This window comes from Schistocerca serialis, chromosome 2 (genome assembly GCF_023864345.2).
Source record: "Schistocerca serialis cubense isolate TAMUIC-IGC-003099 chromosome 2, iqSchSeri2.2, whole genome shotgun sequence".
Classification (NCBI taxonomy): Eukaryota; Metazoa; Arthropoda; class Insecta; order Orthoptera; family Acrididae; genus Schistocerca; species Schistocerca serialis.
Window position 1 is genome coordinate 509978530 of NC_064639.1, and position 72089 is coordinate 510050618.

The following is a 72089-nucleotide window of genomic DNA, read 5'->3' on the forward strand; positions in this document are numbered from 1 at the left end:
TGTGTTTTCTACCGACGTTCATTTATCGTTTGTGGAGTTTTCGGTAACTACTGGAATCTCCCCTTGATTTGTGCATACCATGGCTACAACTGTGAGGAAGAATACGCTGGTTTTAGCGTGCGCCAAGGAAACACGACGTGTTCAGCCGACTGCTCTGGAAATTCATGATTGCCTTTATCAGGTACTTGGCATTAATTCTGATATGGTGCATACCACTCAGCTAGATACTGAAAACTACTGTGTTTTCGTAAAATTTTTTAGCCCCGTTTCGGTAGATAAGATTATTGGAAAATTCGGGTATCATGTAGAATTTTTGCATAGAGACGGCACTACAAGTAAAGTAGCTATCAGGAGAGCTGATGCTCTTTATAGATTTGTGCGGGTGTTAAATTTACCTATCGAGATAGATAATGAGAAAATCAAGGTTGCCCTGTCTCAATATGGTGAGCTTAAGGATATAGTTAACGAACGGTGGTCGAAGCAATTTAAAAATGGCCTTCGTTAGGTAGAGATGGAAGTAAAGTCGAATATCCCATCTCATATAACTGTTGACAGGCATAAAGCCCACGTGATTTATACTGGTCAAACCCCTACGTGCCATATATGCAATGAATCGGGTCATTTAAGGCAGGACTGTCCTCGTCTTGTTTTTGTACTAAAAACGAATTTAGTCCAACGCCGCAAGATGACCTTGAGCGAAGTTTTGGCAACTGATAATACAGCCAAACAGGGTGAGGGTTCGGATCCTGTACCTAGTTCTGGAAATATTGCTGTTGATGGTAGTGATTTTCCACCCCTGGTAACACGCTTGAATTGTGATTCTTCTGCCCGAGAGTTGGAAGTACTAAACAAGAAACGACCACTTGAACATACAGATGATCATTCCGATGATGAAACCTCCCGACAATCTCCTGCTGTACGTAAACAGAAAGCTAGCGATGAAACCCTGCCGGTGCGCCAAGACGAAATGCAAGTGGATTTAATCACAGTTTCTGATACATCTCGCTCATTGCAAGAAAGTGAAACGGCCGCTGCCGACAGCGAGAAAGTAGAAGTCCCCGAGGCAGTGACAACTTGCCCAGCTGTAAACAGCGATAATCAGCTGTTTACAGACGGGAAGTTCGCGGGAGCGGTAAAACAACAACACCGCGACACCGCAACAGCACAACAACCGGCACCAGAGTGTAAACAAGAGGAAGTGTTTACTCATGAACCGGAAAATAAGCAAACACCGTCGCAAGCATCACAACAAACGAAGGTAGCATGTAAACAGCAGGCGGTGTTTACAAACCAGATCTCTCGCGACACTGTTGCTGAAGCGGCCACGCCGAGTGTTGCCACAACAAAATCAGGTCAGGGCTCTCAGGGCGTCCACCGCCGTCTGCTAAAACCACAACCGAATCTGACTGTTTCTCGCATCCACGCCAAACAAAAAGCCGAAAAGTCAGATGTAAAATCGCAGAAAAATATACGATATGACATTGTCCGAGAAGGCGCTCCAGATGAGCCTCCTGATACACTCAATGTCGAACAGCCCCTCAGTACTAAGGTACGGGATGACAATGGAAGACAAGCTAACGTTTAGCAACCGTGTTACGAGGAATAATGCGGAATTCTGAACGACTGTAGTTCTAAAACGGATTTCAGCATACCAAAAGTGCAACAGTTTTTGACCAAGGTTGTAGGTGGCCAATAGCCAGTTACAGATGCAAGCATACTCTATCACGACGATAAATATAAATAAAATTCGAACCTCATTAAAGCTAGCTGCTCTCAAGGAATTTTTGTATGACTCTGGAACCGATATAGCGTTGCTACAGGAGGTTGTAACGACGTCTCTTGCCATACCAGGATACACCGCCATTGTTAACGTTTCTTGTGAAACACATACAGGAACAGAGTTTCTGCTCAGGGAAGGAATTCCCGTGTCTCAAGTAGAGCGTTTGGAATCTGGAAGGGCCATTAGTATAAACGTTTTAGGTACCACATTGATTAACTTATATGCGCCCTCAGGAAATAGTAATAGACAGGACAGGGCAGCATTTTATAAAGAGGAAATTATATATTTATTACGTCGAAACCCAAACAGTTTTATAATGGGCGGTGATTTTAACTGTGTGTTAAATCGTAAAGATCAACAACCACATTTTAACGGTTCGTTGGAACTTAAACGCCTAGTAACCGACTTAAAACTTAAGGACGCATGGGAACTAAAATATCCAACGAATGTTGAATATACGTATATAACACAGACTTCGCGCAGTAGAATAGACAGAATTTATGTTTCCCAAGACTTGGAAAGATGTCAACTTAATTCAGAAATCGTACCTGTATATTTTAGTGACCACTGCAGTATGAAGGCGTGCATTAATTTAGCTCCACAGCCGATTCAGATTTTTAGGAACCAGTGGCATCTAAATGTCTCTCTCTTAAAAGAGCAAGATTTGGCAGACGCAGTATCAGAAGCGTGGACCTTATGTCTGCGATCGATCGACAGGCACCCCACAGTATTAGATTGGTGGATTAAGGTTGCAAAACCGAGACTGAGAAACGTGTGTATCAGATACAGCAGAGAAAGAGCGTGGGAGTTAAAAAACAGTATGGAATTTTATTACAGGTTGTTGCGGGACCTCTATGAACAGGCAAACGTGTCAACCATTAGATTACACGACATCAAACACACCAAAGCGAAATTACTCGCCTTTAAAATACAACAGATGGAAGGCTTAAAACTGAAGTCCAAGGCGAAGTCGGTGGTAGAGGATGAAACAACATCCTTATATCATCTGCTTCGGCATGCAAAGAATAGGCGACGAACTGTCATTAGTGAAATTAAAACATCCAATGGGACAACACTAACGTCTCAGAAGGAGATTCTCAATGCAGTATACCAATACTACCATGCATTATATTCTTCCAGCCCACCTCACGAGGGGTCTCTGCGAGAGGTTCTCAGTGTTTTATACCCACAATTGACGAGTTCTGAAAACGACGAAATCCTTTCTGAAGTCAGTAACGAAGAGGTTCGTGAAATAATAACCAAGTCCCCGTTAAATAAATCTGCTGGACCCGACGGACTGCCTGTAGAATTTTACTTAAAATTCTGGTTTTTAATTGGTGACACTTTTACATGCATTGTCAATGAGATTTTTAACGAGCAGACAGTATCTGAAGATTTTAAAGATAGCAAAATTGTACTTATACCGAAAAACAAAGGGACGAAAAGTTTAAACAATTACCGCCCTATTTCACTTTTAAACTCTGACTACAAAATAGTATGCCGGATTTTAAAAAAGAGACTTTCCCCTCTGACCGACAAATTAATTAGTCAACATCAGTCATGTGCAGCAAATAGAAGTATTTTCAATACAATTTCTGAATATAGAGACATCATCGCCTTAGCATCAGTTTCCAATATCAAATGTGCTCTACTCTTTATAGATTTTAATAAGACTTTCGACTCGGTGAATCACCGTTTCCTGTTTGAGGTACTGACAAAAATGGGATTCGTCCACAAAACTGTTAATGTTATAAAAAACATTGCTACTGGTCTGCACGCTAAATTAGCCGTCAACTGTCAGCTGTGGCGGCAAATTCAAATAAACTGCGGCATCCCACAGGGAAGTCTTTTATCTATGTTTTTGTTTGTTGTGTCGTTAGAGCCGTTTTTACGGAGTGTTCATGAAAGGTTAAAGGGCATAACTATAACTGGCAGGAAAACTGTAGTGAGAGCCTATGCTGACGATGTTGGTGTCGTCATAAGAGGGTAAGATGATGTAATTCGACTAGGGGCCATTCTTCAAAACTACTGCCGCGCATCGGGTGCGACAAAGAACGAAACTAAAAGTACAATCTTGGGAATGCGGGGTCTTGAAAGGATACACATCGATTGGGCGAAGTCAGTTACCACCCATAAAACCCTGGGTACAATCCTGACGGCATGTCCCATGAGGATGACAACCCTCAACTGGAAAGAGGTTTCAACAAGGATTCAAGGGGGACTCATTGAGAACTCACAACGACTTATGAACCAGGTTCAGGGGGTCAAGTTCATTAACTTATGCATACTCTCAAAGGCATTCTATATGGCACAAGTTTTTCCCTTGCCGAAGTTGATAGCTCAGAAAATAATGTCGAGAGTTGCAAATTTTTTATGGAAGGGGGAAATCTACAGGGTTAACCTAAAAACTGCGACCTTACATCCTAGAAATGGAGGCCTCGGACTGGTGGACATACGAAATAAAGCTTCTGCGCTTTTAATAAAACGGTCTTTAAACATATTTCACGCCAACCCAGGCAGTATTACTACACAATTGTTTCAATGTGTCCAACCAGAAAGTCTTCAGCCACCGGCAGACGTACAAAAGATTAACCCCCGACTGCGATACGTTAGGATCTTGTACACAGAATTGAGCTATGTTAACGAGAAAATCAGAACTTCACTGAACACTACAGCCCGAGATATCATGAGAGAAAGACAACAATACGAAGGCCAAAATAAAATTGCCACGAAATATATGAATTACAACTGGGATGCAATTTGGGAGAATATTAGTTTTAACGGGCTCAATTCACATGTGGTAACGGCATGGTACAAAGCCGTCAATGATATTGTCAGCACCAACGAACGGCTTTATAAAATTGGAAAAGCTGAAACCCCCTTATGTCAGACATGTAAATTGGTTGACACCGTGATTCATAGATTCACGTGTGGTGGAAATTTCAACAATTGGATTTGGCTCGGGAAAAGTCTTGCAGTACTGCAACGAACGTCACCCAATTCTATTACTCCTATGATGCTTTTCAGACCTGAAATTAAGTATTACCCCAAAACCAAAAATAATGCATTACACAGGTTAATGGGACAGTTTGTCCATTACATTATCAATAAAATAGGTGGTGACGATGAAACGGAATTCAAGCTTTTTATGAAAATGGAGTACAGTAAAGTTAAGCACTATGCAGACCACAGGAAAATGTATGGAAACATGTTGATCATTTTATTCGAAAGAATAGGTGTTGGTTAAAAAGCACAGTCTAACACTAAAGTTGCTATTTTAGGGGTACTGAAGGAATGAAGTATGAGATCTACGTTCAAGATGAAGGAAATGCCTCTTCTTTTATCCATTTCTGTTATGTCGGTCCCCCCAAGATGTGTCACAAAAATGCTCGATGTATATTGCAGTAAAATAACATGTTTCCTACTCGAACGACTGTTGAATGATAACTCGAATGACAGCCATCCAATGAGATCTCCACCCAGATGTCGTACAACCAGTGCTCAGCACCATAATAAAAAGAGCAGGCAAAGACCACACACGACTACAACCGCTTTTCTATAACATGTAAAATGTACTGAAGGAGCCATTCGGTGGGAGTAATGGCGGGGGCATCGTGGCCAGGCCTCAAGTTCTTTGACCCCTGCCCTCTTTGTCCCCGTCATGCGCCTACTGATATGCTTCCGAAAAGAAAAAAAAAGTGGTTAAGGCGAAAAAAAAGTGGTTAAGGAAGATAAAAAAAAGTGGTTATGGCGTTGGACTGCTAATCCAATGTGCTCTGCACGCGTGGGTTCGAATCCCATCCTGGTCGAAGAATTTTACATAAAGCACCCATTTCGGATCACGCCTTCTACATGCGAAACGCCACTCAGTAGTAGCAATGGAACGTGTAGGTGGCAGATAACATCTGTAAGAAATACGAAACTAAACCGCCTACCAATTGGAAGGACACAACATTCGATAGCGTACGTCTTTCGAATCAAACATCATCTCAAGGTCTATAAACGAATCGAAGTTTGGCACCATGGTGGTGTTTGGGAACGGTGCGTTCTCATTCATATTTAAGTGCTTACTTCTCGCAGTCAAATGGTTCAAATGGCTCTGAGCACTATGGGACTCAACTGCTGAGGTCATTAGTCCCCTAGAACTTAGAACTAGTTAAACCTAACTAACCTAAGGACATCACAAACATCCATGCCCGAGGCAGGATTCGAACCTGCGACCGCAGCGGTCTTGCGGTTCCAGACTGCAGCGCCTTTAACCGCACGGCCACTTCGGCCGGCTTCTCGCAGTCATTTTCACGTATCCAGCCTATAGTACCCCCAACTGTAGCTGTTTTCCGTCCGGCCGCCGTATACGGAAGCCATCTGATAGGGCCTGGCTCCATCGCCAACAGCTGGAGCCTCTGGTCTCACAATTTAGCTACGAAGAACGTGGTTTGTTCTTCGAAAGAAACTTGAAAGCAACATCAGCGATGAGGTTATCGAAGATGACAAATAAATATTGCGAATCGAGATAATCGCGTCGTTCAGTAGTTGTTATACTGAATGCACAGGACATTTCTCATTTGCATTAGACAACGCTACACGACGATTCGGTGCTTATTTCTGCAGTAAGTAAGTGGGCCGACTACTTTCCTCCAATCGGATACCGACGTGGACGGATGCCATCATTAAATGATTCACGAGTGGGAGCTTGGTCAGCTGCAATGCAGCAGGGCGTTACAGCGTTTACACCAGCCACAGTACGATGCGATTTCGAATCGACAAACGACTTCTATCCGTAAGGACTAGCGAGGGACGCAGTTTCCGGTGCATCAGACGAGGTGGCCGAGTGGTTAAGGCGTTGGACTGCTAATCCAATGTGCTCTGCACGCGTGGGTTCGAATCCCATCCTCGTCGAAGAATTTTACGTAAAGCACCCATTTCGGATCACGCCTTTTACATGCGAAGCATTCGAGTCGCAGCCACGGTGCGGGACGGACGTGTTGCGGCAGCGCTGGCGCTATGGTGTAAACAACGGCTGTGTCGCTGGTACAAGGTCTGTTTGGTATCGCTTCTTTCGTTCTTGCGACTTGTGTAGAATTTATTTGAAGACAGTATGAATACGGTTAATGTTTTGAGGAAAAATACGATCAAATTTGCATTTGACAGAAACTTTGTCAGACCGAAAGCGTTTGAGATTAAGCAGTGGTTTATGGAAAAAGTTCAGATTTCTGTTGATGATGTTGTTGGCGTTCATTTATCCTTTGTTTCAAATGCTGCCTTTGTTAAATTGCAAAGTCCTGACTTATGTTCTTCTATAGTAGATAAATGTGGTGGTGTCATCAAGTTTAATCATTCCTATGGGTCTGTCAGTGATTTTATCGTTTCTCATGCTGGACTCGGCATCCGAACTATTAGAGTTTTTGAGTTGCCCTTCGAGATTCCGGTCGAAGAGATAAATAAAGTTCTTAGGCCATATGGTAGGATTATTTCGAACATTGCAGAGAAATGGTCAGAGTCCTATATGTTTCCAGTCTTGAATGGCGTTCGTCAAATTAAGATTGAGCTTCAGAGGCATATACCTTCATATATAACTGTGTGTGGCTATCGAGTGTCGTTATGTATGACGGACAACCCCGAACTTGCGCTCTATGTAATTCGACTGAGCACATTAGGAATAAGTGCACTAAGCGGCGTGTTCCACAGCTCCCGGCTGCGGACACTGCAGTTTCAGGCCCGGCGGTTAGTGTCAAGTTAACCTACGCGGCCGCTGCATACACTCGCGACCCCGCAGTACCGGCCCCCGCAGGGCATGGGGAAGCTCCCTCTGCACACGCGGTACCCGAGAATGACTTAGTACCGAGTCTCGGTGAAGCTGTTCGGGAAACAGACGAGCGGCAATCACTTGATGAAACACGTGAGATCTCCATTACGACTGAACGTCTGTCAGGTGTGCAGCAGGAGGTACTGCACACCGCAGGAATTGACTTTGCACGGCATTCTTCGACTTTCCAACACGGGGGTCCGACGGCTTCAGATCAGTCAGAAAAGGATACTGCAGGTCCACCAGTCCTACATACGGAAGTAACTGACGGGCCAACGGGGGAAACGTCGAATGGAGGAGACGTGGGAACAGCAAATGCGAACGGCCACCACTGTGTGCAGGAATCAGATACTGGCGAACCACCTAAAGTTAGCAATGAGCTGGTGACTGCACCCACCATAGGGCCTACAAACGACACTGACAACAGAAATTTAGATGAACAGAAGGGACAGAAGTCGTCAGAGGATTCCCCCACAACCTCAGCGGGAAAATCTCCAGACTCGTCTCCTGTGCGCTCCCCAAGGAGAAAAAGAAACTCCAAGAAGCGGAGATTGGCTCATGAAGCTGCCGAGAGTTTGGCTCCTGCTTTACGAGACAAGCTCCGGTCCATACAGGGGAAAGACAAGGTGTTGGAAGGTTCTCCTGCGGCAAGTGCCAACGAGGGCCCTGCAGAACACGGCAGCCTTATGCAGTCTGAAAACGGACGCCAACCATCCTCAAATGAGATCAACACTACAACTGCAGATGTCGTAGACGCACCCGCGCTCGATCGAAGTACTTTAGGGACCAGGCTGGACTGGGCAGAAGAAGGAGAAAAATGTACTGATGAAGATATGGAAAAAAATTCCCTAAAAGACGAAGACAACTTTTATTAACAGAGTGGGCTTACCGAATGTAATGTGCCTTTAGCACTAGGGATACGGACAGGGCGGGAGTATTTATTCATCCTTAGTACAACTTCAGCTCGAATAAATCATATATCAGGATGCAACAAACGTATCACGTGACTACATTAAACATCAATAAAATACAGAATGAACTTAAAGTGGCTGCTCTTAGAGACTTTTTATATCAGTCCGACACTGATATTGCATTCTTACAAGAAGTTCAAGTTTTGGATCTGTATGTAGCTGGGTATAAACAAGTTTTAAATGTAGCTCCTGAGTGTCATTGTGGGACAGCGATCCTTGTCAGGGAAGAGATTGAACTGAAAGATGTATGTTTGTTAGATTCAGGGAGGGGCATTAGATGTACAATTTTTAATACAACTTTTATCAATATCTATGCTCCATCGGGAAATAATGCTAGATCTGAGAGGGCTAGGTTTTTTAAAAGTGACATTTTAACTTTACTTAAAGACAACCCAAGGGAGGTTCTCATCGGCGGCGATTGGAACTGCGTTTTAAAGGAAAAGGACCAACGTCCTAATTTTAATAAATCCGGCGAACTTGATTGTCTAGTCCACCACATGAAATGGAAAGACGCGTGGGAAATAAAATATCCCACTGCGGTCCGCTTTACCTATGTCAGTAGTCGGTCGCAAAGCCGAATTGATAGGATCTATGTTTCCTCGAACTTAGAAGAGAAAGTCGCTGCAATTGAAGTCGTACCCACTACTTTCTCCGACCACCTAGGCGTACGATGCAGTGTGAAATTAATGGAACAGAAGGCGTACTGGGGTAGGCCTCTGTGGTAATTAAACATCACCATGTTGGTAGAGAACTCTCTCGCGGATCTCATAGCGGTGACTTGGCAGGCCTGTCTGAGGCAGCGTTATAAATATAGAACTAATATAGAGTGGTGGACCTCTGTTGCCAAGAAAAAATTACGAGCTACTCTGATAGAGTACAGTAAAGATCGAGCGAGATGGGTCCGAAATACAATTGAATTCCACTATGCTTGCTTACTCGACCTCTACGAGCAGCCGATGACTCAAGACATTTTCCTACAAATTAACAGAACCAAAGCAAAGCTCCTAGCTCTCAGGAGGTCACAGTTAGAGGGTTTAAAAATCAAATCACACACACCGACTGTTGTCGAAGAGGAAACTGCCTCAATATATCATCTAATCCACCATGAACAACAAAGGAGAAGGAATTTTATTGAGTACCTCCGAGCTGAGGACACGAGCGTCCTGACAGATCACAAAGACATTATGAATGAGGTTTTTCGATTTTATGATACCCTTTATGGTGAACGGCCGATTGACGAACCGGTAGTGAGAGACTTCTTACCCACATCTAGCATTGCGAACACATTAACGGAAGAGGATAACCTCGTTTTTAGAACAGCAATAACCGAAGACGACGTTTTCGACTTACTGAAGTCGTCACCTTCTAAGAAATCACCTGGCCCTGACGGATTGCCTTTAGAGTTTTATAGAACTTACTGGCATGTAATTGGTAACACTTTCACTGCAATTGTAAATGAAGTCTTGCATGGAGAGGCCGTCCCGCCGGAATTTAAAAAGTGTATCACTGTGCTTCTTCCGAAAGGTAGGGCCACAGAAATCAAGGAATCGGTAAAATGAGACCTATAACCTTACTGAATTCTGATTACAAAATAATAGCGCGGGTTTTCAAAGAGAGATTACGACCGGTCTTCGACAAGGCTAAGGGTGTTATCAGACCTGTCTTCCTGGACACAGCATTTTCAAGACTGTCAGTGAATATAGGGACATAGTCGCCATCTTTTCCAACACAACTGAACCAGGCGGTCTTGCTTTTATAGACTTCGCCAAGGCGTTTGATAGGGTCAACCACAGATACCTTTTTCAAACCTTGAAGTGTATGGGATTAACTGCTCCGAATGTGAAAATTTTAGCTAACATTTTAACAGGTATCAACACCAAGATCTGCCTGAATGGACACTATACTAAGGATATTTTGATCAGAAACGGAGTCCCACAAGGGAGTCCATTATCCATGATGCTGTATATTGTTGCACTGGAACCTCTTTTGAAACGTTTAACTGCTGCTTTAGATGGCATCGCCGTATCAGGTACGAAGAAAGTTACCAATGCTTACGCGACGACGTTGGTGTGTTAATAAGAAGCAATAAAGACATACTGCGTTTAACAGAAAATTTGCGGCTTCACTGCAACGCAACGGGTGCAGTAGTAAATGAGGCGAAGAGAGCGTTTTTACCTCTTAACGGTCTCACGGAAGCTCCGATTGCTTGGGCGAAATGTGTCGACCGTCATACAGCCCTGGGTGTCACCTTTTACAGTTGTCCCCTTCGAACGATTTCTTCCAACTGGAAAAAAATGTTGGACAGGATTCGAGGTGCTCTCCTGTTACATCATATGAGAGAGCTCAATATAAAGCAAAAAACTAAACTTGTAAATCTTTGCGTTCTCTCTAAGGCCATTTATGTGGGGCAAATTTTACCCATCCCTAAAGGAATAGCAAAAGCTATTATGTCGACAGTCTGTCGCTACATTTGGCAAGGAGAAATTTTTAGAGTCGCTGCTGCAATGATTACCTTAAAACCGGACGAAGGAGGACTTGATCTAACGGATATATAGGCGAAAACTACTGCCTTGTTTATAAAGCGATCCCTGCACCTCATTGAGGACCACCCGACCGGCGTAACATCACAATTGTTCAAATTTTTTAGACCTGCCAGTCTGAAGCCACCTATCAATATCAGCACGATCGATTATAAATTGAAACTTATTAGATTTTACTATTTGGAGATCAGCTACATGGAATCTGTTTTACACGACATACATAAGCGGAACTGCCGCTACATGGTCGATCGTTTAAGATCAAAATCTACCCACCATAAGCAGGAGACAAAGTTTCCACATCGCAACTGGAAACACATTTGGAGCAATCTCCATAATAAATTCCTTCCTACAGACGTCCAAGTGGCATGGTATCGGGTAGTAAATGATATCGTTAGTACCAATGAGAAATTATATTCCATCGGACTTTGTGAAACAAATAAATATCTACAATTTTCTGAACTTGACACCTTATCCCATCGGTTCCTTTGTAAAGGATATAGAGACATATGGAACGACCTTCGGAAGCAGATTTGTTTCATTAAGCGGACTGATGGTCGAGAAATTACATTGGATGCTATATTTTTCCCGGATGAGATTCTCTTTCCTCCACAAAAAAACAATGTCGTATTATGGCTCCTGGGAAATTTTATCTACTACGTTGTAAATAAACAAGGACATGACAATATTCTGGAATATACGGAATTTCTACGGGGACAATATTACAGACAGTGTCGTACCAAGGATCACAAAAAGAGGGCCCCGAGGGCCACGAGGCCGCTACGGTATCCGAGAAGGCCTCAACAGAATCCTAAAAAAGCTTCACTTCCAAGTGTCCCATCAGGCGGAAGCATGCTCGCCCCTACTGGATTTGAAACTCGCCGATCTTTAAGCATTTACATATATATACTATTTACTTTTCTTTCTTTTTCTTTAGGAGGCATTTCTTCAGTTACAAAAGGGACCACGCATGCGGTGGCCCAGGTATTAAGGAAAATGTACAAGAAGACTTGTACGTCCAATCCAACAATTTCATTTTACCATGTTTGCAGGAAAACACATTTTGGTTTACTAAATTTCATAAAGTAAAGAAAGACTAAAGCGAAGAAGCTAGCAGAAAAAAAAAGTGGTAGAGCACTGGTCTCGTAAACCAGGGGTCGTGAGTTCGAACCTCACAGAAGGCATTCATTTTTTAAACCTTCCTGCAAGGAGCGGAGCTATCTCGAGCAGCATCTAACACATGGCCAAAAAAAAAAATAAATAAAAAATAAAAAAAAGTGGTTAAGACGTTGGACTGCTAATCCAATGTGCTCTGCACGCGTGGGTTCGACTCCTATCCTCGTCGAAGAATTTTACGTAAAACACCCATTTCGGATCACGCCTTCTACATGCGAAACGCCACTCAGTAGTAGCAATGGAACGTGCAGATAACATCTGTGAGAAATACGAAACTAAACCGCCTACCAATTGGAAGGACACAACATTTAGTTGCGCTTGAGACGCGCTAGTGTGAGGAGGTAACGTCCGCTCCGCCAAGCTAGCGATTGTTTACAAGTGGTGTTTGTGTCCGTCGCGTATCGTATTAGTGTTCTGTGCCTGCGTGTTGTCGTGTCTTTCGTGTAAACGTTCGATGCTGTTAGCCCGTTAAGGGTTAATTAGCGATATGTCTCGTCAGTGTCCCAGGAAGAATACCCTGAAATTTGAATTTGATAAGTCAACCCGTGCTCTGCAACCAAGCTCACTAGAGATCCACGAGTGGATTGTCTACGTCTTCGGGATAACTACAGAACAGGTCCACACTGCCTATTACGATTTGGAACAATACTGTTTCTTCGTCAAGCTGCACAATCCTGTTATTATGGAGCGACTGCTGCTGAAATTCGGGGGACGCATTGAATTTAGCCATCGGAACGGAACTGTGAGTATCGTTACGCTTTCAAATACTGATATAGAGTTGAAAAATGTCCGTGTTTTAAATCTCCCACCTGAAGTTGAAAATTGCTACCTGAAGGAGGTTTTGTCGAAGTACGGTGACGTTAGGTCTGTTAGAAATGAAATGTGGTCCAGGGAACATAAGCTGCAGTGTTATAGCGGGGTGCGATCCGTTGAAATGGAAGTAAAGGTTAATATCCCGTCGCACATAATGGTGAGTGGATACAAGGGGCTAGTTACCTATACCGGACAATTTCCCACGTGCCATATTTGTGACGAGAGTGTTCACCTGAGGCAGGATTGTCCCGTCGCTTGTTTGTTTTAACAAACAATTTGCAACAGCGACAGCGGCTTACATTTAGTGATGTCCTGATGCGAAGTAATGTAGAACAGCCCGTTGTCTCTCTGAATTCCGATACCGTGCAAGATCCCACTTTAGTGAATGACAGTGCAATGATAATGCCTATTGTAGAGGAGCAATCTGCCCCTGCTGCTAGTGACCGTAGTGCCTCCGGCAATAAGCGCCCTCGGGACTCAGCCGATATTTCTTCAGATGAGGATGGTTCCAGTCACACCCACTCTGTGCAAAAGCAAAAAGCCAGTAATGTACCAGCACTAGAATCAGCCATTGCAATGGAGGCGGAATCATCAGGCCACTCTAATGCCAATGTTCCATTATCAGCTAATGATGCAGTCGCTGAAATGGAACCGGTCGAGGGAGCCATGCAGGCATCAATTCCAGAGGGACGCGAAAATACGAATCAGGAATGTGCTCAACATACTGAAGGCACTTCCTCGCCTACGGTAGAACAAGGCGCTAAGGTGCAACTTGTTGATCAAGTCGGTAGTAGTGATCACGTTCACGACTTAAATGACCCCCACAGTGCTGCCCAAAAACAAGAGGGACCTGCACAAGGGACAGGCATTCCAAATACAGCCGGAACCGCGCAAGAGACACAGCGGCGCCGCCTGAAGCCGCAGCCAAACGTCAACGTCGGCAGGGCGCAGGCGAATCGCAACGGGAGCACACAACGGCAAAAATCACCTGACAGTAAAGGAGTTGGAAATCCTGAAGTGTCAGTCAGTGTAGATCAAGACACCCGCAAAGATAGACATACAGCCTCCGCAGCTTCACAAACAGTAGTGAAATAGCAGCGGATTTCCGACTGGATCTTCTTCCTCTAAAATACATTGTACACATTGGGCGAAGTGTAAATCTCGGATTTTGTACTCACTCTACTTTGACGCCCATACATGACCATTAACCTTCTCGGATGAGTCAAGCTTATAAAATATTAACTATTAACGTTAACAGGATAACGTCAGATTTGAAAAAAGTTGTGTTAAAACAATTTATCTATGAAACAAAGGCGGATTTTGCTTTGTTGCAAGAAGTGTTATTCACTGATTTCACCGTGCCCGGTTTTCAAATATTTTATAATGTCCTACTGGACGCAAATACAGGAACCGCAATTTTAACTCGTGAAGGTATACCGGTAATGTTGTTGGATAAACTAGTTACAGGAAGAGGCCTAAGTTGTCAAATATTTGATGTCACTGTTGTAAATGTTTATGCACCGTCCGGTACCACCAACAGAGCTGCAAGAGCTCAATTCTTCATGGAAGACATAATCTACTTGCTGAGGAAAAATCCTGCGTCTGTAATAATTGGTGGCGACTTCAATTGTGTAGTTAATAGGAAAGATCAGGTACCGCATTTTAACTACTCCAAGGAGCTGCATGACTTAATCAAAAACATGAAGTACAAAGATGCATGGGAAGTCAAATTCCCTACGCTAGTCAAATTCACGCATTTCACTTCGACATCATGCAGTCGGATAGATTGGCAGTATGTGTCGAAGAATCTAAGTCATAACGTGTTGGACGTGGAAGTAATCCCGACATACTGCTCGGATCACTGTGGGTTTTCTGTGACTATCAATTTAGCAAAGCAACCTACAAAATTTTACCGCAATCAGTGGATGCTTAACATTGCCCATCTCAATGATGACGAACTAGAAGAGTGGGTCAAAGCCACATGGACGGCATGTTTGAAATCAGTGCATACATACGGATCTAAAATCGAATGGTGGGTCAAGTTTGCCAAACCTAAACTTAGGCAAACCTTAAAATCATACAGTTTTCAAAAAACTAGAGATGGCAAAAAGACAATCGAATTTTACTATACGGTATTGCGAGAACTACATGACAAACGAAACGTAGTTACTACTCTACAGCAAATTCGAAAAATAAAAGCGAAGCTTCTAAGTATCACACGACAGCAGTTAGAGGGATTAAAGCTTAAATCAAAGGCAAAGTCTGTACTACAAGAAGAAACTACTTCAATGTTTCACCTGATCAGACACCAACTTAATAGGCGACGCAGTTTTATTGAAGACCTCAAACTCGAAGACGGGACTGTAATTACAGACCAAAATGACATAGTGCGCGCAATCCAAAAACATTTCGCTCACCTCTACACTAAAGACCAGACTGACGAGACTGCAAGTACTGAAATGTTGCACTTATTAACGGAAAGGATCACTAATGAAGAAAACAACTGTCTGATTGCTGCATTTGCAGAGGACGAAATATGTAATCTCGTCAAGACGTCACCTACCAACAAATCGGCGGGTCCAGATGGATTACCAAAAGAATTTTATCAAAAGTTTTGGCATATAATTGGTTCAACATTCACGGATGTAATAAACGAAACCTTACATGGAGGAGACTTACCAACTGAACTTAAGGAAGGAAGACTGGTCTTGATTCCGAAAAGTACAGGACGAAAGAAAATCGATAATTTTCGCCCATTAATGTTGATGAACTATGATTACAAGACCATTGCCCGAGCACTTAAGGAGAGACTCACACCACTTCTCAGAACAGTAATAAAAGGCCATCAAGCCTGCTTCCCGGGCCGGACAATCATGTCAGCCATCTCCGAATACAGAGACCTTGTTTCTATCGTAGCAGTCACCGACATCAGGTGTGCGCTATACTTCATCGATTTCTGCAAGGCATTTGACCATGTCAGCCACCGGTACGTGGATCTCATATTTAAACACCTGGCTTTTGACGATCGAGCAGTTAGTGTAATCCATCAGATGATGACCGTCATAACTGCAAAGGCTTACGTAAACGGGCAGCCGACGAAAACTATTCATATACAGAGGGGCGTTCCACAAGGGAGCCCATTATCAATGCTTTTGTATGTTCTTGCACTTGAGCCTTTGCTACGGCAACTCAGAGACAAATTAATTGGCGTCACAATATCCGGGGTCCCGCTTACAGCAAAAGCATATGCCGATGACGTGGGCGTCGTCCTTCGACACGGAGGTGAAATTACAATTCTGGAAGAGACGACACGTCAATATAGTCGCGCCTCTGGTGCAAAGGTGAACATACGTAAGAGTAAAATCTTAAACCTAAGAGGATTTGACAGGGTACGCAGCCAATGGGCTACACTAGTTGATTCCCACAAAACACGAGGTATTACTATAAACAATTGTCCTATGAAGATGGCTGCAGTAAACTGGCGGGACACGGCGAACAAAATACAGGGTGCGTTCAACGAACTTTGTTGGCGATCCGCGAATTTATTGCAGAAAGTTCAATTAATTAACACCTACATTTTTCTAAAGCCTGTTTTGTAGCACAAATATTCCCAGCACCGAAATTACAGGTGAAAAAGGTAATGCGACTTGCCCATAGTTACTTGTGGAAAGGCAACATTTTTAAAGTTAGACTCGACAGTGTGACCAAAGCAAGACTGATGGGGCTAACTAATTTGATCAAAAAAGCATCTGCACTTTACGTCAAAAGAACCCTGTTTATGATTAATAAGGACAGAAATAACATTACCTCCAGACTCTTCACAATTGTCCAGCCAGGTTCCCTGCAACCCCCGGCGAATGTGGGCCGACTAAACAACAAACTCACGCATGTCAAGGAATTTTATATTGAGGTCAGCTACTTAGAGGCAGGCACGGTGTACAAGTCACATATAACTACAAGAGAGATTCTAAATACATGGCACAAATCTGATACAGAAAATACCATAGAAATCAAATATCCGAACGTCATATGGCGTACTGCATGGAAAAATATTAGCCTCAAATTCCATTCAACAGACGTGGCTTCCACTTGGTACAAGGTCGTCAGCGACACTGTGCCAACCAATGAAAAACTTTATCGAATAGGACTCAGTGATACACATCACTGCACTAAGTGTGGATTAGTGGACACACTTCAACACAGATTCACGTGCAGTGGACTAGTACACAATTGGACATGGATCAGAAGAAAGATGGCACTCCTCACCAGAAGTGATGGCCGCAATTATACGCCACAAATGCTGTTACAGCCTGAAGATATATTTTTCCCAGAACGGAAAAATAACACTGTCATGTGGCTCATGGGCCACTACACACATTACGTAATTGGTAGAAATAGATCTGACAATTCAATTGATTTCATGGTCTACATGGAATCAGCTTACTGGGAATCCAAAAAATTCAGTAACCATAAAAACCTCTACGGCAACATGTTGAATATAGTCTTCGAGAAAACAGGCATAGGATAACAACGAACCACAACACGATAGAACCTATAAGGACGTAAATGGCCAACAGTGACTCAGTAAACTATTATTGATCATTGAGAAGTGACTACGGCCACTACAGGGTATTATATACGAAAATAACAAAACCAACAGAAAACAATAAAGAAAAAGGTACCGTCTGACAAAAACAAACAAAAAAAAGAGTGATTAAAAAAGAAAAAAATTGGTAAAAACAAAGTGTTTAAGGCGTAAGTAAAAAAAAGAGTGGTTAAGGCGTCTAAAAAAAAAAATGGATAAGGCATCGGTCTCCTAAACAGGGGATTGTGGGTTCGAGTCCCAAAAAAAAAAAAAAAAAAAAAAAAGGGTGGCCGAGTGGTTAAGGCGTTGGACTGCTAATCCAATGTGCTATGTGCTCTGCACGCGTGGGTTCGAATCCCATCCGCGTCGAAGAATTTTACCTTAAGCACCCATTTCGGATCACGCCTTGGACATCCGAAACGCCACTCAGTAGTAGCAATGGAACGTGTAGGTGGCAGATAGCATCTGTAAGAAATACGAAACTGAACCGCCTACCAATTGGAAGGACACAACATTCGATAGCGTACGTCTTTCGAATCAAACATCATCTCAAGATCTATAAACGAATCGAAGTTTGGCACCATGGTGGTGTTTGGGAACGGTGCGTTCTCATTCATATTTAAGAGCTTACTTCTTGCAGTCATTTTAACGTATAGAGCCTATAATACCCCCAACTGTAGCAGCGAACACCAGCCGCAGTACAATGCGTTTTCGAATCGACAAACGACCTCTTTCCGTAAGGACTAGCGAGGGACGCAGTTTACGATGTGTCGGACGAGGTGGCCGAGTGGTTAAGGCGTTGGACTGCTAATCCAATGTGCTCTGTACGCGTGGGTTCGAATCCCATCCTCGTCCAAGAATTTTACTTTAAGCACCCATTTCGGATCACGCCTTGTACATGCGAAACTCCACTCAGTAGTAGCAATGGAACGTGTAGGTGGCAGATAGCATCTGTAAGAAATACGAAACTAAACCGCCTACCAATTGGAAGGACACAACATTCGATAGCGTACGTCTTTCGAATCAAACATCATCTCAAGATCTATAAACGAATCGAAGTTTGGCACCATGGTGGTGTTTGGGTACGGTGCGTTCTCATTCATATTTAAGTGCTTACTTCTTGCAGTCATTTTAACGTATCGAGCCTATAATACCCACAACTGTAGCACAACTGTCGCCTTTCGACCGTTTGCTTTCCGTTTGGCCGCCATACACGGAAGCGATCTGATAGGGCCGGGCTCCATCGCCAACAGCAGGAGCCTCTGGTCTCACAATTCAGCTACGAAGAACGTGGTTTGCTCTTCGAAAGAAACTTGAAAGCAACATCAGCGATGAGGTCATCGAAGGTGACAAATAAATGTAGCGAATCCAGATAATCGCGTCGTTCCAGTAGTCGTTATACTTAATGCACAGGACATTTCTCATTTGCATTAGACAACGCTACATGACGATTCGGTGCTTATTTCTGTAGTAAGTAAGTGTGCCCACTACTTTCCTCCGATCGGATACCGACGTGGACGGATGCCATCATTAAATGATTCACGAGTGGGAGCTTGGTCAGCTGCACTGCAGCAGGGCGTTACAGCGTGAACACCAGCCACAGTACGATGCGTTTTCGAATCGACAAACGACTTCTTTCCGTAAGGACTAGCGAGGGACGCAGTTTACGATGTGTCGGACGAGGTGGCCGAGTGGATGCCGAGCGGGATTAGCCTAGCGGTCTAAGGCGCTGAGGTCATGGACTGTGCGGCTGGTCCCGGCGGGGGTTCGAGTCCTCCCTCGGGCATGGGTGTGTGTGTTTGTCCTTAGGACAGTCGCGCTTGAGACACGGAGCTATACGGACGTGCTGAGAGCGCTGTTAACCGGAGAGTTTGCGAGTTGTGATACTGTGTTGTGTTTACTTTCTGTTATAAGTGCAGTGAAATTTTCCGTTAATATTTTTGGAGTTTCTAACCGTTTTCGTTGTTATTATTAGCGGCCTCGACCGCTTGTTAATTTCTGATATGGCCAGGTTATTTCCCAGGAAAAGTACCCTCCGCTTTGAATTTGAAAAGTCAACCCGTCACGTACATCCGACGTCACTGGAAATTCATGACTGGATAGTGGACGTTATTGGTATCAATTCTGATCAGGTGCACACTGCATATTACGACATGGAGCAATATTGTTTTTTTGTCAAATTGCTGAGCCCTGTGTTGCTGGATAAGATACTCATGAAGCATGGTGGGCGAGTTGAATTCCAGCATCGGGATACCTCTGTAAGTACCGTCACGGTTACTAATGCCGACGTAGAATATAAAAATGTACGTATTTTTAATCTGCCCCCGGAAGTTGAAAATTGTTATTTAAAAGATGTGTTGAGCAAGTATGGGGATGTCAAACAGATTCGAAATGAACGCTGGTCTAGCCAACATCGCTTGCAGTGTTTCAGTGGTGTTCGGTCAGTAGATATGCATGTGAAAGTCAATATTCCTTCCCATATTATGGTTTGCGATTACAGGGTTCAAGTTACGTACTCGGGTCAAACTTTGACGTGTCACATCTGCAATCAGAGTGGCCACATGCGTCAAGATTGTCCTAAACGGGTTTTCGTCTTAAAAAATTCCTTACAGCAACGGAAACGGCTAACGCTCGCGGAGATTATTACCGATAAACAAGCGGCAGAAAGTGCTACAGCCGGGGGTGTAGCTGCGTTGCATGAACCGGAAGTCGTGCGCATTGAGGAATTTCCAACCTTGCCTCGGACAAGTACGGACGAACCGACACTTGCGACCGGAGACACTGCTACCAACAAACGGCGTAGGACTTGTGGCAGTAGTAGTCCTGAGGACGAAGCCCACAGTATACCAGAATCAAAGAGACAGGACTCGCAGGAACGTAGATCTGATACTAAGTTCTTAAAAGGTTCCGTTCTAGTAGACGATATTTCCTCTGGCATGTCACATAGTGACATTTCAGCTGCTGTCGTGGCGTCGCAGGGGACGGATGGTCGGCCCTCCAAACACCCACAGCAACAGGTTCCGGTGGACCGACCGACACGTGAACAGCAGGTCGCTGCAGGGGTTCACCACGGCGTAGACAGTCGTGATAGTAAACAGACCACGCCTCTAGCTGAGGATGCCGAACAGCCAACGGCGGCGGCTCGCAACACGGCAACACAACAGGAATGTTGTCATAACACGGAACGCGAACTTAAACAGCGGTCGGTGACGGAAAATGTCAACACACCACTTCATGTGGAGTTTGATAACAAACGTGTTGACAGCGAAAGTACTTCCGCAGCTGGGTTGCCGCCGGAGGACACGGCGCGAGTGACTCCGGCCGTAGTGTCGGGACCGTCGTCGGCCGTTGACATTCCCCACGACCCGCCCACGCCGCCGTCTGCCGAGATGGCTCATAGTGGGCGCCGCAGGAATAGGATCCAACCAAATGTGAACGTTGTCCGAAAGAAAACTAAGAATAAAGATGCCGGGGGCAACCACAACGAGCATGACTTGGCTTTACAACCGGATAAACAAATGGAATGGCATGACGATCCGACCGTTGGCGATGATTAATTCCTCCCCCTTCCTGCATAGGTCTCAGTATGTCACAGGCATATAAAGTAACAACGTTAAATATTAACAAGATCCGATCTGACGTCAAGGTGCGTGCTCTACAACAATATCTTTACGAGTCGGATACAGACATCGCCCTTTTACAAGAGGTGGCCTTGCAGCAAATAAACCTTACCGGTTTTGTTGCAATAATCAATTCTTCCCCAGAAACGAACGTGGGGACTGCCGTCTTAATTAGGGAAGGTATTCCGTTTGCCCACATTGAAAGATTAGACTCCGGTCGAGGACTGAGTGTCACTATTTTTGGCGTTACTGTTATTAATTTGTACGTGCCTTCCGGGAGTACTCGTAGAGCTGACAGAGCACGCTTTTATAAGGAAGATATCATTTATTTACTGCGGAACAATCCTCCGCAGCTGATCATTGGGGGTGATTTTAATTGTGTATTGTCCAGAAAAGATCAGACACCGAATTTTAATTATTCACCTGATTTAAACCGTCTTGTTTCTGATCTTAAACTCAAGGACACCTGGGAAGCTCGGTACCCAACTTTAGTGAGGTACACACACACATCGTTGGAAATTCCTGTAGCAGGATCGACAGGATTTACGTGTCTGAAAACTTAGCAACTAACTTATTAAATGTAGAAACTATTCCTACCAGCTTCTCAGACCACAGTGGCGTGGTTGCGTGTATCAACTTACAACAACAACCCACGCGCTGGTTTAAAAATCAGTGGCATCTTAATCTTTCATTATTAACCGACTCAGACCTGGAGGAGGCCGTCAGGCGTGCTTGGGAGCAGTGCCTCCGCACTCTTCCTGCCTTCCCTAGCATTATAGCATGGTGGACCTATAAAGCGAAGCCCAAACTGCGCAGGGTTCTTATGTCCTTTGGTATTGAACGGGCTGCTGGAATTCGCAGGACAATGGAATTTTATTACTCCGTATTAAGAGATTTGTATGACAGAGCGGATGCCACGGCTACTAGAATAGGGGAAATTCAGAGAATCAAAGCTAAATTAATCAGTCTGAAACGGGAGCAGTTAGAAGGACTTAAGGTTCGATCCAAAGTAAAATCAGTACGCGCAGACGAAACGGTGGCCTTGTATCACCTTGTCAAGCACGCGAAGAATAGAAGGAGGGCTTTCATTGATGAACTTAAACTCGAAGATGGCACGACGGTCACAAATCAACACGATATCGTCAGAGAACTTTACAGCTACTTTGCCAGGACTTATACTTCAAACGCTCCCCATGCAGACAGCGCTTCTCAACTCCTTGAAGTTCTTCCTTCGAGGATAACTGCAGATGAAAGTGAAAGTCTTTCTTCGGTTTTCAGTCACGAAGACGTTTTCGACATCATCTGCAGTTCCCCTACTAACAAGTCCCCTGGGCCTGACGGTCTTCCCATTGAATTTTGTAAAAAGTACTGGCACATACTCGGAGCGAAGATCACAGACATGGTGAACGAGGTCTTGCAGGGGCAGTCTGTTCCCGGAGAGTTTAAAGAATGTAAAATTATTCTCCTCCCTAAGACCAGAGGTGGAAAATCTGTAACAAATCTTCGGCCGATATCACTACTGAATTCCGATTACAAGATTGTAGCTCGTGCAGTTAAGATGAGGCTTCTGCCGCTCACTTCCAACATGCTTTGCAAACAGCAAACATGTGCTTTTCGGCGGACTATACTGCAAACGGTCGCCTTTTATAGGGATATTATTGCGCTCGCTGACGCCAGCAACGTAAAATGTGGTCTGCTCTTTCTCGATTTTTTTAAGGCATTTGATCTTGTCAATCACACGTACCTACTAGAGACACTGCGGCGTTTGGGCTTCTTACCGTCCGCGATCGCAATAATACAAAATGTGGCCATCGGAATCACTGCAACAATTTCAGTAAATTCGCAACTCACGAAACGGCTCCTAATCGACAGAGGTGTCCCTCAGAGCAGCCCCTTGTCGATGTTGCTGTTCGTCATTTCGCTCGAGCCGCTCCTCACGCACCTGCAGGCGAAGCTTAGTGGTTTCACGATCTCAGGAGTGAAGTCCGTAACAGGAGCCTATGCGGATGATGTTGGGATTGTTATCAGAGCTGAGTCTGACGTCACTGCGCTTGAAGCTGTCCTCAAGACCTACTGTCAGGCGTCTGGAGCACACATCAATGAACAGAAAAGCAAGTTTTTAAATCTGCGAGGCCTCGACCGTCTTCAAATTTCATGTGCCACACACGTCAGTGAACTGAAAGCTCTAGGGATAGTGTTGAAGGCGTCAATATTAAACATGACGGCGGCGAACTGGAGGGATGTGGCTCACAAAATCAACGGTGCAGTAATTGATAACTACCACAGAAGTCTGAACCAATTTGACAGAATTACGTTGATTAATACGTGTGTTTTATGTAAGGCCTTCTACACGGCGCAAGTTCTTCCTATTCCTGCAGGAGTGGCTCAAAATATCATGTCAAAGGTTACGAATTTTCTATGGAAAGGCGAGATCTTTCGTGTATCTGCACGAACAGCAGCGCTACACCCAACGCATGGAGGGATGGGATTGGTTGACATACGGCGCAAAGCACTGGCTCCGTACGTGTCACGCACGGCGGCAATCATACAGGATGAACCTCATGGTCTTACGGCACAGTTATTTCATGCTGTCCGGCCACACAGTCTTGAATCTCCGCTGAATGTTCAACCTATTTGTTACCGGCTTAAACATATCAGAGAGTATTATCTCGAGTATAGCTACCTTAGTCACCAGTTACGGCAAACTCAGTCTTTAACGGCAAAAGCAATTTTGGCGGAAAGGAGGGAACACGAAAGCCAGAATCCGATTGTTAACAAATATAGTGGAGTCCAATGGGATGCAGTATGGCGAAACGTTGGTTCCACTGTTTTGAGCTCGGATGCTCGCACTGCGTGGTACAAAGCAGTCAATAATATCATAAGTACCAATGAGCGACTACACCGGATAGGGCTGAGTGCTACCGACCTCTGTCTTCACTGCAACCTCACAGATACCGTGCTGCACAGATGCACCTGTGGGGAACGTCTCCACAACTGGAACTGGATTCAGCAACAAGTCGCCCTTATTACTCGCGATGTTCCCGCCAATGTCCAGGCAATGATCATCTATCGGCCTGATTTTAAGTTTTACCCACAGACGAAAAATAATACTGTGGTTTGGTTACTGGGTAATTATTCTAGTTATATCTTTAACAAACTTGGGGATGATGATCCTGTCGCATTCAAAATGCATATGACAATCGCATTTCACAAAACACATCAATACAAGAATCATGGCAAGAACTTTGGAAATATGCTTAAAATTGTATTAAAAAAAATGGGAATAGGGTAGTGAACCGGGAGTGTGGGGGTGGGTTGGGACGCGGAGCACCTGTAGTGCTGCGAAGAGGCCCCATTGCTTCTGCCTCGTGTCCTGACTTCAGCCACTGCGCCTCGGTACCTCCCTCCAACAGTGCACATCCATCACCAGAATACCCTTGGATCCGAGATGAGAAAACTTTTTTTTTTTCTTTTTTTTTCCTTCTTGAAAAATGCTCATGGGTGTCCCTAAAGGAGGGGATTTCTTTTAAAACAAAAATAACAACAGAAGCAACTAAAATAATTAAAAGAATAAAAAATAAATAAAAAAATTTGAAACACTTTACAAGAAACAAAAAAGTGGCGCAATTGGTTACCAAAAAAAAAATAAAAAAATAGAAAAACATGAAAAAAAGTGGTTAAGGCGTTAAAAAAAAGTGGCGCAATTGGCTAGCGCACGGTACTTATAAGGCAGTAGCTGTGAGCAATGCCGGGGTTGTGAGTTCGAGCCTCACCTGGGGCATACTTTTATTTCGTAGCAGCTGACTATGGAAGCATCGGGACGCTAAAAAGAAAAAAAAAGTGGTTAAGGCGTAGGACTGATAATCCAATGTGCTCTGCACGCGTGGGTTCGAATCCCATCCTCGTCGAAGAATTTTACCTTAAGCACCCATTTCGGATCACGCCTTGTACATGCGAAACGCCACTCAGTAGTAGCAATGGAACGTGTAGGTGGCAGATAGCATCTCTAAGAAATACGAAAGTAAACCGCCTACCAATTGGAAGGACACAACATTCGATAGCGTACGTCTTTCGAATCAAACATCATCTCAAGATCTATAAACGAATCGAAGTTTGGCACCATGGTGGTGTTTGGGAACGGTGCGTTCTCATTCATATTTAAGTGCTTACTTCTTGCAGTCATTTTAACGTATCGAGCCTATAATACCCCAAACTGTAGAGTTTGCTTTCCGTCCGCCCGCCATACACGGAAGCGATCTGATAGGGCCTGGCTCCATCGCCAATAGCAGGAGCCTCTGGTCTCACAATTCAGCTACGAAGAACGTGGTTTGCTCTTCGAAAGAAACTTTAAAGCAACATCAGCGATGAGGTCATCGAAGGTGACAAATAAATGTTGCCAATCGAGATAATCGCTTCATTGCAGTAGTTGTTATACTGAATGCACAGGACATTTCTCATTTGCATTTGACAACGCTACACGACGATTCGGTGCTGATTTCTACAAAGTAAGTGAGCCGACTACTTTCCTCCGATCGGATACCGACGTGGACGGATGCCATCATTAAATGTTTCACGAGTGGGAGCTTGGTCAGCTGCACTGTAGCAGGGCGTTACAGCGTTTACACCAGCCACAGTACGATGCGATTTCGAATCGACAAACGACCTCTATCCGTAAGGACTAGCGAGGGAAGCAGTTTCCGATGCATCAGACGAGGTGGACGAGTACTTAAGGCGTTGGACTGCTAATCCAATGTGCTCTGCACGCGTGGGTTCGAATCCCATCCTCGTCGAAGAACTTTACGTAAAGCACCCATTTCGAATCACGCCTTCCACATGCGAAACGCCACTCAGTAGTAGCAATGGAATGTGTAGGTGGCAGATAACATCTGTAAGAAATACGAAACTAAACCGCCTACCAATTGGAAGGACACAACATTCGACAGCGTACGTCTTTCGAATCAAACATCATCACAAGATCTATAAACGAATCGAAGTTTGGCACCATGGTGGTGTATGGGAAGGGTATTGGATGATGTGTTGAATGACATACTGTGACTATACTCTGAGATCAGTGTCATGTATTGTGTGTGTGCTTAAGAAGTCTACGTTTCTCAGTTTTCCAATTAATTTTTCTTTCTTTCTCCACAATTTTCAGCAGATCATGTTCCCTCATTTTGAAAACCCATCCAACGTTACAGCATAAGTGCATTTGGATGGAGAAATTTACTTTTCTCACCACGTTTGGTATCGATTCCATTACGTGCGAAGGAGCATTTCATTTGATTTTCGCAATGAAGCTCGCCGAAGAAGGCGCATGAAGGAGAGCGAATGGAAGGGCTAGCAGGGGAGATGGAAGGCCCTAAAAAAAAAAAAAATAAAATGTTAATTAAATGTGCTCAGCACGCGTGGGTTCGAATCCCATCCTTGTCGAAGAATTTTATGTAAAGCACCTATTTCGGATCACGCCTTCTACATGTGAAACGCCACTCAGTAGTAGCAATGGAACGTGTAGGTGGCAGATAACATCTGTAAGAAATACGAAACTAAACCGCCTACCAATTGGAAGGACACAACATTCGATAGCGTACGTCTTTCGAATCAAACATCATCTCAAGGTCTATAAACGAATCGAAGTTTTGGCACCACGGTGGTGTTTGGGAACGGTGCGTTCTCATTCATATTTAAGTGCTTACTTCTTGCAGTCATTTTAACGTATCGAGCCTATAATACCCCCAACTGTGATAAATGTAGCGAATCCAGATAATCGCGTCGTTCCAGTAGTCGTTATACTTAATGCACAAGACATTTCTCATTTGCATTAGACAACGCTACATGACGATTCGGTGCTTATTTCTGCAGTAAGTAAGTGGGCCCACTACTTTCCTCCGATCGGATACTGACGTGGACGGTTGCCACCATTAAATGATTCACGAGTGGGAGCTTGGTCAGCTGCACTGCAGCAGGGCGTTACAGCGTGAACACCAGCCACAGTACGATGCGTTTTCGAATCTACAAACGACTTCTTTCCGTAAGGACTAGCGAGGGACGTAGTTTACGGTGCGTCGGACGAGGTGGCCGAGTGGTTAAGGCGTTGGACTGCTAATCGAATGTGCTCTGCACGCGTGGGTTCGAATACCATCCTCGTCGAAGAATTTTACCTTAAGCACCCATTTCGGATCACGCCTTGTACATGCGAAAAGCCACTCAGTAGTAGCAATGGAACGTGTAGGTGGCAGATAGCATCTGTAAGAAATACGAAACTAAACCGCCTACCAATTGGAAGGACACAACATTCGATAGCGTACGTCTGTCGAATCTAACATCATCTCAAGATCTATAAACGAATCGAAGTTTGGCAGCATGGTGGTGTTTGGGAACGGTGCGTTCTCATTCATATTTAAGTGCTTACTTCTTGCAGTCATTTTAACGTATCGAGCCTATAATACCCCAAATTGTAGAGTTTGCTTTCCGTCCGGCCGCCATACACGGAAGCGATCTGATAGGGCCTGGCTCCATCGCCAACAGCAGGAGCCTCTGGTCTCACAATTCAGCTACGAAGAACGTGGTTTGTTCTTCGAAAGAAACTTGAAAGCAACATCAGCGATGAGGTCAACGAAGGTGACAAATAAATGTTGCGAATCGAGATAATCGCGTCGTTCAGTAGTTGTTATACTGAATGCACAGGACATTTCTCATTTGCATTAGACAACGCTACATGACGATTCGGTGCTTATTTCTGCAGTAAGTAAGTGGGCCGACTACGTTCTCCGATCGGATACAGACGTGGACGGATGCCATCATTAAATGATTCACGAGTGGGAGCTTGGTCAGCTGCACTGCAGCAGGGCGTTACAGCGTTAACACCAGCCACAGTACGATGCGATTTCGAATCGACAAACGACTTCTTTCCGTAAGGACTAGCAAGGGACGCAGTTTCCGATGCATCAGACGAGATGGCCGAGTGGTTAAGGCCTTGGACTGCTAATCGAATGTGCTCTGCACGCGTGGGTTCGAATCCCATCGTCGTCGAAGAATTTTACCTTAAGCACCCATTTCGGATCACGCCTTCTACATGCGAAACGCCACTCAGTAGTAGCAATGGAACGTGTAGGCGGCAGATAACATCTGTAAGAAATACGAAACTAAACCGCCTACCAATTGGAAGGACACAACATTCGATAGCGTACGTCTTCCGAATCAAACATCATCTCAAGATCTATAAACGAATCGAAGTTTGGCACCATGGTGGTGTTTGGGAACGGTGCGTTCTCATTCATATTTAAATGCTTACTTCTCGCAGTCCTTTTAACGTATCGAGCCTATAATACCCCCAACTGTCGCCTTTCGACAGTTTGCTTTCCGTCCGGCCGCCGTTTACGGAAGCGATCTGATAGGGCCTGGCTCCATCGCCAACAGTAGTTGCCTCTGGTCTCACAATTCGGCTACGAAGAACTTGGTTTGATCTTCGAAAGGAACTTGAAAGCAACATGAGCGATGAGGTCAACGAAGGTGACAAATAAATGTTGCGAATCGAGATAAACGCGTGGTACAGTAGTTGTTATACTGAATGCACAGGACATTTCTCATTTGCATTAGACAACGCTACACGACGATTTGGTGCTTATTTCTGCAGTAAGTAAGTGGGCCGACTACTTTCCTCCGATCGGATACCGACGTGGACGGATGCCATCATTAAATGATTCACGAGTGGGAGCTTGGTCAGCTGCACTGCAACAGGGCGTTACAGCGTTTACACTAGCCACAGTACGATGCGATTTCGAATCGACAAACGACTTCTTTCCGTAAGGACTAGCGAGGGACGCAGTTTCCGATGCATCAGACGAGGTGGCCGAGTGGTTCATTCTGGCTCTAGCTGCCGGCGCGTACGGACGTGCTGCCGTTTGCTGCGTGTAGTCAGTGCTTCGCCAGTGTTTACATTTGCGTTTCGGTGGCCTTGTTTTCTGTGATTTTTCTTCGTGTGTAACTTGTGTTTCTTCTGCCTACTGTGTTCTGTTGTGTGTTTTCTACCGACGTTCATTTATCGTTTGTGGAGTTTTCGGTAACTACTGGAATCTCCCCTTGATTTCTGCATACAATGGCTACAACTGTCAGGAAGAATACGCTGGTTTTAGCGTGCGCTAAGGAAACACGACGTGTTCAGCCGACTGCTCTGGAAATTCATGATTGCCTTTATCAGGTACTTGGCATTAATTCTGATATGGTGCATACCACTCAGCTAAATACTGACAACTACTGTGTTTTCGTAAAATTTTTTAGCCCCGTTTCGGTAGATAAGATTATTGGAAAATTCGGGTATCATGTAGAATTTTTGCATACAGACGGCACTACAAGTAAAGTAGCTATAAGGAGAGCTGATGCTCTTTATAGATTTGTGCGGGTGTTAAATTTACCTATCGAGATAGATAATGAGAAAATCAAGGTTGCCCTGTCTCAATATGGTGAGCTTAAGGATATAGTTAACGAACGGTGGTCGAAGCAATTTAAAATTCAGAGCTTCAATGGCATTCGTTCGGTAGAGATGGAAGTAAAGTCGAATATCCCATCTCATATAACTGTTGACAGGCATAAAGGCCACGTGATTTATACTGGTTAAACCCCTACATGCCATATATGCAATGAATCGGGTCATTTAAGGCAGGACTGTCCTCGTCGTGTTTTTGTACTAAAAACGAATTTAGTCCAACGCCGCAAGATGACCTTGAGCGAAGTTTTGGCAACTGATAATACAGCCAAACAGGGTGAGGGTTCGGATCCTGTACCTAGTTCTGGAAATATTGCTGTTGATGGTAGTGATTTTCCACCCCTGGTAACACGCTTGAATTGTGATTCTTCTGCCCGAGAGTTGGAAGTACTAAACAAGAAACGACCACTTGAACATACAGATGATCATTCCGATGATGAAACCTCCCGACAGTCTCCTGCTGTACGTAAACAGAAAGCTAGCGATGAAACCCTGCCGGTGCGCCAAGACGAAATGCAAGTGGATTTAATCACAGTTTCTGATACATCTCGCTCATTGCCAGAAAATGAAACGGCCGCTGCCGACAGCGAGAAAGTAGAAGTCCCCGAGGCAGTGACAACTTGCCCAGCTGTAAACAGCGATAATCAGCTGTTTACAGACGGGAAGTTCGCGGAAGCGGTAGAACAACAACACCGCGACACCGCAACAGCACAACAACCGGCACCAGAGTGTAAACAAGAGGAAGTGTTTACTCATGAACCGGAAAATAAGCAAACACCGTCGCAAGCATCACAACAAACGAAGGTAGCATGTAAACAGCAGGCGGTGTTTACAAACCAGATCTCTCGCGACACTGTTGCTGAAGCGGCCACGCCGAGTGTTGCCACAACAAAATCAGGTCAGGGCTCTCAGGGCGTCCACCGCCGTCTGCTAAAACCACAACCGAATCTGACTGTTTCTCGCATCCACGCCAAACAAAAAGCCGAAAAGTCAGATGTAAAATCGCAGAAAAATATACGATATGACATTGTCCGAGAAGGCGCTCCAGATGAGCCTCCTGATACACTCAATGTCGAACAGCCCCTCAGTACTAAGGTACGGGATGACAATGGAAGACAAGCTAACGTTTAGCAACCGTGTTACGAGGAATAATGCGGAATTCTGAACGACTGTAGTTCTAAAACGGATTTCAGCATACCAAAAGTGCAACAGTTTTTGACCAAGGTTGTAGGTGGCCAATAGCCAGTTACAGATGCAAGCATACTCTATCACGACGATAAATATAAATAAAATTCGAACCTCATTAAAGCTAGCTGCTCTCAAGGAATTTTTGTATGACTCTGGAACCGATATAGCGTTGCTACAGGAGGTTGTAACGACGTCTCTTGCCATACCAGGATACACCGCCATTGTTAACGTTTCTTGTGAAACACATACAGGAACAGAGTTTCTGCTCAGGGAAGGAATTCCCGTGTCTCAAGTAGAGCGTTTGGAATCTGGAAGGGCCATTAGTATAAACGTTTTAGGTACCACATTGATTAACTTATATGCGCCCTCAGGAAATAGTAATAGACAGGACAGGGCAGCATTTTATAAAGAGGAAATTATATATTTATTACGTCGAAACCCAAACAGTTTTATAATGGGCGGTGATTTTAACTGTGTGTTAAATCGTAAAGATCAACAACCACATTTTAACGGTTCGTTGGAACTTAAACGCCTAGTAACCGACTTAAAACTTAAGGACGCATGGGAACTAAAATATCCAACGAATGTTGAATATACGTATATAACACAGACTTCGCGCAGTAGAATAGACAGAATTTATGTTTCCCAAGACTTGGAAAGATGTCAACTTAATTCAGAAATCGTACCTGTATATTTTAGTGACCACTGCAGTATGAAGGCGTGCATTAATTTAGCTCCACAGCCGATTCAGATTTTTAGGAACCAGTGGCATCTAAATGTCTCTCTCTTAAAAGAGCAAGATTTGGCAGACGCAGTATCAGAAGCGTGGACCTTATGTCTGCGATCGATCGACAGGCACCCCACAGTATTAGATTGGTGGATTAAGGTTGCAAAACCGAGACTGAGAAACGTGTGTATCAGATACAGCAGAGAAAGAGCGTGGGAGTTAAAAAACAGTATGGAATTTTATTACAGGTTGTTGCGGGACCTCTATGAACAGGCAAACGTGTCAACCATTAGATTACACGACATCAAACACACCAAAGCGAAATTACTCGCCTTTAAAATACAACAGATGGAAGGCTTAAAACTGAAGTCCAAGGCGAAGTCGGTGGTAGAGGATGAAACAACATCCTTATATCAACCGCTTCGGCATGCAAAGAATGGGCGACGAACTGTCATTAGTGAAATTAAAACATCCAATGGGACAACACTAACGTCTCAGAAGGAGATTCTCAATGCAGTATACCAATACTACCATGCATTATATTCTTCCAGCCCACCTCACGAGGGGTCTCTGCGAGAGGTTCTCAGTGTTTTATACCCACAATTGACGAGTTCTGAAAACGACGAAATCCTTTCTGAAGTCAGTAACGAAGAGGTTCGTGAAATAATAACCAAGTCCCCGTTAAATAAATCTGCTGGACCCGACGGACTGCCTGTAGAATTTTACTTAAAATTCTGGTTTTTAATTGGTGACACTTTTACATGCATTGTCAATGAGATTTTTAACGAGCAGACAGTATCTGAAGATTTTAAAGATAGCAAAATTGTACTTATACCGAAAAACAAAGGGACGAAAAGTTTAAACAATTACCGCCCTATTTCACTTTTAAACTCTGACTACAAAATAGTATGCCGGATTTTAAAAAAGAGACTTTCCCCTCTGACCGACAAATTAATTAGTCAACATCAGTCATGTGCAGCAAATAGAAGTATTTTTAATACAATTTCTGAATATAGAGACATCATCGCCTTAGCATCAGTTTCCAATATCAAATGTGCTCTACTCTTTATAGATTTTAATAAGACTTTCGACTCGGTGAATCACCGTTTCCTGTTTGAGGTACTGACAAAAATGGGATTCGTCCACAAAACTGTTAATGTTATAAAAAACATTGCTACTGGTCTGCACGCTAAATTAGCCGTCAACTGTCAGCTGTGGCGGCAAATTCAAATAAACCGCGGCATCCCACAGGGAAGTCTTTTATCTATGTTTTTGTTTGTTGTGTCGTTAGAGCCGTTTTTACGGAGTGTTCATGAAAGGTTAAAGGGCATAACTATAACTGGCAGGAAAACTGTAGTGAGAGCCTATGCTGACGATGTTGGTGTCGTCATAAGAGGGTAAGATGATGTAATTCGACTAGGGGCCATTCTTCAAAACTACTGCCGCGCATCGGGTGCGACAAAGAACGAAACTAAAAGTACAATCTTGGGCATGCGGGGTCTTGAACGGATACACATCGATTGGGCGAAGTCAGTTACCACCCATAAAACCCTGGGTACAATCCTGACGGCATGTCCCATGAGGATGACAACCCTCAACTGGAAAGAGGTTTCAACAAAGATTCAAGGGGGACTCATTGAGAACTCACAACGACTTATGAACCAGGTTCAGAGGGTCAAGTTCATTAACTTATGCATACTCTCAAAGGCATTCTATATGGCACAAGTTTTTCCCTTGCCGAAGTTGATAGCTCAGAAAATAATGTCGAGAGTTGCAAATTTTTTATGGAAGGGGGAAATCTACAGGGTTAACCTAAAAACTGCGACCTTACATCCTAGAAATGGAGGCCTCGGACTGGTGGACATACGAAATAAAGCTTCTGCGCTTTTAATAAAACGGTCTTTAAACATATTTCACGCCAACCCAAGCAGTATTACTACACAATTGTTTCAATGTGTCCAACCAGAAAGTCTTCAGCCACCGACAGACGTACAAAAGATTAACCCCCGACTGCGATACGTTAGGATCTTGTACACAGAATTGAGCTATGTTAACGAGAAACTCAGAACTTCACTGAACACTACAGCCCGAGATATCATGAGAGAAAGACAACAATACGAAGGCCAAAATAAAATTGCCACGAAATATATGAATTACAACTGGGATGCAATTTGGGAGAATATTAGTTTTAACGGGCTCAATTCACATGTGGTAACGGCATGGTACAAAGCCGTCAATGATATTGTCAGCACCAACGAACGGCTTTATAAAATTGGAAAAGCTGAAACCCCCTTATGTCAGACATGTAAATTGGTTGACACCGTGATTCATAGATTCACGTGTAGTGGAAATTTCAACAATTGGATTTGGCTCAGGAAAAGTCTTGCACTACTGCAACGAACGTCACCCAATTCTATTACTCCTATGATGCTTTTCAGACCTGAAATTAAGTATTACCCCAAAACCAAAAATAATGCAATACACCGGTTAATGGGACAGTTTGTCCATTACATTATCAATAAAATAGGTGGTGACGATGAAACGGAATTCAAGCTTTTTATGAAAATGGAGTACAGTAAAGTTAAGCACTATGCAGACCACAGGAAAATGTATGGAAACATGTTGATCATTTTATTCGAAAGAATAGGTGTTGGTTAAAAAGCACAGTCTAACACTAAAGTTGCTATTTTAGGGGTACTGAAGGAATGAAGTATGAGATCTACGTTCAAGATGAAGGAAATGCCTCTTCTTTTATCCATTTCTGTTATGTCGGTCCCCCCAAGATGTGTCACAAAAATGCTCGATGTATATTGCAGTAAAATAACATGTTTCCTACTCGAACGACTGTTGAATGATAACTCGAATGACAGCCATCCAATGAGATCTCCACCCAGATGTCGTACAACCAGTGCTCAGCACCATAATAAAAAGAGCAGGCAAAGACCACACACGACTACAACCGCTTTTCTATAACATGTAAAATGTACTGAAGGAGCCATTCGGTGGGAGTAATGGCGGGGGCATCGTGGCCAGGCCTCAAGTTCTTTGACCCCTGCCCTCTTTGTCCCCGTCATGCGCCTACTGATATGCTTCCGAAAAGAAAAAAAAAAAGTGGTTAAGGCGAAAAAAAAGTGGTTAAGGAAGATAAAAAAAGGGTTAAGGCGTTGGACTGCTAATCCAATGTGCTCTGCACGCGTGGGTTCTAATCCCATCCTCGTCGAAGAATTTTACATAAAGCACCCATTTCGGATCACGCCTTCTACATGCGAAACGCCACTCAGTAGTAGCAATGGAACGTGTAGGTGGCAGATAACATCTGTAAGAAATACGAAACTAAACCGCCTACCAATTGGAAGGACACAACATTCGATAGCGTACGTCTTTCGAATCAAACATCATCTCAAGGTCTATAAACGAATCGAAGGTTGGCACCATGGTGGTGTTTGGGAACGGTGCGTTCTCATTCATATTTAAGTGCTTACTTCTCGCAGTCATTTTAACGTATCCAGCCTATAAAACCCCCAACTGTCACAATTCGGCTACGAAGAACGTGGTTTGTTCTTCGAAAGAAACTTGTAAGCAACATTAGCGATGAGGTTATCGAAGATGACAAATAAATATTGCGAATCGAGATAATCGCGTCGTTCAGTAGTTGTTATACTGAATGCACAGAACATTTCTCATTTGCATTAGACAACGCTACACGACGATTCGGTGCTTATTTCTGCAGTAAGTAAGTGGGCCGACTACCCTCCTCCGATCGGATACCGACGTGGACGGATGCCATCATTAAATGATTCACGAGTGGGAGCTTGGTCAGCTGCACTGCAGCAGGGCGTTACAGCGTTTACACCAGCCACAGTACGATGCGATTTCGAATCGACAAACGACTTCTATCCGTAAGGACTAGCGAGGGACGCAGTTTCCGGTGCATCAGACGAGGTGGCCGAGTGGTTAAGGCGTTGGACTGCTAATCCAATGTGCTCTGCACGCGTGGGTTCGAATCCCATCCTCGTCGAAGAATTTTACGTAAAGCACCCATTTCGGATCACGCCTTTTACATGCGAAGCATTCGAGTCGCAGCCACGGTGCGGGACGGACGTGTTGCGGCAGCGCTGGCGCTATGGTGTAAACAACGGCTGTGTCGCTGGTACAAGGTCTGTTTGGTATCGCTTCTTTCGTTCTTGCGACTTGTGTAGAATTTATTTGAAGACAGTATGAATACGGTTAATGTTTTGAGGAAAAATACGATCAAATTTGCATTTGACAGAAACTTTGTCAGACCGAAAGCGTTTGAGATTAAGCAGTGGTTTATGGAAAAAGTTCAGATTTCTGTTGATGATGTTGTTGGCGTTCATTTATCCTTTGTTTCAAATGCTGCCTTTGTTAAATTGCAAAGTCCTGACTTATGTTCTTCTATAGTAGATAAATGTGGTGGTGTCATCAAGTTTAATCATTCCGATGGGTCTGTCAGTGATTTTATCGTTTCTCATGCTGGACTCGGCATCCGAACTATTAGAGTTTTTGAGTTGCCCTTCGAGATTCCGGTCGAAGAGATAAATAAAGTTCTTAGGCCATATGGTAGGATTATTTCGAACATTGCAGAGAAATGGTCAGAGTCCTATATGTTTCCAGTCTTGAATGGCGTTCGTCAAATTAAGATTGAGCTTCAGAGGCATATACCTTCATATATAACTGTGTGTGGCTATCGAGTGTCGTTATGTATGACGGACAACCCCGAACTTGCGCTCTATGTAATTCGACTGAGCACATTAGGAATAAGTGCACTAAGCGGCGTGTTCCACAGCTCCCGGCTGCGGACACTGCAGTTTCAGGCCCGGCGGTTAGTGTCAAGTTAACCTACGCGGCCGCTGCATACACTCGCGACCCCGCAGTACCGGCCCCCGCAGGGCATGGGGAAGCTCCCTCTGCACACGCGGTACCCGAGAATGACTTAGTACCGAGTCTCGGTGAAGCTGTTCGGGAAACAGACGAGCGGCAATCACTTGATGAAACACGTGAGATCTCCATTACGACTGAACGTCTGTCAGGTGTGCAGCAGGAGGTACTGCACACCGCAGGAATTGACTTTGCACGGCATTCTTCGACTTTCCAACACGGGGGTCCGACGGCTTCAGATCAGTCAGAAAAGGATACTGCAGGTCCACCAGTCCTACATACGGAAGTAACTGACGGGCCAACGGGGGAAACGTCGAATGGAGGAGACGTGGGAACAGCAAATGCGAACGGCCACCACTGTGTGCAGGAATCAGATACTGGCGAACCACCTAAAGTTAGCAATGAGCTGGTGACTGCACCCACCATAGGGCCTACAAACGACACTGACAACAGAAATTTAGATGAACAGAAGGGACAGAAGTCGTCAGAGGATTCCCCCACAACCTCAGCGGGAAAATCTCCAGACTCGTCTCCTGTGCGCTCCCCAAGGAGAAAAAGAAACTCCAAGAAGCGGAGATTGGCTCATGAAGCTGCCGAGAGTTTGGCTCCTGCTTTACGAGACAAGCTCCGGTCCATACAGGGGAAAGACAAGGTGTTGGAAGGTTCTCCTGCGGCAAGTGCCAACGAGGGCCCTGCAGAACACGGCAGCCTTATGCAGTCTGAAAACGGACGCCAACCATCCTCAAATGAGATCAACACTACAACTGCAGATGTCGTAGACGCACCCGCGCTCGATCGAAGTACTTTAGGGACCAGGCTGGACTGGGCAGAAGAAGGAGAAAAATGTACTGATGAAGATATGGAAAAAAATTCCCTAAAAGACGAAGACAACTTTTATTAACAGAGTGGGCTTACCGAATGTAATGTGCCTTTAGCACTAGGGATACGGACAGGGCGGGAGTATTTATTCATCCTTAGTACAACTTCAGCTCGAATAAATCATATATCAGGATGCAACAAACGTATCACGTGACTACATTAAACATCAATAAAATACAGAATGAACTTAAAGTGGCTGCTCTTAGAGACTTTTTATATCAGTCCGACACTGATATTGCATTCTTACAAGAAGTTCAAGTTTTGGATCTGTATGTAGCTGGGTATAAACAAGTTTTAAATGTAGCTCCTGAGTGTCATTGTGGGACAGCGATCCTTGTCAGGGAAGAGATTGAACTGAAAGATGTATGTTTGTTAGATTCAGGGAGGGGCATTAGATGTACAATTTTTAATACAACTTTTATCAATATCTATGCTCCATCGGGAAATAATGCTAGATCTGAGAGGGCTAGGTTTTTTAAAAGTGACATTTTAACTTTACTTAAAGACAACCCAAGGGAGGTTCTCATCGGCGGCGATTGGAACTGCGTTTTAAAGGAAAAGGACCAACGTCCTAATTTTAATAAATCCGGCGAACTTGATTGTCTAGTCCACCACATGAAATGGAAAGACGCGTGGGAAATAAAATATTCCACTGCGGTCCGCTTTACCTATGTCAGTAGTCGGTCGCAAAGCCGAATTGATAGGATCTATGTTTCCTCGAACTTAGAAGAGAAAGTCGCTGCAATTGAAGTCGTACCCATTACTTTCTCCGACCACCTAGGCGTACGATGCAGTGTGAAATTAATGAAACAGAAGGCGTACTGGGGTAGGCCTCTGTGGTAATTAAACATCACCATGTTGGTAGAGAACTCTCTCGCGGATCTCATAGCGGTGACTTGGCAGGCCTGTCTGAGGCAGCGTTATAAATATAGAACTAATATAGAGTGGTGGACCTCTGTTGCCAAGAAAAAATTACGAGCTACTCTGATAGAGTACAGTAAAGATCGAGCGAGATGGGTCCGAAATACAATTGAATTCCACTATGCTTGCTTACTCGACCTCTATGAGCAGCCGATGACTCAAGACATTTTCCTACAAATTAACAGAACCAAAGCAAAGCTCCTAGCTCTCAGGAGGTCACAGTTAGAGGGTTTAAAAATCAAATCACACACACCGACTGTTGTCGAAGAGGAAACTGCCTCAATATATCATCTAATCCACCATGAACAACAAAGGAGAAGGAATTTTATTGAGTACCTCCGAGCTGAGGACACGAGCGTCCTGACAGATCACAAAGACATTATGAATGAGGTTTTTCGATTTTATGATACCCTTTATGGTGAACGGCCGATTGACGAACCGGTAGTGAGAGACTTCTTACCCACATCTAGCATTGCGAACACATTAACGGAAGAGGATAACCTCGTTTTTAGAACAGCAATAACCGAAGACGACGTTTTCGACTTACTGAAGTCGTCACCTTCTAAGAAATCACCTGGCCCTGACGGATTGCCTTTAGAGTTTTATAGAACTTACTGGCATGTAATTGGTAACACTTTCACTGCAATTGTAAATGAAGTCTTGCATGGAGAGGCCGTCCCGCCGGAATTTAAAAAGTGTATCACTGTGCTTCTTCCGAAAGGTAGGACCACAGAAATCAAGGAATCGGTAAAATGAGACCTATAACCTTACTGAATTCTGATTACAAAATAATAGCGCGGGTTTTCAAAGAGAGATTACGACCGGTCTTCGACAAGGCTAAGGGTGTTATCAGACCTGTCTTCCTGGACACAGCATTTTCAAGACTGTCAGTGAATATAGGGACATAGTCGCCATCTTTTCCAACACAACTGAACCAGGCGGTCTTGCTTTTATAGACTTCGCCAAGGCGTTTGATAGGGTCAACCACAGATACCTTTTTCAAACCTTGAAGTGTATGGGATTAACTGCTCCGAATGTGAAAATTTTAGCTAACATTTTAACAGGTATCAACACCAAGATCTGCCTGAATGGACACTATACTAAGGATATTTTGATCAGAAACGGAGTCCCACAAGGGAGTCCATTATCCATGATGCTGTATATTGTTGCACTGGAACCTCTTTTGAAACGTTTAACTGCTGCTTTAGATGGCATCGCCGTATCAGGTACGAAGAAAGTTACCAATGCTTACGCTGACGACGTTGGTGTGTTAATAAGAAGCAATAAAGACATACTGCGTTTAACAGAAAATTTGCGGCTTCACTGCAACGCAACGGGTGCAGTAGTAAATGAGGCGAAGAGAGCGTTTTTACCTCTTAACGGTCTCACGGAAGCTCCGATTGCTTGGGCGAAATGTGTCGACCGTCATACAGCCCTGGGTGTCACCTTTTACAGTTGTCCCCTTCGAACGATTTCTTCCAACTGGAAAAAAATGTTGGACAGGATTCGAGGTGCTCTCCTGTTACATCATATGAGAGAGCTCAATATAAAGCAAAAAACTAAACTTGTAAATCTTTGCGTTCTCTCTAAGGCCATTTATGTGGGGCAAATTTTACCCATCCCTAAAGGAATAGCAAAAGCTATTATGTCGACAGTCTGTCGCTACATTTGGCAAGGAGAAATTTTTAGAGTCGCTGCTGCAATGATTACCTTAAAACCGGACGAAGGAGGACTTGATCTAACGGATATATAGGCGAAAACTACTGCCTTGTTTATAAAGCGGTCCCTGCACCTCATTGAGGACCACCCGACCGGCGTAACATCACAATTGTTCAAATTTTTTAGACCTGCCAGTCTGAAGCCACCTATCAATATCAGCACGATCGATTATAAATTGAAACTTATTAGATTTTACTATTTGGAGATCAGCTACATGGAATCTGTTTTACACGACATACATAAGCGGAACTGCCGCTACATGGTCGATCGTTTAAGATCAAAATCTACCCACCATAAGCAGGAGACAAAGTTTCCACATCGCAACTGGAAACACATTTGGAGCAATCTCCATAATAAATTCCTTCCTACAGACGTCCAAGTGGCATGGTATCGGGTAGTAAATGATATCGTTAGTACCAATGAGAAATTATATTCCATCGGACTTTGTGAAACAAATAAATGTCTACAATGTTCTGAACTTGACACCTTATTCCATCGGTTCCTTTGTAAAGGATATAGAGACATATGGAACGACCTTCGGAAGCAGATTTGTTTCATTAAGCGGACTGATGGTCGAGAAATTACATTGGATGCTATATTTTTCCCGGATGAGATTCTCTTTCCTCCACAAAAAAACAATGTCGTATTATGGCTCCTGGGAAATTTTATCTACTACGTTGTAAATAAACAAGGACATGACAATATTCTGGAATATACGGAATTTCTACGGGGACAATATTACAGACAGTGTCGTACCAAGGATCACAAAAAGAATTTCGGCAATATGTTGAACATTCTCTTCGAGAGACATGGAGTGGGCTAACTGAATACAGTTCAGCGCCACACTTGGAAGAGTGCTGAAGTAGGGGATAGCTGTTGAGGGCGAAGTACGGTGGGGACTTCGAGGGCCCCGAGGCCGCTACGGTAGCCGAGAAGGCCTCAACAGAACCCTAAAAAAGCTTCACTTCCAAGTGTCCCATCAGGCGGAAGCATGCTCGCCCCTACTGGATTTGAAACTCGCCGATCTTTAAGCATTTACATATATATACTATTTACTTTTCTTTCTTTTTCTTTAGGAGGCATTTCTTCAGTTACAAAAGGGACCACGCATGCGGTGGCCCAGGTATTAAGGAAAATGTACAAGAAGACTTGTACGTCCAATCCAACAATTTCATTTTACCATGTTTGCAGGAAAACACATTTTGGTTTACTAAATTTCATAAAGTAAAGCGAAGAAGCTAGCAGAAAAAAAAGTGGTAGAGCACTGGTCTCGTAAACCAGGGGTCGTGAGTTCGAACCTCACAGAAGGCATTCATTTTATAAACCTTCCTGCAAGGAGCGGAGCTATCTCGAGCAGCATCTAACACATGGCCAAAAAAAATAAAAAAATAAAAATAAAAAAAAAGTGGTTAAGGCGTTGGACTGCTAATCCAATGTGCTCTGCACGCGTGGGTTCGAATCCCATCCTCGTCGAAGAATTTTACGTAAAACACCCATTTCGGATCACGCCTTCTACATGCGAAACGCCACTCAGTAGTAGCAATGGAACGTGTAGGTGGCAGATTTCATCTGTGAGAAATACGAAACTAAACCGCCTACCAATTGGAAGGACACAACATTTAGTTGCGCTTGAGACGCGCTAGAGTGAGGAGGTAACGTCCGCTCCGCCAAGCTAGCGATTGTTTACAAGTGGTGTTTGTGTCCGTCGCGTATCGTATTAGTGTTCTGTGCCTGCGTGTTGTCGTGTCTTTCGTGTCAACTTCCGATGCTGTTAGCCCGTTAAGGGTTAATTAGCGATATGTCTCGTCAGTGTCCCAGGAAGAATACCCTGAAATTTGAATTTGATAAGTCAACCCGTGCTCTGCAACCAAGCTCACTAGAGATCCACGAGTGGATTGTCTACGTCTTCGGGATAACTACATAACAGGTCCACACTGCCTATTACGATTTGGAACAATACTGTTTCTTCGTCAAGCTGCACAATCCTGTTATTATGGAGCGACTGCTGCTGAAATTCGGGGGACTCATTGAATTTAGCCATCGGAACGGAACTGTGAGTATCGTTACGCTTTCAAATGCTGATATAGAGTTGAAAAATGTCCTTGTTTTCAATCTCCCACCTGAAGTTGAAAATTGCTACCTGAAGGAGGTTTTGTCGAAGTACGGTGACGTCAGGTCTGTTAGAAATGAAATGTGGTCCAGGGAACATAAGCTGCAGTGTTATAGCGGGGTGCGATCCGTTGAAATGGAAGTAAAGGTTAATATCCCGTCGCACATAATGGTGAGTGGATACAAGGGGCTAGTTACCTATACCGGACAATTTCCCACGTTCCATATTTGTGACGAGAGTGTTCACCTGAGGCAGGATTGTCCCGTCGCATGTTTGTTTTAACAAACAATTTGCAACAGCGACAGCGGCTTACATTTAGTGATGTCCTGATGCGAAGTAATGTAGAACAGCCCGTTGTCTCTCTGAATTCCGATACCGTGCAAGATCCCACTTTAGTGAATGACAGTGCAATGATAATGCCTATTGTAGAGGAGCAATCTGCCCCTGCTGCTAGTGACCGTAGTGCCTCCGGCAATAAGCGCCCTCGGGACTCAGCCGATATTTCTTCAGATGAGGATGGTTCCGGTCACACCCACTCTGTGCAAAAGCAAAAAGCCAGTAATGAACCAGCACTAGAATCAGCCATTGCAATGGAGGCGGAATCATCAGGCCACCCTAACGCCAATGTTCCATTATCAGCTAATGATGCAGTCGCTGAAATGGAACCGGTCGAGGGAGCCATGCAGGCATCAATTCCAGAGGGACCCGAAAATACGAATCAGGAATGTGCTCAACATACTGAAGGCACTTCCTCGCCTACGGTAGAACAAGGCGCTAAGGTGCAACTTGTTGATCAAGTCGGTAGTAGTGATCACGTTCACGACTTAAATGACCCCCACAGTGCTGCCCAAAAACAAGAGGGACCTGCACAAGGGACAGGCATTCCAAATACAGCCGGAACCGCGCAAGAGACACAGCGGCGCCGCCTGAAGCCGCAGCCAAACGTCAACGTCGGCAGGGCGCAGGCGAATCGCAACGGGAGCACACAACGGCAAAAATCACCTGACAGTAAAGGAGTTGGAAATCCTGAAGTGTCAGTCAGTGTAGATCAAGACACTCGCAAAGATAGACATACAGCCTCCGCAGCTTCACAAACAGTAGTGAAATAGCAGCGGATTTCCGACTGGATCTTCTTCCTCTAAAATACATTGTACACATTGGGCGAAGTGTAAATCTCGGATTTTGTACTCACTCTACTTTGACGCCCATACATGACCATTAACCTTCTCGGATGAGTCAAGCTTATAAAATATTAACTATTAACGTTAACAGGATAACGTCAGATTTGAAAAAAGTTGTGTTAAAACAATTTATCTATGAAACAAAGGCGGATTTTGCTTTGTTGCAAGAAGTGTTATTCACTGATTTCACCGTGCCCGGTTTTCAAATATTTTATAATGTCCTACTGGACGCAAATACAGGAACCGCAATTTTAACTCGTGAAGGTATACCGGTAATGTTGTTGGATAAACTAGTTACAGGAAGAGGCCTAAGTTGTCAAATATTTGATGTCACTGTTGTAAATGTTTATGCACCGTCCGGTACCACCAACAGAGCTGCAAGAGCTCAATTCTTCATGGAAGACATAATCTACTTGCTGAGGAAAAATCCTGCGTCTGTAATAATTGGTGGCGACTTCAATTGTGTAGTTAATAGGAAAGATCAGGTACCGCATTTTAACTACTCCAAGGAGCTGCATGACTTAATCAAAAACATGAAGTACAAAGATGCATGGGAAGTCAAATTCCCTACGCTAGTCAAATTCACGCATTTCACTTCGACATCATGCAGTCGGATAGATTGGCAGTATGTGTCGAAGAATCTAAGTCATAACGTGTTGGACGTGGAAGTAATCCCGACATACTGCTCGGATCACTGTGGGTTTTCTGTGACTATCAATTTAGCAAAGCAACCTACAAAATTTTACCGCAATCAGTGGATGCTTAACATTGCCCATCTCAATGATGACGAACTAGAAGAGTGGGTCAAAGCCACATGGACGGCATGTTTGAAATCAGTGCATACATACGGATCTAAAATCGAATGGTGGGTCAAGTTTGCCAAACCTAAACTTAGGCAAACCTTAAAATCATACAGTTTTCAAAAAACTAGAGATGGCAAAAAGACAATCGAATTTTACTATACGGTATTGCGAGAACTACATGACAAACGAAACGTAGTTACTACTCTACAGCAAATTCGAAAAATAAAAGCGAAGCTTCTAAGCATCACACGACAGCAGTTAGAGGTATTAAAGCTTAAATCAAAGGCAAAGTCTGTACTACAAGAAGAAACTACCTCAATGTTTCACCTGATCAGACACCAACTTAATAGGCGACGCAGTTTTATTGAAGACCTCAAACTCGAAGACGGGACTGTAATTACAGACCAAAATGACATAGTGCGCGCAATCCAACAACATTTCGCTCACCTCTACACTAAAGACCAGACTGACGAGACTACAAGTACTGAAATGTTGCACTTATTAACGGAACGGATCACTAATGAAGAAAACAACTGTCTGATTGCTGCATTTGCAGAGGACGAAATATTTAATCTCGTAATGACGTCACCTTCCAACAAATCGGCGGGTCCAGATGGATTACCAAAAGAATTTTATCAAAAGTTTTGGCATATAATTGGGTCAACATTCACGGATGTAATAAACGAAACCTTACATGGAGGAGACTTACCAACTGAACTTAAGGAAGGAAAACTGGTCTTGATTCCGAAAAGTACAGGACAAAAGAAAATCGATAATTTTCGCCCATTAATGTTGATGAACTATGATTACAAGACCATTGCCCGAGCACTTAAGGAGAGACTCACACCACTTCTCAGAACAGTAATAAAAGGCCATCAAGCCTGCTTCCCGGGCAGGATAATCATGTCAGTCATCTCCGAATACAGAGACCTTGTTTCTATCGTCGCAGTCACCGACATCAGGTTTGCGCTATACTTCATCGATTTCTGCAAGGCATTTGACCATGTCAGCCACCGGTACGTGGATCTCATATTTAAACACCTGGCTTTTGACGATCGAGCAGTTAGTGTAATCCATCAGATGATGACCGTCTTAACTGCAAAGGCTTACGTAAACGGGCAGCCGACGAAAACTATTCATATACAGAGGGGCGTTCCACAAGGGAGCCCATTATCAATGCTTTTGTATGTTCTTGCACTTGAGCCTTTGCTACGGCAACTCAGAGACAACTTAATTGGCGTCACAATATCCGGGGTCCCGCTTACAGCAAAAGCATATGCTGATGACGTGGGCGTCGTGCTTCGACACGGAGGTGAAATTACAATTCTGGAAGAGACGACACGTCAATATAGTCGCGCCTCTGGTGCAAAGGTGAACATACGTAAGAGTAAAATCTTAAACCTAAGAGGATTTGACAGGGTACGCAGCCAATGGGCTACAGTAGTTGATTCCCACAAAACACTAGGTATTACTATAAACAATTGTCCTATGAAGATGGCTGCAGTAAACTGGCGGGACACGGCGAACAAAATACAGGGTGCGTTCAACGAACTTTGTTGGCGATCCGCGAATTTATTGCAGAAAGTTCAATTAATTAACACCTACATTTTTCTAAAGCCTGTTTTGTAGCACAAATATTCCCAGCACCGAAATTACAGGTGAAAAAGGTAATGCGACTTGCCCATAGTTACTTGTGGAAAGGCAACATCTTTAAAGTTAGACTCGACCGACAGTGTGACCAAAGCAAGACTGGTGGGCGGTTTAGGGCTAACTAATTTGGTTAAAAAAAGCATCTGCACTTTACGTCAAAAGAACCCTGTTTATGATTAATAAGGACAGAAATAACATTACCTCCAGACTCTTCACAATTGTCCAGCCAGGTTCCCTGCAACCCCCGGTGAATGTGGCCGACTAAACAACAAACTAACGCATGTCAAGGAATTTTATATTGAGGTCAGCTACTTAGAGGCAGGCACGGTGTACAAGTCACATATACCTACAAGAGAGATTCTAAATACATGGCACAAATCGGATACACAAAATACCATAGAAATCAAATATCCGAACGTCATATGGCGTACTGTATGGAAAAATATTAGCCTCAAAATCCATTCAACAGACGTGGCTTCCACTTGGTACAAGGTAGTCAGCGACACTGTACCAACCAATGAAAAACTTTATCGAATAGGACTCAGTGATACACATCACTGCACTAAGTGTGGATTAGTGGACACACTTCAACACAGATTCACGTGAAGTGGACTAGTTCACAATTGGACATGGATCAGAAGAAAGATAGCACTCCTCACCAGAAGTGATGGTCGCAGTTATACGCCACAAATGCTGTTACAGCCTGAAGATATATTTTTCCCAGAACGGAAAAATAACACTGTCATGTGGCTCATGGGTCACTACACACATTACGTAATTGGTAGAAATGGATCTGACAATTCAATTGATTTCATGGTCTACATGGAATCAGCTTACTGGGAATCCAAAAAATTCAGTAACCATAAAAACCTCTACGGCAACATGTTGAATATAGTCTGCGAGAAAACAGGCATAGGATAACAACGAACCACAACACGATAGAAACTATAAGGACGTAAGAGGCAAACAGTGACTCAGTAAACTATTATTGATCATTGAGAAGTGACTACGGCCACTACACGAAAATAACAAAACCAACAGAAAAAAATTAAATAAAGTTAACGCGTCTGACAAAAAAAAAACAAAAAAAGAGTGGTTAAGGAAGAAAAAAAAGCGGTTAAGGCGTCTGGAAAAAAAAGTCGTAGAGCAAAAAAAAAAAAAGTGGTTAAGGCGTATTAAAAAAAAAAAAAGGGTCCAAGGTTCAAGTCCCTGTCCGGGCGGAAATTTTAGTACTTTGGTAGTTAAAAAAAATGGATAAGGCATCGGTTTCCTAAACCGGGGATTGAAAAAAAAAGTGGTTAAGGCGTTGGACTGCTAATCCAATGTGCTCTGCCCGCGTGGTTTCGAATCCCATCCTCGTCAAAGAATTTTACGTAAAGCACCCATTTCGGATCACGCCTTCTACATGCGAAACGCCACTCAGTAGTAGCAATGGAACGTGTAGGTGGCAGATAACATCTGTAAGAAATACGAAACTAAACCGCCTACCAATTGGAAGGACACAACATTCGATAGCGTACGTCTTTCGAATCAAACATCATCTCAAGATCTATAAACGAATCGACGTTTGGCACCATGGTGGTGTTTGGGAACGGTGCGTTCTCATTCATATTTAAGTGCTTACTTCTCGCAGTCATTTTAACGTATCGAGCCTATAGTACCCCCAACTGTAGCATTCCGATCGGTTATCGACGTGGACGGATGCCGTCATTAAAAGATTCACAAGTGGGAGCTTGGTCGGTTGCACTGCAGCTGGTTATTAGACGCTAACACCGGCCCAGTACAATGCGTTTTCGAATCGACAAATGTGTTCTTTCCGCAAGCACTCGCCAAAGACAGTTGTAGTTCCAGCAGACGAGGTGGCGGAGTGGCATTCTGGCTTTAGCCGTCGCCGCGGTCGTACGTGCTTGTTGCTTGCTCCTCATACGTTAGCGCTATCGCCGGTGCTTTGTGTTAACGTACAGCTGTCTGTGCATTTTCGTAGTATAATTGTGTGTGGTGGTCCTGATAAGTGTTTTTGAAGTGTTATCGTCCGTTCTCCGTTTCGTTCTTCGTCGCGATTTCGGTTTTTACCGGAATTTCGTCGGAACAGAAGGCTATGTCTGACACCGTCAGGAAGAATACGTTAGTCTTCTCGTTCGAGAAGGAAACCCGGCCGGTCCAACCCACTGCACTGGAGATCCATGATTGGCTCACAGAGGTAATCTGCATCAATTCTGACTCTGTTCATACCACGCAGTTAGATGCTGAAAAATACTGTGTTTATGTTAAATTTCTGAACTCCGTGACTGTCGATAAGTTACTTGCAAAATGGGGTAATTCTGTTGAATTTGTTCATCGAGACGGTTCAAAAAGTAATGCTTCTGTACGAAAAGCTGATATCATGTACACCAATGTGAGGATTTTGAATGTTCCTATTGAAGTTGACAATCAGTTGATCAGAGACGCTCTATCTAAATATGGGGAAGTTAAATCTATCTATAACGAAAGATGGTCGAAGCTGTACAGGATACAGTGCTATAATGGCATTAGGTCCGTCGAAATGGAGGTGAAAGCCAATATTCCGTCCCATATATCTGTTTCAGGTCACAAAGCACATGTTGTTTATTCTGAACAGGAGCGTACGTGTAATATTTGTAATGAGACAGGTCATTTCAGACAAGATTGTCCACGCCGTGTTTTTGTCCTCCGGAATAATCTAACACAGCGTCAAAAACTGACCCTCAGCGACGTCTTACCAAGTAGCAACTACCTTCCTTCGGATAATGACGGTGGTGCAGGTACTTCTACAACGCCCGCCATAACTAACACAGAGTTCCCGCCTCTGAAAGTTGTAACAAGTCACCCTTATGTTCCCGAATGCGATCTTCAGAATAAGAAACGACCGTTGGAAGCGACTGATGACGGCTCGGACGGCGACTCCTCCCGTAATTCCCCCTCCACCCGCAAACAGAAGCAGTGTGATGCGGATGTGTTAGAGGAAACAGACAGTACATGTATGGACGTCATGACAGCGGCAGAGGCAACCCAACCGCTGTCGGCTGCCGCACAGGTACCAACAGACCACGGAGGCGAAGCAGTAACGGTTGTCGCGGCGACGGACGAGCCGCACTCCGAACCCCATGAGGTGACGGAGCAGACCCGAATTCACGAACTTACTGACCCCCAACCAACCGATTCAGTCAGCGCTCTGGAGTTAGTGACGGAAGAGCAAGGAAGTGGAGGTCGTAAACTGCACGCTGTTGATTCAGCTTCGGTCTCAACAGTGGTAAAGATAGACAATGTGAAGGACAGCGCGTTGAGCCAAGATGGCCAACGACGTAGACTCAAACCGCAACCTAATCTCAAAGCTTCACGTAACCAAAGCAAACAACAACCTGGACAAGATGACGCAACGGCCAAGAATGTCCTGTATGAAATTATCACGGAAAAACCTAAGGATGTACCTTCAAGTAACATTAGTGATGCAAAGCCCCTATGTAAAACTAAAACCCGTGAAGTTGGAAATACTACACCGAAATGAAATTTTTCAAACCAACAAAAAAAGAAAAGGAAAAAAAAATCCATTGTTGAACCGCTTTCAGTTCTAATTGTACTACTGTCTTAGTCCTTTTTTTTTCTCGGAGGAACCAAAAGCAGTGGTCTAAGTATTATTCATACACATAGGTATTTATCTGTAGATTATTCTTGTAGGAGCTTGTTGAAGTGGAGTAGTTTTATCCCTTCTAGAAGCGGCGCAGATCCCTTTTTTAATTACTATTTTACTAGCATTTTATTCATTTATGTACATTTTTATGTAAACTAAATGTCCCAGGCGTATACACTTGCAACTATCAATATTAACAGGATTACATCCGCAACTAAAGTTGCAGCGCTCAAAGAGTACCTATACGAGTCAGGGACGGACATTGTTTTCCTACAAGAAGTTGTACTCACTAACCTGACAGTGCCAGGATATTTGGCAATTTTAAATGTCTCGCTTGACACCAATGTAGGGACAGCAATTTTAGTCAGGGAGGGAATCCCTGTCACAGATACTGAGTGATTGGACTCCGGCAGGGCGATAGGTATCAAAGTTTTTGGTTTTACACTTGTCAATCTGTATGCCCCTTCCGGCACATCCAATAGAATGGAAAGAGCACAGTTCTTTAAAGAAGAGATCATTTATTTATTGCGGAAAAACCCAAAGGATCTTATAATCGGCGGTGATTTTAATTGTGTGATTAATAAAAAAGACCAGGTTCCAAATTTTAATAGCTGCAACGAACTGAAGCGTTTCGTCACTGTTTTACAGCTTAAGGATGCTTGGGAAATAACGTACCCCACATTTGTGGCTTCCACATATATCGGTCCTCAATCACGAAGTAGAAGTGACAGACTCTACATATCGCAAAGTCTAGTCAGCTCCTTCATTAAAGCGGAGACGACTCCTGTCTACTTTCCTGATCATAGTGCCGTGCTCGCTACCGTCAGCCTTAATGCGCAACCTACTCGTCGTTTCAGAAGTCAATGGCACCTTAACATGTCACTGATGCAGGAAGACGGACTAGAAGAAAGTTTGACAGAAGCGTGTGCCATGTGCCTCCGCTCCGCAAATAGGCATGTCTCAGTTCTAGACTGGTGGTGCAACAGGGCAAAGCCTAAACTGAGAAAAGTTCTCAATCATTCTAGTGTACAACGATCTAAAGACTTGAAAAATTCCATCAAATTTTATTACACCATGCTGAGAAATCTATATGAGCAGGCAGACACTTTCAACATCCGTCTGGCAGATATCAAGCAAATCAATGCCAAATTGCTCAGCATTAAAAGACAGCAGATGGAGGGTCTGAAAATAAAATCAAAGGCTAAAACAGTCGTGGAGGATGAACATGCTTCCTTGTACCATCTACTGAGGCACGAAAGAAATAGAAGACGCACCTTCCTGTTACCCAAAATGATTGGAAAACAGATAATGTCTACCATTGCCAGTTATTTGTGGAGAGGTGAAATATTCCGAGTAGATGCAACAACAGCGACCTTAGATTTCAGGAATGGAGGTTTAGGGTTAGTTGACATTAGAAATAAGGCGGCTGCACTTTTTATAAAAAGGACCGCCACTATCCTTAGCGACCACGCTGACAGCATTACAACTAAATTATTTGAAGTTGTCAGGCCTGCAAGTCTATAGCCACCGGTGAATGTGCAAAAAATAAATAACCGGCTCCAGCACGTTCGAGTATATTTCGTGGAACTCAGCTATCTTGGCAGTGCCATAATCAACTCACGACGGATCACGGCCCGCGATATTCCGTGTCATCGAAAGAAAATGGAGGGGAGAAACAAATTAGAAAGAAAATATACACATTTTGATTGGGACGCCATATGGGAAAATATTCATATGCGTGGTCTTGCATCCGACGTCAAATCAACGTGGTATAAAACAGTGAATCGGACCGTCAGCACTAATGAAAGGCTACATGCAATCGGCATTAGCGAAACGAATCTATGTCTCAAATGCAAACTGATCGATACGTTAGTGCACAGATTAACGTGCGGTGGGAATCTACAAATCTGTAGTTGGATTAGAGAACAACTTGCATTTCTTACGAGGTCTTCGGTAGAAAATTTTCCCCCTGTGACATTCCTCAGGCCTCAGACTCGCTATTTTCCCGCAGCAAAAAACAACTCCGTCCACTGGTTAATGGGACACTATGTGAATTACGTAATTAATCACCTGGGAACTGACAATTCCATTGAGTGTTACGTGAACATGAAGTTTGCTTTTTATAGAGCCCTGAAATAAAAATATCACAAGAAGAACTACGGCAATAAGCTAAAAATAGTATTTGAGTGACTGGGCATTGGTTGACACGCAACTGAGATAAACACAAATCATTTCTTTAACCGAATGGACGCTTGTTTTTTTTAAAAAAAACAGGAAAAAATTACAATTTTACAGCTTCATACTACCATCAATTATACTCTGCTAACACAGAAGGCTATTTTGTTCATTCCACAGCAGAAGCCGAAAAAAACAAAAAAAAATTTAAAAAATTAAGAAAAAAACCAAAAACCATCATCGCAGGGTACAGATAAGTTTTTTTTACGATTTTATTAGTAACATGGAAGTCTCATTTCTTCTAATGGAAGAGGATATGTCTTTTTATTATTATTACTATTATAACTATCAACAAGACAACAAGGCTATGGCAATAGTGCCTTACCATAATATTTATTTTTTGCATTCAATAAAGTTTCTTCTCTTAGAAGAAAAAAAAGCGAAAATAAAACAAACAAATTACTAAAAAAAAAAAAAAAAACTAGAACAAGAGCAAACAAACATACACGTTCAGGATCCATTGCTTCATGCATTACTTTTCTGTTACAAAGAGGCATGTTTTTTGTTTTCAAGAAGCAGTGGGAATAAGGAAAAGAAAATATAAAATAAATAAATACCACACACACTACAAGCTATCAGCTTCAATTGCGAATGCCTCAACATGAACTAAATTTTTTGTTTAAAATGAAGGATCAATCGGTTCAGGAGTACGATGAACACAAAGCATAGCTTGCATACTCAGTCACGAATATTATATTGAAGCAACTCAGCAACGGGACTGGGGGGAGACGTCATGTCCAGGCCTCATGTCTCAGACCCCTACCCGTTTTGCCTCCACCTGCCTCATGCTGCTAAGCTTCTATTCTCCTTTAAAAAATCATATAAGAAAAATAAAAGAAAAAAAGAAAAAAGAAAAAGAAAAAAAAGTGGCTAGGATACCTGGCTCTCACCCAGGAGGCCCGGGTTCGATTCCCGGTACCGGAAGATAAAATAAAAAAAAAGTGGTTAAGGTGTAAAAAAAAATTAAAGTAGTTATGGCGTCTGACAAAAAAAAGTCGTTAAAAAAAAGAAAAAAAGTGTTTAAGGCGTTGGACTGCTAATCCAATGTGCTCTGCACGCGTGGGTTCGAATCCCATCCTCGTCGAAGAATTTTACGTAAAGCACCCGTTTGCGGTCACTCCTTCTCCATGCGAAACGCCACTCAGCAGTAACAACGAAGCGCGTACGAGGCAGATAGCTTGTGTATGAAATACGAGACAAAACTGCCTACCAGATGAAAGTGCACAACATTCCACAGCGTATGCCCTTCGAATTAAACATCATTTCGAGATCTATAAACCAATCAAATTTCGGCTCCAGCGAAGAGTATGTTGGTATTTGCGAACGACGAGTTCTTATTTATAATTACATGTATACCTGTCGCAGTCATTTTAACGTATCGATCCTATAATAACACATCTGCCAGTTTGTTTTGCGTCGGACGCCATATACAGAAGCGATTTGCAGGGCCTACTGGAGAGACTTGACTTTGCAGACATCCGTCGCTAGTGGCCGCACAAACACCAAGCTCCATCGCAGACAGCAGGACAATCTTCGGCAAGGAGGAACGTCAAAACCTAGAAAGCAATATCAGTATAGCGTATCGAGATGTACGTTTCGTAGCAGTAAGCTGTAGAAAAGAATGCACAGCACATTTATGATTTGCATTAGACGACACTGCATGTCGATACAATGCTTATTCCTGCAGTAAATAAGTGGTCCGGTGATTTTGCCCCGATCGAATATCGACGTTGACGGATGCTGTCATTAAATGATTCGCGAGTGGGAGCTTGGTCGGTTGCACTGCAGCTGGGCATTAGACGTTAACACCGGCCCAGTACAATGCTTTAAATGCGTTTTCGAATCGACAAATGTCTTCTTTCCGCAAGCACTCGCCAAAGAAACAGTTGTAGTTCCAGCAGACGAGGTGGCCGAGTGGTTCGTAAGTCGGCTTTTGTCGGCCTTGGTGTGCGGACCTCCGGCGTGTGCTGTGCGCATTCTGGCTCTAGCTGCCGTCGCGTACGGACGTACTAGCCGCCGCTCCGTGAATACAGCGCTTACGCTAGTGTTTACTGTTTCGTGTGTACTGCTTTCTGTTCAGTGTTTAAATTGAGATCTGTTCTGCACCGGTTTTGTGTATTTGTTACGTCTTCGGATATTCGTCGTTCTACGGATTTTCGGTTTTGACCGTAATCCGACCGGTGCTGCACAATATGGCTGTCTCCATCAGGAAGAACACCCTGGTTTTTATGTTTGAAAAGGAAACTCGCCGAGTTCAACCGTCTGCTCGCGAGGTGCACGAATGGCTGACAGAGGTAATTGGCATTAATCCGGATTCTGTTCATACTACCCAGCTTGATTCCGACAACTACTGTGTGTTTGTTAAGTTCTTCAATCCGTTAATGGTTGATAAAATTCGTGATAAGTTTGGCAACCAAGTCGAGTTTATCCATAGGGACGGCACTAAGAGTATGGTTTCTCTCAAAAGGGCTGATACTACATATCAGAATGTTCGAGTTCTTAATTTACCCATTGAACTTGAAAACGCAAAAATTAAGGTTGCTCTGTCTCAATATGGGGATGTTAAAGAAATCATTAATGAACGCTGGTCGCCGCATTATAAAATACAGTGCTTTAATGGAATAAGGTCGGTTGAAATGGAAGTTAAGTCTAATATCCCGTCACATATCTCCGTTGAAGGTCACAAGGCCCACATTATTTATACTGGACAAATCCCTACATGTCATGTCTGTAATGAGTCAAGTCATTTTCCGGCAGGATTGTCCCCGCCGTGTGTTTGTCTTAAAAACTAACCTCATGCAGCGACGCAAATTGACACTCAGTGAAGTTGTGGCAAACGGTACACCTGTCCAACCTGAAGATGATGTTGCTAAGGAAATTTCACCTGACATTCCTTGCAGTGTCACTGATTTTCCACCTATCGTAGCCCCGACGAATCTCGAATCTGTTCCCCCTGACAGTGATTTACAGAATATAAAAAGGCCACTGGAGAGAAGCGATGATCATTCAGAAGATGAATTATCTCTCACCTCTCCCACAATCAGAAAACCATGACCTTCAGCTGACACAGATTTAGTAGAAGCCGATTGTATGCAGATTGATCCTGCAGTACCACCTGCCGCCAACAAATCGGATGTGGAAACGGAGGATCCTACCGACCAACAGCAACTGACAACAACTTTGAGTGTCACCGGCGTTGCACAACAGCCGCCTCAACACGATCAACATGAGGCAGTGGCGGGTAAACATCGGCTCCACAACAAACTACGACAACAAGCCTCAGGTGGAAACAACCAGGAGAAAGCTGTTGCCAAACAACAGCTCACGAGTGTCGGTCGGACGGAAACAGCAGCACAGAAGGCCGATGACTCGACAACACTATCGGCGTCTCACCCCACGGTACGACGCAAACTCAAACCGCAGCCTAATCTTTCGACTTCTCGTAATCCATCGCAATCACAACAGTCGCAACCAGGGAAATCAGATTTGAAACAGAAGAATATCGGGTCCGAAATAGTGCTGAAGAACTTGACGGCAGTCAAACCAAAAGTTTCGGCGAGATCCACCCCCACAGTAGTAACGATTAATGGATACTTGTTTACGGTTTAGTGACGTTGCGTTAGGACGGATGGCCTCTATAGGTTGTTTTCTGTTTTGTTCCGTATGGTTTTTTCAATATTTTCTGTGATGTAGTTCGTATGACACACTGGCAGTCCTCAATGTCTAAGTTAAGCGTAATGTAGCCATGTCTCAAGCCTATACACTGTTAACCATAAATATTAACAAACTGCAATCCGACCTTAAAGTAGCAATGCTGCGGCAATTCGTTTACGAATCTGAAGCAGACATCATTCTACTACAGGAGGTGGCAGTCAAAAGTCTTGATATTCCTGGTTTCCAATCCATTGAAAACGTAGCTCACGAACTTCATACAGGCACGGCCATGCTAATCCGTAATGGTATCCCCGTCACAGAAGTCGAAAAACTTGAATCTGGTCGCGGTATTAGCTGCCAAATCTTTGATGTCACAGTTGTCAATGTGTACGCACCCTCCGGCAGCAGTTACAAGTCAGCGAGAAGTGCCTATTTTAAAGATGAAGTCATTTATTTGCTTCGAAAGGACCCCGTTAACATTGTCCTAGGTGGTGATTTTAACTGCGTGGTACATCGGAAGGATCAGAGGCCACACTTTAATTACTGTCATGATCTTCAAGAACTCGTCACCAAGATTCGGCTGAAAGATACGTGGGATATTCTGCATCCTACCCTGGTTAAATTTACTTTTTTACCCCTACTTCAAGTAGTCGACTTGACCGTATCTATACATCGTCTCACATCAGCAACCGTGTTCTTGATACTGAAGTTATTCCAGCTCCCTTCTCTGACCATTGTGCCTATGCTGTCACCTTAAATCTCGACAAGCAACCAACAAAGAGGTTCAAAGGACAGTGGATGCTTAACACTTCTCATCTTCAAGACCTGGAGCTTGAAGATGCCATTTGTGCAACATGGAATTTTTGTCTCCGCTCCATTAACAAGCACAGAACTAAACTAGAGTGGTGGACACACACAGCTAAAAGAAAACTGCGACAATGTGTGATCTCTTACTGCTATCAGAAAGTGACGGATAACAAGAGGACAAAAGAATTTTATTATACCGTTTTAAGAGAATTATATGACAAATCTCATGACGCCAACGTTTACGCTGCGCAAATCCGAAGAGTCAAAGCGAAGCTGTTAAGCATTAAGCGAAGGCAATTAGATGGCCTAAAAAGTAAAGCTAAGACCAAATCTGTTAGTGATAGAGAAATGACTTCCTTATACCATCTCATCAAACACCGTTCCAATCGTGTGCGGACCTTCATTAACGAACTAGCTACCCCAAACGGTGATCATCTCGTGCACCAAAAGGACATTGTTCAGGGTTTTTATCACTATTATAGTGGAGACTTAATATTAGAAGAAGGGATGGGAACAATAACAGCTACTGAGGAATATAAATATTTAGGTGTGAAAATTACAAATGATGGGAAACAGGACAAAGATATTAGATCAAGAATAAATTCTGGAAAGACGACAATCTCTTTATTGAATGGAATTCTCTGGGACAAACACATAACAACTGATAACAAAATAAGGATTTTTAAAACAATAGTTAGGAGCATTATTACATATGGTTCAGAAGTGTGGACAACAAAATGGCAACTGAAATCAAAATTATTAGCCACAGAAATGGATTTCTGGAGACGTTCAGCAAGAATATCAAGACGAGAAAGAATAAGAAATGAAGTAATCAGAGACAAGATGAAATGAAAAATTCAATTATTGATTTCATCGAGCACAAACAACTTAAATGGTATGGACACATCAGACGAATGGAACAGGAAAGGCTACCAAAATGCATAATCGACTAGGTACCAATTGGAAGAAGAAAAAGGGGACGACCACCTGATACATGGAAACAGGGAGTTCAGTCAGCAATGAGGAAGAACAACATTCCTGAAGATTTATGGACAAATAGAGAAGAGTGGAGAACAATAATTAGTGACTTACTGTAATCTACAATAGGTGCTGGAAAATGTACTCACATTGTAAATCCAGAATAATAATAATAATAATAATAGTGAATTATACTCAGACGATCCACTTGATGAAAATCTGACGTCTGATCTCCTTCAGACTCTGGGCAGGAACCTAACAGCGGAAGACGACAATGAATTTCTTGCCGATTTCGCAGTTTCAGATGTCTTAGACTTAATTGTCGGTTCCCCTGCAAACAAATCCCCTGGTCCAGATGGTCTCCCCAAAGAATTCTATCACATATTTTGGCATGTCATTGGACCCACCCTTACGGAAATTATTAATTAAGTCTTTCGAGGCCACAGAATACCGGACGAGTTGAAAGAAGGTAGAACAGTGCACATATCGAAACAACGAGGCCACAGGCAAATTGATAACTTCCGGCCTATCATGCTGCTAAATTTTGATTATAAGACTATTGCCAGAGCGATAAACAGTCGATTGATCTTGATAGTCCGGCATGTCATCAAAAATCATCAGTCTTGCATCCCTGGCAGAAGCGTAACGACGACAATAGCTGAAATCAGGGACGTAATTTCGATCACTGCGGCGACCAACATCAACTGTGCCCTACTGTTTGTCGACCTTTCTAAGGCTTTTGATCGTGTGAGTCACCGTTACATACTCCAGATCATGGAAAGGATTGGATTAGATAACATAGCAGTAACCTTACTCCGCAATGTCATCACGGGCATTACCACCCGATTGTGTGTTAACGGCCAGTCGACAATACCGATCACACTTAAGAGAGGGGTCCCACAGGGAAGTCCTCTCTCGATGTGGCTTTTTGCCTTTTCTCTGGAACCTGTCCTCAGAAAACTGGAGTCCACATTACCAGGTCTATCTATATCAAGAGCTCGTTTTGCAGTGCGTGCCTATGCCGATGATGTCACAGCAGTTATTCGTTGTGTAAACGACGTAAAGACGATTAAAACGGAAATCGACAACTACAGTAAGGTGTCTGGAGCTAAACTCAATGAAGGAAAATGCAAACTTGTTAACTTGAGAGGTCTTGAATATGTATCCATACCCTGGGCCCAAAAAGGGGACAATCCTAAGTCACTAGGTATCATCGTCGACAAATGTCCTCTTAAAATGGCGGCGAAAAACTGGAAAGCAGTTACGAACAGCATGCATGGTCTCATTGTTGAAAACAACTGGCGCTCTGCGAATTTGATTGAAAGGATCAAGATTGTCAATATATGTATTTTCTCCAAAGCATATTACTTGGCACAAGTATTTCCCATACCTAAAGTTCAGGCCAGGAAAACGTTGCAAATAGCTAGCAGATTCGTGTGGAAAGGTAATATTTTTAAACTCGACAGTGCCACGCAAACAAAATCACGACCCGACGGCGGGTTAGGGCTCACTGACATCCATGGGAAAGCCACCGCCCTTTTTCTGAAACAAACTTCGCGCCTAGTATACAGTCACGTCCCAAACATATCTGCAAGTCTGTTCCACGTCGTTCGCCCCGGAAACGTGCACCCGCCCGTCGACATCAGCAATATAAACTTCCAGCTGAAACATGTACGAGAATATTTCATTGAAACAAGTTATGTAGGCGAAAGCATCTTACGAAACCCGCATTTGACAAGGAATGAAGTCATGCAGAAGTGGACTAAGATGCGTAAATGTAATACAATTGAGGCAAAAAATCCATCTTGTAACTGGAAGACCCTATGGAGGAACGTTAGTCTTAAGATTCATACATGGGATGTTGCATCAACTTGAGACCAGGTGGTGAACGATACCATTGCCACTAATGACAAATTACACAGAATAGGCTTACATCCATCTGACAAATGTGTTAAGTGTGGTTTAATCGACACTTTGCTTCATCGTTTCACCTGCTGCAGACACTTAAACAACTGGCGATGGCTGAGGGAAAAACTCGCACTATTATCGAGAAGCTCGCCAGCGAGTATCTCGACCACTATCATCACGAACCCAGATAAGGACTACTATCCTATGGCTAAGAATACTACAATGATGTGGATATTGGCAAATTACGTGCATTATACGATCACTAGACGGGACGGCGACAACCTAGTCGAATTTTTGGCATACGTGCATACTGCTTACTGGAGAATAAAACAAACGGGAAATTTGAAAAAAATCTTTGGCAATTGTTGGACATTGTTTTCGAAAAACAAGGGATCGGTTAGTCTGTTGATGATGCAGCAGCCCCTCTCATCTGTCCCTACCAAGCAGACAACTGTGACGAGTTCCAGTCTCAGCGTCAGTCATGTTCAAATTGATCTGACACCCACTGACAACGATCTTCACAGGTGAGGTGCTTTATCTCGTTACTGAGGCAAATATCAACTTAGTTCTACAAAGAGGGTATATCATTTACCTTACTTCTTGAACTTTTTATTAAATTTTTTTTTTCACTCACATGAGCTTACCCCCCTGCGGGTTCGGGGGTTAGAATAGGCCTGCGGTATTCCTGCCTGTCGTAAGAGGCGACTAAAAGGAGTCTCAAACGTTTCGGCCTTAATGTGATGCTCCCCATTAGGGTTTGACCTCCATTTTTCGAAATTCCACAGAAGTACGAGCCTTTTGGGGAAGGACACCTTACGTGGTGCACCATCAGTCCTTTGTGCCCTAAGGCCTTGGCACACTTGATCGTCTTGGCGTCGTAACTGCACCCTCCATCCGTCATTTTGGGCATACACACCTGATGGATTGAGTACGTAACGCCCTTAATGCGTCACCATCTGCACCCACGATCACTATGGACTACCCATGGCACCCAAAATCCACCACGGTAGCCAGCCCGTTGTGGTGGGGTCGTCATGTACCCTCTAGGTTGTAGCCCCTGACAACACAGGGATCGTACTGCCGATGCCTGAGCTGACACCTCCTCACGTAAGCCAAGGAGTCGATGCTCGCCTCTCTGGGGCATCAGGACTCCCGGCAACGGCCATCCTGCCATGGGGCCTTTGCTGTGGCTGGGTGGCGCCCATGGGGAGAGCCGCCGGTCGGAGTGGGTGGCATCGGGGCGGATGCCCCGCAATGAAGCGGGTGAAGTCTCAATCCGGTGGTCGCACGACCGCCAACGTCTCTACGCGCGGTAAGACAGAATTTAATGCTGTGACATATAACCCCAAATCGTTCCCTTCCCTAGCCACGCCATGGGAGGAACGTAGGGCTGCCGACAGACAGGAGCCGTATTCACCGCGATACCTTGTGTGCAGCAGAACCGATGGGGATTCGTTTTTGGGGACTAAGCCTCTCTTCTTTGTTCACCATCTTGAAGATAAGTTTGGGGAAGTGGCATCTGTTTCCAAAATGAGGAGCGGGGATATTTTGATACAAGCAGTTTCATCTGCACAGTCACGAGCGTTACTCGCCTGTGAGAAGCTCGGTGACATCCCCGTTCATGTCACTCCCCATAAGTTCTGAAATTTGGTCCAGGGGATTATCTTTCATAAAGATCTTCTGCTACAGTCTGATGACGAGCTACGGGAGAACCCGGCACGACGAGGTGTGCACTTTGTCCGTCATGTCTTTAGGGGGCCCAAGGATAATAGGGTCGCTACCGGTGTCTTCATCCTGGCCTTTGAGGGTGACTGCTTGCCTGAGAAGGTCAAGGTCATGATCTACCGGTGCGATGTCAAGCCCTATGTCCCACCCCCTATGCGATGCTTCCAGTGCTGGAAGTTCGGACATATGTCCTCCAGATGCACTGCCAGCCCCACGTGTCGTGATTGTGGACGACCTTCACATCCTAATGCTCCATGTGCTCCGCCTCCCACCTGCGTTAACTGTGGGGAGCATCATTCTCCCTGCTCGCCAGACTGTACAGTCTACCAAAGAGAGTGGAAGATACAAGAAATTAAGACCCTGGACCGTTTAACTTACCAAGAGGCAAGGAAGAACCTAGACTGGCTCAACCCCACATCTATGTTGAGGAGTTATCCTGCTGCAACTCTGCCGCCACCAGTTCCTGCAAAGACTCCCTTCTCAGTTGGCCCACAGAACAGTAAAGTTACGCCTGCCCCACCGCTGTTAGGGGGCCACACTCTCTTCCACTGCTCCAAAAACAACCGGTTTGGGGGCAGTGGACCCCAAACAATTGGGGACATCCATCCCCACCTCTCAGCCGGAGAGGCACCAGCCTCCTCCAGCTGCTCAGCCAGAGAGGTAAGAGCCTCTTCCGGCTCCTCAGCTGGAGAGGCAACAGCCTCCTCCGGCTGCTCAGCCGGAGAGGCAACAGCCTCCTCCGGCCTCACTCGTTTGGAAGGGGTCCCTTGGGGGAGTCCCTTCCAAGGATTTTACCAATGTCTCGCTAGACGCTAGCCAGTGGCTGAGGAAGCCACCAGCTGCTGGTCGAAGGGCTTCACGCTCTTCCTCTGTTCCTGACAATGCATCCGGAAAGCCCTCCCAGCATGTGAACCCTCCTCCCAAAGACAAGAGAGAGAAGAGGAAGCTCTCTAAGAAGCCTAAGGACCCAGTGGTTCCTGCGCCAACGCTTCCTGTCAGCTCAGCCTCTGAGGATGTGGTCGAGCTCTTTGCGTCCCCAGATGACCTCGATCTCGCCGTCTCAGAAACGATGGCAGTTGCGACGTCAGTCACTCAGTCGGTGGCAGCATGTGACTCTGTGAAGTAATTTGCTTTTTCAGTACTTTCGTGCCCTTACAGGACACGCTTTGTACGATCCTCCAGTGGAATTGTGGCGGTTATTTTAGCCATCTCCCTGAGCTACGACAGCTTGTAAGCCTGACTCCTGCTTTCTGCATTGCCCTCCAGGAAACCTGGTTCCCGGCAGTGCGGACCCATGTCCTTCGTGGATACAGGGGTTATTACTGCAACCGTAGCACTTACAATTGTGTGTCAGGTGGAGCCTGCATGTCCTTACCTCTGTATATAATGCTCCTGTGCCCCTTCAAACATCATTGGAAGCTGTGGCTGTACGCGTAAGGACTACCCAGGAAATAACCGTCTGCAGTGTCTATCTCCCTCCAGGTGGTACAGTCTCCCTGACCGAATTGCCTGCACTTGTCGCCCAACTCCCCACGACTTTTCTTCTCCTGGGGGATTTTAACGCCCACAATTCCCTTTGGGGTGGAACGAAGGTTACTGGCCGAGGCAGAGAGGTCGAGAATCTCATCTCCCAACTCGGCCTCTGCCTCTTAAACACTGGCACCGCCACACATTTCAGTGTGGCGCATGGCACGTTCTCGACCATAGATCTGTCGTTGTGCAGCCCAGGGCTTGTACCATCGGTCCACTGGAGAGTCCATGACGACTTGTGTGGTAGTGACCATTTTCCCATCTTCCTTTCACTACCCCAGCGTCGATCCCATGAACGCCTGCCTCGATGGGCATTTAGCAAGGCAAACTGGGAAACGTTCTCCTCTGCTGCCACTGTTGAATCTCTCCCCCACGGTACCATCGATGTGGCGGTTGAGACACTGACTGCAGCGGTTGTTTCCGCTGCGGAACGTACCATTCCTCGTTCCTTAGGGTGCCCCCGGCTAAAGTCAGTGTCTTGGTGGTCTTCGGAGGTCGCTGAAGCCATTAAACAACGTCGGCGGGCTCTTCAGCGACATAAGCGGCACTCGTCTTTGGAGAACCTAATTTTTTTCAAGTGTCTCCGTGCTCAGGCACAGCGGCTCATCAGAAGGCGGAAACAGGAGTGCTGGGAGAGGTAAGTTTCCACCATTGGTTCCCGTACTTCACCCTCCTAGGTGTGGATGAAGATTCGGCGCATCTTTGGATTGCAGCACTCTATAGGCGTCGCAGGGCTTGTCATCAATGGGGCGGTATCCACCGATACCGATGCAATCGCCGAGCATTTCGCTCAGCACTATGTTCGGGCCTCTGCGTCGGGGAATTACCCGCCCTCGTTTCGCGCGCTAAAACGCCAGGAGGAATGCAAACGGCTTTCGTTTGCTTCTCGCCACCCTGAGGCGTATAACACCCCGTTTAGTTTGTGGGAACTCCAAAGCGCCCTGCCACAGTGCCCCGATACAGCCTCTGGGCCAGATGGCATCCACAATCAGATGCTCAAACAACTGTCCCCAGAATGTCAGCGGTGTGTTCTTGCCATCTTCAACCGCATATAGGGTGATGGTGTCTTTCCGTCGCAGTGGCGGGAGAGTACCGTCACTCCGGTGCTGAAGCCTGGTAAGGACCCGCTTAATGTGGATAGCTTTCGGCCCATCAGCTTGACAAATACACTGTGCAAGCTATTGGAATGCATGGTGAGTTGACGGCTGTGTTGGCTGCATCGAGTCTCGGGGTCTTCTGGTTCCATGCCAGAGCGGCTTCCATCAGGGCCGTTCTACCGCCGATACTTTGGTCTTTCTTGAGTCTGCAATCCGCACTGCTTTTTCCAGGCGCCAACACCTCGTCTCCGTCTTTTTCGATCTCTCCAGAGCATATGACACGACGTGGCGGCACCATATTCTCACCACGTTGCATGGGTGGGGTCTCCGGGGCTCTCTCCCCATTTTTATTCAGAATTTTTTATCTGTTCGGACATTCCACGTTTTAATTGGCACATCCCATAGTTCACTTCATATCCAGGAGAACGGCGTTCCACAGGGCTCTGTATTGAGCGTGCCCCTTTTCCTTGTGGCCATTAATGGCCTTGCAGCAGCAGTAGGGTCGTCTGTCTCACCCACGTTATATGCTGACGATTTCTGCATCTTTTTCAGCTCCTCCACCATTAGTGTTGCAGAACGTAGGTTGCAGGGAGCCATACGCAAGGCGCAGGCGTGGGCCCTAGCCCATGGGTTTCAATTTTCTCCTGCGAAGACTTGTGTTATGCACTTTTGTCGGCGTCGAACTGTCCATCCCCACCGTGAGCTTTATCTTCAGGATGCCATGCTCAGGGTTGTTGACACTTACCGTTTTCTGGCATGGCTGTTCGATGCCCAGCTTACTTGGCTTCCACATATTCGTCAGCTCAAGCGTCAGTGCTGGCAGCATCTGAATGCCCTCCGCTGCCTCAGCAACACAACTTGGGGTGCAGATCGTAACACGCTGCTGCAGCTCTACAAAGCCCTTGTGCTGTCCCGACTGGATTATGGGAGTGTGGCGTATGGCTCAGCGTCGCCCTCTGCGTTGCAACTGCTGGACCCCATTCACCACTGTGGGGTTAGACAGGCGACAGGAGCATTCCGCACCAGCCCTGTTACCAGCCTCCTTGCTGAGGCTGGGGTTCCTCCACTTCGTATTCGGCGTCAACAACTGTTAGCCAACTATGCTGCCCACGTCCGTTGTTCGCCCCGTCACCGTAACTATCGTCTCCTATTCACTAATGCGGCAGTCCATATCCCACACCGGCGGCCGCGATCGGGCCATACCATTGGGATCCGTGTTTGGTCGCTCCTTAATGAACTCGAGTGTTTGCCTCTTCCATCTGCTTTCCAGGTCCGCCCCCATACACCACCTTGGTGTATTCGTCGGCCACAGCTTCGGCTGGAACTTTCCCGATGGCCAAAAGATTCAGTTCCTCCTGCAGTCTCGCGCCGCCAATTCCTTGCTCTCCTAGGCGCATACCATGCCTCGGAGGTTATCTATACCGATGGCTCGATGGTTGATGGTCGTGTGGGGTACGCTTATGCTCATGCGGACTATGTCGACCAGCGCTCCTTGCCGTAAGGCTGCAGTGTTTACACCGCAGAACTGACAGCCTTTTTTCGTGCCCTTGAGCATGTTCGTACCCGCACTGGAGAGTCCTTTGTCATTTGCAGTGACTCGCTCAGTAGTCTGCAGGCTCTTGACCAGTGCTACCCACGCCATCCCATTGATGGTGCCATCCAGGGGTCCATTCACGCTCTTGAACAGCGTGGTCGTTCGGTGGTGTTCATATGGACCCCGGGACACGTTGGGATCGCGGGAAACGAACTCGCCGACAAGTTAGCCAAAGAGGCTACTCGCAATCTGCCGTTGGCGATCGGCCTCCCGGCAACTGATCTCCGAACGGTTTTGCACCGTCGGGTCTTTGGGTTGTGGGGAGTCGAATGGCGCACTCTGTCTGCACCCAACAAGCTGCGGCAGGTAAAGGCGACTACGACTGGGGTTCATCCATGCGGGCCTCTCGCAGGGATTCTGTTGTTCTGTGTAGGCTCCGCACTGGCCACTCTTGGCTGACGCATGGTCATCTGCTGCGTCGAGAGGACCCCCCTCATTGTCGCTGTGGTGCGAATATGACTGTGGCCAATATATTGTTGGACTGTCCTCTTTTAACCGCCCTCAGGCGAACTTTTAATCTCCTGGGTGATTTATCATCTCTTTTGGGTGACGATGTCTCTATGGCAGATCGTGTTTTAAGTTTTATTCGAGCAAGTGGCTTTTATAGGTCCCTCTAATTTTATTGCGTCACCCTCTTTTGTGCTCTATCTTTTACTTTGTTTTGTGTTGTAATTCGACTCCACCCTAATCTTTCAGGCTGGAGGTTTTAACGTGTTGCAGAGTGGCTGGCTCAACCTATTATTTTCGTGATCTGCCAGCCACAGTCCTTTGCTGTGCAGTTTTAATTCCTTCTGCCTTTGTTCTCTATGTTGTTTTGTTGCTGTGCTCCGTTTTCCGTGTTGTCTTACCATTGATCATGGGGCTTTTCTTCCCCCGGAATTTTTATTTTAGTGCTTCGCGTGACTGGTGGATGGTTTCCCTGTGCTCTGTGTGTTTATGAAATAAGGGACCGATGACCTCTGCAGTTTGGTCCCTTTAATCCTCAAACCAACCAACCATCACATGAGCTTACGAGTGAACAACCAAATTCAGCATGTATTACTGTGAAGTCGAAGAAGTTTTCTTGTCTAATGGATTTAGATCCGTATTTTTTTAAAATTAGATTTGATGTTAAACAACATGGGACATAATACAAGAAGAAACAATAATTTTACAAACTTTCAAAAAAAATGAAAAGAATAAAAAAAAGAAACTAACAGAAAAGCAGCTAAGGTATCACACATACAGACTTAGAGAGTATTTACAACACAGTCTCTGTTGACGAAGTAAATCAGTGAGAGGCGGGTGGCGCCATTGCGGCCAGGCCTCGTGTTCTATGACCCCTGCCCTCCTTGTCCCCCCCCCCCTCGCCACCTGCTGAAAAGCTTGAGCTAGGATGGATACAAAATACTAATGAAGAAAAAGTGGCAAGGATACGTGGCTTTCACAAAAGAAATGTTTAACACGATGGACAAAAAATAAAAAAAAGTGGTTAAGGAGTCTGAAAAAAGATAAAAACGGAAAAAATTAATTAAGGGAAAAAGTGAATAAAGCGTAAAAAAAAGGTGGTTAAGGAAAAAAAAGTGGTTAAGGCGTTGGACCGCTAATCTAATGTGCTCTGCAAGCATGGGTTCGAATCCCATCCTCGTCGAAGAATTTTACGTAAATCACCCGTTTGCAGTCACTCCTTCTCCATGCGAAACGCCACTCAGCAATAACAACGAAGCGTGTACGTGGCAGATAGCGTGTGTATGAAATACGAGACAAAGCTGCCTACCAGATGGAAGCGCACAACATTCCATAGCGTATGCCCTTCGAATTTAACATCATTTCGAGATCTATAAACCAATCAAATTTCGGCTCCAGCGAAGAGTATGTTGGTATTTGAGAACGACGAGTTCTTATTTATAATTACGTGTATACCTGTCGCAGTCATTTTAACGTATCGATCCTATAATAACACATCTGCCAGTTTGTTTTGCGTCGGGCCGCCATATACAGAAGCGATTTGGCAGGGCCTACTGGAGAGACTTCACTTTGCAGACATCCGTCGTCAGCGGCCGCACAAACACCAAGCTCCACCGCAGACAGCACGACAATCTTCGGCAAGGAGGAACGTCAAAACCTTGAAAGCAATATCAGTGTAGCGTATCGAGATGTACGTTTCGTTGCAGTAAGCTGTAGAAAAGAATGCACAGCACATTTCTCATTTGCATTAGACGACACTGCATGTCGATACAATGCTTATTCCTGCAGTAAATAAGTGGGCCGGTGATTTTGTCCCGATCGGATATCGACGTTGACGGATGCTGTCATTAAATGATTCCCGAGTGGGAGCTTGGTCGGTTGCACTGCAGCTGGGCATTAGACGTTAACACCGGCCCAGTACAATGTTTTGAATGCGTTTTCGAATCGACAAATGTCTTCTTTCCGCAAGCACTCGCCGAAGACACAATTGTAGTTCCTTCAAACGAGGTGGCCGAGTGGTACGTAAGTCGTATTTTGTCGGCCGTGGTGTGCGGACCTCCGGCGTGTGCTGTGCGCTCCGGTCTGCTGCGCTCCGCTCGGTAAGTCAAGCGCCTGTTGCAGTAGTTACTGCGTTATTTGAGACTCTTGATGGATTCATATTAGAAGGAGAGACGGATCAGCCTAATAGAAGAGACACATTGAAATTTGTTTTTGACCATAAAGGGCAGAGACCGAATTCGTTCGGAATTGAGACATGGTTAGAAGAAGTTGTGAAAATTTCGTTTGAGGATATTATATGTATTCACCTTTCAATTGTGAGTAGCGTTGTGCATGTCAAGCTTAAAAACACGGAATTGTGTGGCAAAATTGTTGAATCTAGTGGCGGATCATTTAAGTTCAAACATCACGATGGCAATGTTAGTGAAGTTCGTGTTACGGATTCTGGCTTTGGATTAAGAACTGTCCGTATCTTTGAGCTACCATTTGAAATCACCGTTGAGCAGATCAATTCCGTGATAGCTCCTTATGGGAGAATAATTAGCAATTTTGCAGAAAATTGGTCTCCTGCTCACAAGTTCCCTGTCTTGAATGGTATCAGGCAACTGCGAGTTGATTTACACAAGCACAGACCGTCGACGCTCCTGACGCTACTCGGGACGCTACCCAGGATGATGCAGCAATGAAGTGATAATGGAAGTTAGCGACTCGACGGTGACAACATAGCCAAAGAGTCAAGAAAAAGAACCAAATATCTCTGTTCAAATAGAACAAACTCCTGAACCGGTTATAGTCCTTCAGAATGAGCAGTCTCCAGCAAACCACAAGGAAACCAACCCATCACTTGCCAGCGAACAGGACCGAGCGCAAGAAACCCAAGATGTAATGGAAAACGATGAAACCTCCCCAAAGAGTCAGTCCTCCAAGGAAACATAAAAGGAGGAGACTAGCTCATAAGGGAGCTGAACAACTGGCGCCCCTTTGCGAGAAAAAGCAAAGCAGATTAGCAACAAACCGCATGAAGAACGACATCGTAATCCGGTTCTGAGTATGCAGGCACCTGACCCCTTGCAATCAAATCAAATACACCATGCCCCACGTCAACGGACCATTCGTCACACGAGAGGTTGAAGCTGATAGTAAATTTCGATGCAGACAAGGTTTTCCTTGATACTAGAATTGCAGAAAAAGAGACATCGAAAGCTAATCAACGCAAAACCTGGGCTGATGAATCGGATGAAATGAATCAAGATGAAGAATTGAATGAAACTGGAGGAACGGAACAGACTCCTGCCCCAGGCGATCAACTGAACACGATAGATACATCATTGCCGGAACATACATGTGAAACAGGATTTTCCTCCGACAGCACTTCGCATGACGAATATTGACTTCGGTAATGAATAGGACAATATGAACGCAGCACAAGCCTACAAAATCGCTACATTGAACATTAATAAGATACGCTCCTCCCTGCATTTACAACATCTGCAAGACTTTCTATACGCAGCTGACGTTAATATACTACTGTTACAGGAAGTAACAGATGTTAAATTAGAAAAGATACGTGGATACAACGCCATAATAAACCCCGGTATCGGTGCAGAGCTGGGAACCGCAATTCTCACGAAAGAAGGTATCCGTGTCACACAAACAGCAAAACTTGAAAAGAGCAGAGGGGTTGCAGTGACTGTTAACAATGCCCGCATCATCAACGTTTATGCACCGTCAGGCAACAATAACAGGCGTGCTAGAGCGGATTTTTTTAGAAGGGAAATCGTTCATCTCTTCGGTACACGTCAAGATTATATAATCCTAGCCGGCGATTTTAATTCTGTACTTAGCCCGAAAGACCAGACACCTAATTTCAACAAGTCCGTAGAACTGGAAAGAATAGTCCACCAAATGCAGTTAACCGATACCTGGGAACATACCCATGGCGCACAGGCCGGTTTCACATATTTTAACAGTCACTCAGCAGGCAGGCTAGACAGAATTTACGTGTCGTCCAACCTTAAGAACCATGTACTCCAGTCTGAGGTCTGGCCCACGATGTTTTCTGACCATGCCGCGTACATCACCACAGTAAATTTGGAAAAACAAGAGACTTACCGAGCGAGGGGCATATGGAAACTCAACATTACACATCTCCAAGATGAGGACTGTCGCGTAGCATTTACTAATGTGTGGCAAGAATGCGAGAAACGATTCCCGCAATACAGTTCTGCATAGCTTGGTGGTTACAATGTGCGAAACCTAAAATAAGAAGAATGCTGATGGATTACTCGCGACAGAAAAGTTTCTGGATTAAAAAGACGACTGAATTTTATTTTAGCTGCCTTAGAGACCTGTACACCTTGGAAACACGATTAATGGAGAACTTTAGCCGGATTCAGAAAGTTAAAGCAAAACTTTTAGCACTGAAGCGGCGACAGTCGGAAGGTTTTAAAGTCAGAGCGAGACTACACAACATTGTAGAAGGGGAAGAAACGGCTATGTACCATGTAATGAGTGAGAATAAGAGAGGAAACAGAAAAATACTGACAGAAGTGAAGTTACCTGATGGGACCAGGCACACAAAACAGCATGAAATTCAAAACGCTGTTCATAAATATATCTCAGATATGATGTCCATCAAACCTACCGTCGACGAGGCGCGGCGTGATCTTGTTAGAAACGTATCAGGACGAATTAGTACAGAGCAAGTAGAAAATCTCATGACCGAAATAGAAGAGGACGAATTGAAAGACGCAATAGCACAGAGTACTAAAAATAAGTCTCCAGGACCTGATGGTATCCCCGTGGAATTCTACCAACTGTTCTGGCCACAAATGAAAAGCAAGTTGCTATGTATGTACAACGAAATCATGAGTGGCACTGTTGCCGCTCCCAAAGAATTTCCTGAAGGGATCATAGTTCTAATTCCTAAAAACTCACTTAGCAAAGCGATTGAAAACCTTCTCCCAGTAACATTACTCAACAGTGATTACAAAATTATGGCCCGCGTATTAGCAAGAAGAATAAAAATGGTTATTAACTCTGTAACTGGCACGGACCAAACACGTGTAGGCAAAGACAGAAACATCTATCAGAATACATGCGAATATAGGGATATAATATCAACCGCAAATGTATGCCGAACAAAATGTGCTTTAGTGTCATTGGACTTCGAGAAGGCGTTTGACAGAGTCGATCATAAGTATCTCCTTGGTATCATGGAAGTAATGGGATTCCCACCACGATTCGTGAGGATTATTCAACAAATTCTGAAAAACAGTGTAGCACGAATAATGATAAACGGACAACTAAGTAGAGAGATTGAATTGACTGGATCCGTACGTCAAGGTTGCCCAATGTCAATGGCCCTTTTCGCAATAGCAATAGAACCTCTCCTCGCGACACTCACGCATCACCTGCAAGGATTGTGTATAAACGGCAAGAAAATAGTGTGCAACGCCTACGCAGATGATGTGGGCGTCCTGGTTATAAATGAAGATGAAGTGGCGAAAGCTCTTCAGATTGTACACACATATGAACTTGCTTCTGGTGCCAAACTAAATAAAAGGAAGTCAGGCATCTTGAACCTAGGCAGAGGAATATCCATGCAAAATCGGGGACAATTGACGGAAGTATCCACATTGAAATGTTTGGGTATTCAATTTAGGAGCAACATCCAACACACTATTGCCGTCAATTATAAAAAACTACTTGCAAGCATACGAGCATCTGTACAAGGAAACAGTATGAGGCAACTGGACGAGATACAGAAAATCAAACTAGTAAATGTGCATATAACATCCAAACTTAACTACGTTGTCCAAGCCAGAAGAATTTTATCCGCGATAGGAAGCTTTGTATGCCAAGGCAACATTTTCAAAGTGAAGTTCAATACACTAACACTCCCCACATCGAAAGGAGGTTTAAACCTTGTTGTCAGTTACAGGTCACGAGCGTTATATGTGTGTCGAATGTGCAAGCAATGGAAACAGATGCCCGACAGCTTAACGGCCAACTTGCTGAATGAAATTGCTCCAACAAGCATGCAGCCGCCAATAGACGTGAAGCATATACCAGCTGGTCTTTGTCACCTGAAAACTTTTCTCGTTGAGTACAGTTATATCTCCTCGAGGCTCTCAGAACAGCAGTTGAAGAGAATAAAGGACATATATACATATTTGATGGAAGCTAAGGAAGGAAATATTATTGAAAGAAAATACCCCAACAACGACTGGTCTGCAATTTGGAAAAATATCCACGATCGGAACTTACCCTCTAAGGTGAAAGCAACTTGGTATAATGCAGTCAACAGGAAAATGTCAACTAATTTAAAATTGCATGCTATACATCTCACAAATTCGCCCTTGTGCGCGTCATGCAACCTTCTTGACACTGAAAAACACAGATTCGTGTGTGAAAGAGTAAGAGACATATAGCATATAGTTCAGCAGAAATTAGCGACCGTTAACAGAACATCTCCAACCGTTTTCACCGCCGCAGATTTTCTGACTCCAGACGCAGTGCCATACCCCGATACGAAAAGAAATGCTGTTAACTGGCTAAAAGGGCAAACTGTGCACTATATCTTGAAGGCAGAAAATAAAAGCAAAGAAGATTACTGGGTGT

General features: G+C 44.4%; 7 non-coding genes across 7 annotated transcripts; all 7 read left to right on the forward strand.

The window, feature by feature from the left end:
• The first annotated feature begins 6597 nt into the window (after positions 1 to 6597).
• Positions 6598 to 6679, forward strand: Trnas-gcu (transfer RNA serine (anticodon GCU)). The gene has a single exon. It is a non-coding gene; the product is annotated as a tRNA-Ser (tRNA).
• Positions 6680 to 17952: 11273 nt separating this feature from the next.
• Trnas-gcu (transfer RNA serine (anticodon GCU)) lies at positions 17953 to 18037 on the forward strand. Its single transcript has one exon. It is a non-coding gene; the product is annotated as a tRNA-Ser (tRNA).
• Positions 18038 to 18441: 404 nt separating this feature from the next.
• Positions 18442 to 18523, forward strand: Trnas-gcu (transfer RNA serine (anticodon GCU)). The gene has a single exon. It is a non-coding gene; the product is annotated as a tRNA-Ser (tRNA).
• Positions 18524 to 25996: 7473 nt separating this feature from the next.
• On the forward strand, positions 25997 to 26078 carry Trnas-gcu (transfer RNA serine (anticodon GCU)). Its single transcript has one exon. It is a non-coding gene; the product is annotated as a tRNA-Ser (tRNA).
• A 1275-nt stretch (positions 26079 to 27353) lies between these two features.
• Trnas-gcu (transfer RNA serine (anticodon GCU)) lies at positions 27354 to 27435 on the forward strand. The gene has a single exon. It is a non-coding gene; the product is annotated as a tRNA-Ser (tRNA).
• An 800-nt stretch (positions 27436 to 28235) lies between these two features.
• Positions 28236 to 28317, forward strand: Trnas-gcu (transfer RNA serine (anticodon GCU)). The gene has a single exon. It is a non-coding gene; the product is annotated as a tRNA-Ser (tRNA).
• Positions 28318 to 35621: 7304 nt separating this feature from the next.
• On the forward strand, positions 35622 to 35703 carry Trnas-gcu (transfer RNA serine (anticodon GCU)). The gene has a single exon. It is a non-coding gene; the product is annotated as a tRNA-Ser (tRNA).
• The last annotated feature ends 36386 nt before the right edge of the window (positions 35704 to 72089 follow it).